This window comes from Kogia breviceps, chromosome X (genome assembly GCF_026419965.1).
Source record: "Kogia breviceps isolate mKogBre1 chromosome X, mKogBre1 haplotype 1, whole genome shotgun sequence".
Taxonomy (NCBI): Eukaryota; Metazoa; Chordata; class Mammalia; order Artiodactyla; family Physeteridae; genus Kogia; species Kogia breviceps.
The window spans coordinates 115,948,463-116,020,551 of NC_081330.1; positions in this window are offsets into that span (position 1 = coordinate 115,948,463).

The following is a 72,089-nucleotide window of genomic DNA, read 5'->3' on the forward strand; positions in this document are numbered from 1 at the left end:
GTTTTCAGTTCTTACGGTTTAGGGCTTTAGAATTTTTGGCGTGTCCTTTTTTTCTGTTTCCCTGACTTGAACTGCCTGCTTACAATTATCACAGAGAAGATACTACATTTCCTTATTGCTCCCAGTAGCTTTTGGAGCGCCTCCTTTGACTCCCATTTATTTTTCCTGCCCTGTGGCAAAACCATCAGGAAAAAAAAATTGCATTGTGGAACCATGACTTTGCGTAAAAATCCTATAACCCATCTTCCAACCGATGTTTTCCCTGGAACCTAACTTTATAACCTACCTGACTAGAGGCCCAGTGCCCTCACCACTCGAAACTCATTGTCACAGCAGGCCGATAGGAGTATAGAAATCCCAGGCAAGTTTGATCGTAGGTGCCTCTGTATATGATCTGTATTTAATTCATTGAATGGAGATCATGGAGGTGAACGGGTGGCAGTTTGGGGAAGAACGGGTGGCCAAAATGGTCTATCTACCCAAGAGTAGATATGATACCAGGGCAGCTCTGGGTGGAAAGGGCCTGAAAGGGTGGCCCCTCTCCCTGGTTTCCTGAGCAGACATAAAACACACGTAAATCTGGGCCTGTGAGCCATGGCCGCTGAGCCTGTGCATCCAGAGCCTGTGCTCCGCAACGGGAGGGGCCCCAACAGTGAGAGGCCCGCGTACCGCAAAAAAACAAAACAAAACAAAACAAAAAAACCAGGTAAATGCTTTCTAAGTCCTTCCTTCCAAAGGGCATGGATGTAAGAAAGAGCAAGACAGAGAGCAAGAGTGAGAGCGAGAGCAAGAGAGAGAGAGAGAGAAGGAGAGAGAACCAGCCAGTCCGCTCGCCAGCCATGGGACCTGACGGTCAGATGTAGAAAACTCAGATTAAGAATCAGAGCCCACTCCATTGTAAAGCAATATACTCCAATAAAGAGGTTTAAAAAAAAAAAAAAAGAATCAGAGCCCAGAAGAGCAACAGGCATCTCTGCAGATGAAGCAGAAATAAAGGGTGGTGCCCAGTCAGAGGAAATGAGTTATATACCAGCCAAAGATAACGACAGAAGATGGCTGCAGACAAAACGCCCACTTCTCTTAATGCCTGAAAGCCACATAAACATTCCCCCACTCTGTTTCCAGAACTTAGCTGCCACACGGAGAGAGGACAGAAGAGGAAAAATTCTAAATTGGTTTTAAAAGTATTGAAATGACTCAGTTACTCTGAATATCTAATATTAAGTTTTTGCCACTAGCTGTAATAGAGGTTCAAGATAAAAAATAACTTTAATTTTCCTAAATTATATGAGAATGTCACAATTTGCACACTTAATATCTGGAACTATAAAATTTGTTCCTGCTACCTATGCCTGAGGAGATTGCAAGGAGTAGAGTTGGAAGGGTCAGCATTCAAAATAAAGAAAATTGACTCATAGGTCTGGGTGATATGTGTATAGCCCAATATGGGCATCCTGGCCTGAACACAACCGTTCTCTACTTTTCAGCCTTCATCCTTTCCAGAAGGATTTCTTTTTTTTTTTTCTTTTTTTTTTTAACATCTTTATTTGGGTATAACTGTTTTACAATAATGTGTTAGTTTCTCCTTTACAACAAAGTGAATCAGTTATACATATACATATGTTCCCGTATCTCCTCCCTCTTGCGTCACCCTCCGTCCCACCCTCCCTATCCCACCCCTCTAGGTGGTCACAAAGCACAGAGGTGTCACAAAACACAGAGGTGTAGAAGGATTTCTTGATATATCTCATATAATAAAGAAGGCTTTGGTACAGTCCTCACCACCCAATAAATTTAGCAAGAGGTATAAAGACAGACAAAGGTGGGTGTGTACAGCTGAAAAGAAGTATCTTGGAAAGGAATGTGCTTAGGACAGTGATGAAGCCTGGTAAGGCTGCCTAGCCTGCTGACAGTGGCACAGGCCTGGCTTGTGCTAAAGGGACTCTTTTTTAAAAAATTTTTATTGACATATACTTGATTTACAATGTTGTGTTTCAGGTGTACAGCAAAGTGACGCAGTGATACATAGATATAGTTATAGATTCTTTTTTTATGTTCTCTTCCACTATAGGTTATAAGAAGATATTGAATATAGTTCCCTATGCTATACAGTAGGCCCTTGTTGGGTATCTATTTTATAGACAGTAGTGTGTATATGTTAATCCCAAACTCCTAATTTCTCCCTACCCCCCTTTCCCTCTAAAGGGACTCTTGATCACCCTAAAACTAAATCAGGAGCCACAAGTGTATAGCGAGACTATCTAGGGCACCACATTCCTAAATCAGTCCCACAGCAAAGACCACTCCTTGGAAAACCCATTAAAAACCAGCTCATCACTTACACATGGCCAAAGAGATTAGCCCAGATGATGCCAGCCAATCAGAGGACCTCAGAGACTACTTTGTTTCCTCAACAGAGGCCACAGAGACTTTTCAGTTTTCAGCTAAAAGAAAAAAAGTACCCCAAATTTCCTCCTGCAAGCCTCATTCCCCAGACCATAAGCCCTGTGCTGGATGAGGTTCCCTGCTAGGCAGGAAAATTTTCATGCAGGGCTCACTATTTGGGCCGAGAGTCTTGACTTTCTTTTGAAAAACAGTTGTTGGTTTTTGTTTTTTTTCTCCAGGTGTACAATGTAATGATTCAATATTTAGATAGATTGTAAAATGACCACCACAGTTAAGTCCAGTTAACATCTATCACCATGCATAGTTATATTTTTTTTCCTTGTGATGGGAACTTTCAAGATCCAATCTCCTAGCTACTTTCAAATATGAAATACAGTATTATTAACTGTAGTCACCAAGTTGTATATTATATCCCCATGGCTTATTCTTTTTATAACTGGAAATTTATACCTTTTGACTCCCTTCACCCATTTCCCATTTCGCTCTCCTCCCACCCCCACCTGTGGAAACCACCAAACTGTTCTCTGTGTCTCTGAGTTCAGTTTTGTTTTGTTTGTTTGTTAGATTCCATATGTGGAGTCTAAATCATATGGTATTTCTCTTTTTTCACCTGACTTATTTCACTTAGCAAGATTTCATCATTTTTTATGGCTGAATAATATTCCATCGTATATATAGACCACATTTGCTTTATCCATTCATCTGTTGATGGACACTTAGGTTGTTTTCATATCTTGGCTCTTGTAAATAATGCTTCAATGAACATGGGGGTGCATATACCTTTTCAAATTACTGTTTTCGTTTCTTCAAATAAATACCTAGAAGTAGATTTGCTGGATTGTATGGTGGTTCTATTTTTAATTTTTTGAGGAGCCTCCATACTGGTTTGCATAGTGGTTGTATCAATTTACATGTCCATCAGCAGTGCGTAAGGGTTCCCTTTTCTCCACACCCTCACCAGGACTTATTATTTTATTTATTTTATTTTTGGCTGCATTGGGTCTTCGTTGCTGCATGCGGGCTTTTCTCTGGTTGCGGTGAATGGGGGCTACTCTTCGTTGCGGTACGCAGGCTTCTCATCACGGTGGCTTCTCTTGTTGTGGATCACGGGCTATAGGTGCACGGGCTTCAATAGTTTTGGCACATGGGCTCAGTAGCTGTGGCTCATGGACTCTAGAGTGCAGGCTCAGTAGTTGTGGCACATGGGCTTCGTTGCTCCGCAGCATGTGAGATCTTCCTGGACCAGGGCTCAAACCCATGTCCCCTGCATCAGCAGGCAGATTCTTAACCACTGCGCCACCAGGGAAGCCCAGGACTTATTATTTCTTTTCTTTTTTATAAGAGCTATTTTAACAGGTGTGAGGTGCTATCTCAGCATGGTTTCGATTTGCATTTCCCTGATGACTAGTGATGTTGAGCATCTTTTCAGGTACCTGTTGGCATTATGTATGTCTTCTCTGGAAAAATATCTATTCAAATTCTCTACCTATTTTTAAATTAGAGGTTTTTTCCCTGAGTTGTATGAGTTCTTTACATATTTTGGATATTAACCCCTTATCCACATATAGGATTTGCAAATATTTTGTCTCATTCTGTAGGGTGCCTTTTCATTTTGTTGATGGTTTCCTTTGCCATGTAGAAGCTTTTCAGTTTTTTGTAGTCCCACCTGTTTATTTTTGCTTTTCCTGCCTTTGCTTTTGGTGTCAGATCCAAAAAAATCATCTCCAAGACCAATGAGAAGGAGCTTACTGCCTACATTCACTTCTGGTTTTATAGTTTTAGATATTGCATTCAAGTCTTTAACCCATTTTGAGTTGATTTTTGTGAATGGTGTAAGATAGTGATCATATTTCATTCTTTTGCATATGGCTGTCCAGTTTTCCCAGCACCATTTATTGAAGAGACTCTTCTTTGCCCATCATATATTCTTAGCTCCTTTGTCATAAAGTAATTGACCATATATATGTGGGTTTGTTTCTGGGCTCTATATTCTGTTCCACTGATCCATATGTCTATTTTTATGCCCATACCAAACCATTTTGATTATTATAGCTTTGTGATATAGTTTGAAATCAAGGAGCATGGTGCTTCCAGCTTTGTTCTTCTTTCTCAAGAGTTCTTAGGCTATTCAGGGTCTTTTGTGGTTCCATATGCATTTTAGGATTGTCTGTCCTATTTCTGTGAAAAGTGCCATTGGAATTTTGATAAGGATTGCATTGAACCTACAGATTGCTGTGAGTATTATGGACATTTTAACAATATTAATTCTTCCAATACATGAGCATGAGATATCTTTCCATTTATTTATGCCTTCTTCAATTTCTTTCATTAACGTCTTATAGTTTTCAGCGTACATATCTTTCACCTCCTTGGTTAAATTTATTCCTAAGTATTTTATTCTTTTTGATGCATTTGCAAATGGGATTGTTTTCTTAATTTCTCTTTCTGTTAGTTCATTATTAGTGTATAGAAACCAACAGATTTTTGCATATTGATTTTGTATTCTGCAACTTTACCGAATTTACTTATTAGTTCTAGCATTTTTTTGGTGGAGTCTTTAGGGTTCTCTATATATGGTATCATGTCATCTGCAAGTAGTGACAGTTTTACTTCTTCCTTTCCAATTTGGATGCATTTTATTACTTTTTCTTGCCTAATTGCTCTGGCTAAGACTTGCATTACTATATTAAATAAAAGTGGCAATTTGCTCTGGCTAGAACTTCCACTACTATGTTGAATAATAGTGGTAAGAGAAGAGTGGAATCCTTGTCTTGTTCCTGATCTTAGAGGAAATGCTTTCTGCTTTTCACTGTTTAGTATAATGTTAGCTGTTGGCTTGTCATATATGGCTTTTATTATGCTGAGATACATCCCTCTATACCTGCTTTGTCAGGAGTTTTTATCATAAATGGATGTTGAATTTCGTAAAATGCTTTTTTGGCATCTGTTGAGATAATCATATGATTTTTATCTTTTGTTAATGTGGTGTATCACATTAGTTGATTTGCAGATGTTGAACCATCCTTGCATCCCTGGAATAACTCCCACTTGGTCATGGTGTATGATCCTTTTGAGACAGTGTTGAATTTGATTCACAAATATTTTGTTGAGGATTTTTGCCCTTATGTTCATTAGGGATATTGGCCTGTAATTTTATTTTCCTGTGCTGTTTTGTCTGGTTCTGGTATAAGGGTAATTCTGGCCTCAGAAAAATGACGTCAGAAGTGTTCCCTCCTCATCTATTTTTTGGAGCAGCTTAAGAAGGATTGTTATTAATTCTTCCTTGAATGTTTGGTAGAATGATTGGGTGTTTTTGTCAGTCCTGTACTGTTATCTACATAAAATATTTTAATGGATACTTTTTTATATTTAGCCTCATCCTAAGAAATACCTATTGTGTCACGGTTTTGACCTGCTAGTTATGTTTTTCTACTGTCCCTTAAAATAAATACTCAGTAATTCAAATGTTTTTCTATGCACTACCTGGAATCATCACACATTGGGAAACATAAAATTATGGCACAAGTTGTAGTTTAGGGTGTTTTCAAACAGAAAACTGATGCCTACCTCTATTCCCTACCATATTTTTTTTTTTGGTGCCCTTCATCTTTCCCTATTTTCCAATTCACAATGATAGAAACCTAATAAGTGGAAACTGTGTGGAATATGTAGATATATGGAGCCATGCTAATCCCTGATTTATGATAAATTTCAAATTGTTGACTGTGATAGTTAATTTCATGTGTCAACTTGGCTGGACCACAGTGCCCAGATATGAGGTCAAACTTTCTGAATGTTTCTGTGAATGTAGTTGTGATGAGATTAATATTTAAAACATTGGACTTTGACTAGAGCAAATTGTTCTCCTTAGTGTCGGTGGGCCTCATCCAATCAGATGAAGGCATGAATAGAACAAAAGACTGAGCTCCCCCAAGCAACAGAACATTCTGCAGCAGACAGCCTTCAGACTTAAACTGAAACATTGGCTCCTCCTGTGTCTCCAGCCTGCTAGCCTCTGCCGTCAGATTTTGTACTTGCCAAACTTACACAACTACATGAGCCAGTTCCTTTTAAAAAAATTACACACACACACACACACACACACACACACACATACATACATACATACACACACATCCTATTCGTTCTGTTTCTCTGGAGAACCCTGATGAATGCAGTTGACTTGTGGGGAAAAGTTTAATAATTTTACATTATACCAATCAGTTAAAAAACAAGCATTACTTGAGGGCCTACTTGTGCTTTGGATGATATCAAAAAGTACGTAAGATATAATACAGCCCCTGTCCTCTTTCTCTCACAGTGACAGGCCTAATTATTGGGGTGAGGAGAAGAGGATAATTTGGGAAGCATAGGAAAATACTGCAACTTAAGGCATTTTCCTATAAGTTATATGAGTTTGATCTGGAAACGGATCCCTTTGAATCAGAAAAGTTCAGGATGAGGCAGGTTGCATGACATCAATAAAACTTGCTAGGATTCTGTGAACCATGCTTGTCTTTGAATATTCTGCATTACTTTAGGACTACAAAATGCATGGCTGCTGAAAAAGGAGCACTAGGTAAGGAAATAGTCAAAAGAAAACTCTGGAAGGAATAAAATTCTACAGTAAAAGCGCTGGTTTGTATTCTCTGATCAAGAGAAATGCAGATGGTTTAGAGTTGGAGTCTCTCTGTGTCTCTCTCGTTCATACCCTCACACATACAAAAGTGACAAAGAGAAGAAAAGCACACAATACCGGGGTTCAGCTCAGATCCACAGATGCTAAGACAGTGGCTACAATACCAGTGCTTTATACAACAGCCTCAGTTACCTCCTTCAACCCAGGCCACAGAGTAGATGGGGGTTGTGCAGTCTCCAATGGGATGAGCGGAAAAACCTCTTGAAAGGCACAGTGAGTCCCAGCTTTAAACACTGTGGCATAGCTGTGGACTCCCCAGGAGAAAAGGCAGCCAACAAATCTACCCAAAAAGAGTAATTAGGATTTTTGAGACAGAGCTCAGAGCTACGTCTGAGGCAGAGAGAGCTAAGTACAAACAGCACCAAATACCATAACCCCTTTGCACAAAAGTAAAGGCATTCTCTTCATGTGGCAGGGTGGGGCTTCCAAGCCCTCACTGGCCTTTCACCATCATGATAAGAAACACGAGTTGCTGATGTAAAGGTCAGCAGTGTGCAGAGCTTGTTTCTACCCTAGTGAGGAGAGTTTTCCCCCACTGAAGGCATCTAATTGGTTGCTGATGAGTCACAGATGCTGAAGTACACAGGCAGATGCATCTGATTGGCTGTCACCCTGTTTCAGCCTTGCCGGCCCCCAGGTCTGTGATGGATGATACAGAAGGAGCAAAAGCTATCATTTGGATCAATTAATATGATGAGATGGGGTGAGGGGAGCTACCTTCTCCCACATGGCTAACCTAATAGCTATTCCTGCTGCTTCATTTCCTCAGTGCTTGTTAGAAGATGCTTTTTAAAAAGTAGTTCAGTAGATGGGAAACTTTTGAATGCTGCGTAAGTGTCAACTGTCCTTATTGTTTTTTTCCTCCTGCTTACATCAATGAGATGACATGACGGTTACAAGCAGCAGAACAAATACAGAAACGGTGATGACGAAAAGCTCAAGGAGTACTCTGGCCAACAGAAAGGCTGGGGGAATAGGAGATAGAGCCTCGGGAACCAAATTCTAATCTTAGCCTGGTTTTGACGCTTGTCTCAGAAACCTCCAAGAGTCATCTACACGATAGATATCCTTTCTCTTTTTCTCTAATCTCAGTGCTATTTATTTCGACAGGTACTTGAAGCTTGGACTCTCAGACCACACAGTGGAGTCTCTCAGACATAGACAGCATCCCAAATATTTAACTGCTAGATCGTAAAAAAGATAATTACCATGTGCACGGGGCTTTACAGGCAATATTCATTTTGTATTCATGGCGACAGTGCAAGTACATGCTATCATCCCTATTTGTAAGATGAAGAGACTGAAAATAAGAATGTTAAGTAACATGTACAAAGGTTTTGAAAAAGTGAGGGAGCTAGAGGGGACCCCAGAACCTGCCTACTGATGGCAGCAACACAAGGAAGTGATAACCCCCGTGGTCAGAGTCCAGGACTTTTTTTTTTTTTTTTTTTTTTTGGTGGTACGCGGGCCTCTCACTGTTGTGGCCTCTCCCGTTGCAGAGCACAGGCTCCGGACGCGCAGGCTCAGCGGCCATGGCTCACGGGCCCAGCCGCTCCGCGGCATGTGGGATCTTCCCGGACCAGGGCATGAACCCGTGTCCCCTGCATCGGCAGGCGGATTCTCAACCACTGCGCCACCAGGGAAGCCCAGAGTCCAGGACTTTTGAGTCCTCACTTATGGATCATTGAATCTGGACTTACTTATCAAACTCTTATTGAGCTTCCTGTGTGCCAGGCCTTGCATGTGCTAGAGCTATAAAAATAACCGATATGTGGATTTTGGCCTCAAGATGGTTACAGTCCACTGAGGAAATGGGTCAGTATCGTATGGTAGGATAAAGACCAGGCTATGGCCATAGTACCATGGGAGTCCAGAGGGGGAGCATCTCACCACCTTGAACTGTGGAGTTCAAGGTTTTCAAACCATTTAACCTTTGCAGTTCCCTATCTTCATTTGACATGTTTTGCCCAGGCAGAGATCCTTAACATAGTGTCCGTGGACAGTGATCAGAGATACTGTGAAGCTTCTGTAAATGTCTGTAAATCTGGTATCCATATGTGCGTTTTTAGATAAGAATGGACCAGGTTCTGAAAGCGTTCCTTGACCCACAAAAAGCTAAAATCTCTGATGAAGCCTCTTGAATCTCTTCTACCTCTAACAATCTAACTATTTCACTGTGTCAAGCCAAGAGAGGTAGAAATGAAATAATGAAATATTAATAACACTTTCTAGAAAATATAACTTATACAGAAGTGGTGCATAGATGCAGTGACAATTGTTAATAACCTAGATGTCCTGTTAGAAGCTTTCAAATGAAAGATTTCATGGCTACTGAGAGATCATAAATCCACAGAATTTCTAATGATTTCTAATTTCTAATGGCTGTGCCATTGAGAAGTTTTGCTATAGAATTACCAAAAGAAAAGAGAAGAGAGAAGAGAAAAGAAAGGGAAGGAAGGAAGGAAGGAAGGAAGAAAAGGAGAGAGAAGAAAGAGAGACAAGAAAGAAAGGGAGGAAGAAAAAAAGCTGAAGGTCACACCTGGGATTTCAGAATCACTTTCTTTTCTGCAAAGGATATTAAAGGCTTTTTATTTACTTTGGAGAAGATAGTTAATCCTGTGAAACTATCAGGGGCCAATAAACCATTGAATCCAGATGAATTACCTCGTGAAAGTTAAAGAATGCATTGAGGGAGGTTAAAGAACGTCTGACTGAGAGTCCTTTTAAGTCTCTTCCTCCCAGCCAGCCCTTTTCTCTCTTAGGCAGTCATCCAGGTATCACAGCTGAAGCCTCCTAACTCTGACCAACAGGCTCAGCCAAGCCAGCCTGGGCACTTGGAGGTGGAAAGCGCAATGTTCTCAAGTCAGGGACAAATTAAATGTCCCAGATCATGAGTTTGGAAGCTCCACGTTTTTTGACTTTGTGTCCCACTCTGACCTTGGATCAAAGCTCGAGCATCTTGGCTTCAGACTGTTCTTTAATTAATAATTGCTGGTTTGTCATTTGATGTATAGGGCTCTGCTTTGTTTCCTGCCTGTTTTCCTAGCAGGGTTCTGGAATCCTTTGTTGATTCGCCCCTTTCCTCCTTGAGATTGCGGCCTGTAGGAGAGGTGCACGCTACCACTGTTGCATCTACAGTCACTGCCATAAGACCGCAGGCTGACAAGCATCCTTCTGAAACTAACCCCTACTCCTCCTTCCTCACTTTAACCCCAGGCTCCTCTACCCTCACAATCTGACTACTCTTAGCCATACCCGGACTGCTTTATTTACTACATGCTTTATTTAGTACATAGGTCTCAGCTATTTGCTGTGCAGCCCTTCCCTGTGCTGCCTGACTCTTCTTTCTGTCCAACAGGAGGTCACATATGATGTCTGGGCTGTAACACTGAGACCACAATACAACACCAAACAATGCAATGATAGAACAATACACTATGAGAAACGACTAGAATTTATCACATTAATGAAAGGTCAAAAGCAAATTCAGGAAGTTTAGAGATCAGATAATCCATCTTAAACCATAAAGAGATGTGGAACAGTGTTCAGGGAAAGGATTATACAGCATTAGAAATGCATAATGGTTAACAAATCATTACTGATTTATAAAAAGAAGTCCCAACTTAATAAGCATGTGTTACTACTTTAATAAGTACAATGCAAGAAGCAAGATAAAAGCAAATTAAGGGACCTCATTTATTTCCCCTAAAAGCTTAATGCCGTTCCACCCAAAAGATTAATATGTAATGACAATCATGTACACATTTACATGGCATTAAATAAATGGCTTGAGAGCAATCACAGGGTTGAAAACCAAGAACGATGGACAAAAATCACTGTCAGATGATGCAAGCTGAGGAACTAGATGCTGAATAGACCATTATCTGTTGGCCATTATTCATCTACTGACTGGATAATAACAGAATATGTAACTTTCCTAGTAGCTAACTATTTACGGTTGCTGGGGGTGGAGAGGAGGTGGGTTGTACCTAGAAGTTTGGTAAGAGCAACATTTGAAAGTTGACACCCACCCTCTATTTAATCTCTTTAGAATGAAAACTCGAAGGAAGCATGGGCCCTCGGCAAGGGTATGCTTCACTGGGATCCCCAAGGAGGGATGAGTTTGCCCGTGAAGAATTAATAGCATTCATTAAAGAAAGCGCACATGAGACAGCACTGAATATTCAGAAGCAGACTGGGAGAATGAAAAACCGGGTTCTGGAACCAAGTCTGCCATTTACCACCTATGTGGTGTTGGGCCACCTCAGGCCTCAGTTGAAATCGCTATTTTTCTTATCTTTCCTCTTCTCAATTCTGCACCCATTTCCTCCATGTTAGTAATGACACTCCCAGTCTGGCAGCGCTGCACTGTCTACTGGGAGAGTAAGTCACACTGAGGAGGAGCTCCTGGATACATGAGTCACCCTTCCCACTTTTCCAAAGAAGATCGGGAGAAAAGGTAATGCACAACACCAAGAAGTAAGTAGTCAATGCAAGGAATTCAAGCATCAAAGTCAGATGGTTGGGAGGTATTTTTGAGAGGGAAAGTTCCACAAGGCCAGTCCACTACCATAAAATCCCTTTGCGCCTTTTTCTTCTACCTTCAGTTTCAGAGCCTGAATCAAGATGTCTTCCACTGGTTCAGCGTTGACCGATATTTACATAGTCATAGTAAGGTAAACAGCACTCATACATATACATATATATGTGTATGTATAACAGTGAGAATTGGGGAAAGCAGAGAGCTGTAAGAGTTGAAGCTTCATTTACTCTGTAAAAGTCAGTAGATGAAGTTTAAATTTCATCTATTAATGATAAATTTCAGCATTCATGAATGAATTTCACAGACATTTATTAAGTACCTGTTACGTACCTGGCACCGTGGCTACCAGTGAATGACACAGACCAAAATTTCTGCCCTCGTGAAACTTACACTTGGGTATAGTAAGGAGGTTAACCAGGAGAAATAAATAAAATACAGCATGTATTAGGCAGGGATAAGTGCAGGAGATAAAGATATGAAGCATTGCTTCAGTAAGTTGCAATTTTAGCTAGCAAAGAAAGTCTTCATTGCGATAGTGAATTTTAAGTGAAGACCTCAAGGAAGTAAGGTAGTGAGTCTTGCATGTAGTAGTGGGAAGAACATTCTTTCTGGGCACAGGAACAGTTAGTGCAAAGGTTCTTAGGTGGGAGCATCGTGTGTATTCAGGAAAGCAGTTTGCCCGGTACATTTGATGAACACCATGCCTCGTGTGTTTGAGGAACAGCAAGGAAGCCACTACACTGGAAAAGAGTGACTCAAGGGAAGAGATAAGTATTGAGGTCAAAGAATTAAGGGCCCATGTGATGTAGAAATATTAAGGTAAATAACAAATGAAACCCCTAAGAGTTGAATATGGTTGCATCTACGGAACAAAATAGATGGGAAAGAGAGGGTTTTTTGTTATAAGCCTTTTAGCACTAGAATTACGTGCTTAAATGTGTTTGATTAAAAATAGAAATGATGGGCTTCCGTGGTGGCGCAGTGGTTGAGAGTCCGCCTGCCGATGCAGGGGACACAGGTTCGTGCCCCGGTCCGGGAAGATCCCACATGCCGCGGAGCGGCTGGGCCCGTGAGCCATGGCCCCTGAGCCTGCGCGTCCGGAGCCTGTGCTCCGCAACAGTGAGAGGCCCGCGTACCGAAAAAAAAAAAAAAAATAGAAATGATTTGTCCAGTGTACTAAATCATGTGCAGACCACAGTGTGGCAGCAAATGTGCTGTAGGAGTTTAAGCTACAAATGCTCCCCAAACCCGGGGCTTGTGGGAATTCTTCTCAGAGCAAATAGAACTTTCACTGGGCCTTGAAGGGTGGCTGTCATCTGGGTATCTGGAAAGGAAATGAAGAATGTCTCCATGGGACTCCAAAGGACCTAGGAGATCATGTAGCCCAGCTTAGCCATCTACCTGGCTATGAAGAGAGAGAAATTTAGAAGGGAGTAAAAGAATTTGCAAGGCCTCCCAGCTGGTTATTGGCAAGCTGGGACCGCAATCTCTGTCCTCTCTTCCTTCACGATAAATTCTCCATCGCATTCCCCACAAAGGCTGTCCTCAAACCTTCTCTACTCTCCTGGGATCTTTAACTCATCACCTGCTCCTCTCACCCTCTGCAGCTGAGCTAGTCCCTTACTTCACAGAAAACATAGACGTCAGATTGGAATTACCTTACCTTCTGGCCATCAGTCCTATATTCCCTCTGGTCCTTTCCTCCTCCTATCCTTTTGTAATGGAAGATGTGTCCGTCCTACGTGGTTAAGAGTTCTGATACCATCCTTCCCCGTGGGGCTTCTGGGAAATTACTTCCGTGGCTGCTCTTCCTCAGTTTCCTGTATGGACCGCTGTTCTTTAGTACATTTCTAATTGTTGATCTTCTCAGGGCTGTACCTGGGCCTCTTCTTTCGTCCTCTTCTTATCTCCCATGGGCAAGTTCTCCCCTAAACACAGCTTTATTGTTTTATGCTGATGACTCCTAAGCCCTTAGCTCCAATTCTTTTTATTACCTTCAGACTTGTGTGACCTACTGCATACCAGACATTGGCGCTTGGGTGATCCATAGGCACTTCACATGAGTCTAATGAGATTATCATCAACTCTCTTCCAAACCTGCTTCTCTTCCTTTGCCCCCTGTTGCATTGAATGGCACTACTGTCTATCTAATGGCTCAAGTCAGAAACCTAGAAATCGTCTGAGGTTTTGACCTCACCCTTCTGTCCAACCAGCAAGCTCAAACCATTCCACTTCCCAAACATCTCTCACTGCCACCACCACCCCCTTTGCCGTTAAACTAATTCAGACTTCCTTCTCGTCTCACCTGGATCACAACTGCAACCCGCTAACGGATCTCTCAGCCTCATTGTTTGACCTCCTCTTTATCAGTCAGGGGGAGGTTAGGGAAACAGAAGTTGCTCCATTTTTGCCAGGTATAAAGGGTTTAATGTAGGAAATGGTGCTCCATAAGTATTGGAAGAACTGGGAGAGCAAAGGATAAGGAAGCTGATATTAAAGATCAGGGAAGCTGACACCTGAAGACTCAGCCTGCAGCACATAGGCTCACCAGGAAGATGCTGTGAATGTCACATTTTCCCTTGGGTCTTATTGCAACTCCTTTAAGAAAATAATGGCTTTGCCTTCTTTTCTGCCTTCAAAATCTTGCATGACTGCCTCTCATTAATAACCTGTAATGTGAAATGATAAGTCGAAGGGTACTCTGGGAAATGTAGTAATGGAGAAGAGAATTTGAGAAGAGGTTGTAGTGATACTGAGTTGTCAACAGATTATCTTACCCTTCAATCCTATTCTCTAAAATGCAGTCAGATCTTTCTTTTTTTTTTTTTTTTTTTGTGGTACGCGGGCCTCTCACTGTTGTGGCCTCTCCCATTGCGGAGCACAGGCTCCGGACGCACAGGCTCAGCGGCCATGGCTCACGGGCCCAGCCGCTCCGCGGCACGTGGGATCCTCCCGGACTGGGGCACGAACCCGCGTCCCCTGCATCGGCAGGCGGATTCTCAACCACTGCGCCACCAGGGAAGCCCAGATCTTTCTATTAAAATATGTGATCCTATCACTCCTGCTTAAAACTCCTCAATAGTTTCTCATTCCTTTTAGGATTAAAAAAAAGAAAGAAATGCCTTAATATTGTTCACAAGACCTTTATATGATCTTGCCCCAGCCTACTTCTCTAATTCATTTCTATGTCTTAGCTACCTTTAAAACCTCACGATTTAGTTTTTTTTTAAAAAAATTAACATCTTTATTGGAGTATAATTGCTTTACAATGATGTGTTAGTTTCTGCTTTACAACAAAGTGAATCATTTATACATATACATACGTTCCCATATCTCTTCCCTCTTGCGTCTCCCTCCCTCCCACCCTCCCTATCCCACCCCTCTAGGTGGTCACAAAGCACGGAGCTGATCTCCCTGTGCTATGCGGCTGCTTCCCACTAGCTATCTGTTTTACATTTGGTAGTGTATATATGTCCATGCCACTCTCTCACTTTGTCCCAGCTTACCCTTTCCCCTCCCCGTGTCCTCAAGTCCATTCTCTAGTAGGTCTGCGTCTTTATTCCTGTCCTGCCCCTAGGTTCTTCATGACCTTTTTTTTTTTTTAGATTCCATGTATATGTGTTAGCATACGGTATTTGTTTTTCTCTTTCTGACTTACTTCACTCTGTATGACAGTCTCTAGGTCCATCCATCTCACTACAAATAACTCAATTTCGTTTCTTTTTATGACTGAGTAATATTCCATTGTATATATGTGCCACATCTGAATGAGCATTTGAATGGGAAACCCTAAGTGAAAAAAGATATTATGTTCTGTGTAGAGGAGGTCAAGTTTGGCCAGAGAGGGACAATGTTTTGAATAACATTTAAAAGTAAGAAATTTAGGGCTTCCCTGGTGGCGCAGTGGCTGAGAGTCCGCCTGCCGATGCAGGGGACGCGGGTTCGTGCCCCGGTCCGGGAGGATCCCACATGCCGCGGAGCGGCTGGGCCCGGGAGCCGTGGCCGCTGAGCCTGCGCGTCCGAACCCCGTGTTCCGCAACGGGAGAGGCCACAACAGTGAGAGGCCCGCGTACCACAAAAAAAAAAAAAAAAAAAAAAGTAAGAAATTTGGATTTGATGTGGTAGGAATAGGTTCCTGAATAAAGGGATGACTTTAGTGAAAAAGAAAATACCTTAAGAAATTTGGTCTTGGGATACTGCAAAGTAAGGGTAGGAGTCTAAAGAGACATGCACCTAGGACTTTAACACAATAATAATGATGCAAAGTAAGAGGAGGGACAGACAGTGGTGGTAACCAAGGGAATGGAAGGCAAATGAGAAACCTCCTCATAAGCCTTTTGATGGCAGAATTAATTGGCCTTGGTAGGAGCATATACGAAGAGGAGGGACTAGGTAGGGTGTTTTTTTAATGGGAAAGGATGCTAATATGACTGATTTTTATAAATCACTTGGGGAGGAAAAATGATAGATACATTAGATTTGAGGGGTTGCTGGAAACAGTTCCAATTAGTCAGCTAAATAATGCCCCAAAGTTAGCAGCTGATTATGCTAAAATTATCCAGTTTGTCTGAATTATCCATATAGTTGTACCACTTCACACCTTCATTTTGTCCCCTTTAAAACAGCCTTATTTTACTCATTGCCGATTCCAAAGCATCTTATTAAGCAGAAAACATTACCCAAGGGCAGCAGAGTTTAAGTTCAATGCTTTCTCTCTTCTTTTATGGAATGTGCACTCTTGACTACTGGTGCTGTCAAAAGCTAAAGAGAAAGTCACCTGGATTAGTGTCACAGGACTTCATTTTTTGAACTCTTTTTTCCATCCTTCAAAGAGATTCCACAATATCATTTTAAATAGAATCAACAGTTCAAGATAAAAGGTGCCAGCTTAGGAAAACAGTGTTCTTCATTGACAGAGGTGTTATCTATATTTTAAAAGTCAGTAAGTGCTAATTAAATTTACAGCAACATTAAGAAGGGATAAAAATAAATCTATATATAGAACAGAAACGGACTCAAGACATAGAAAAAAAACTTATGGCTATCAAAGGGGAGAGGGAGAGAAGGGGAAGGGAGTATGGGATTAACAGATACAAACTACTATACATAAAACAGATAAGCAACAAGGATTTGCTATATAGCACAGGGAATTACATTCAATATCTTATAATAACCTATTATATAATAGAATATAATCTGGAAAAAATAACAATCGGTATGTTGTACACACGAAACTAATGCAATATTATAAATCGACTATACTTCAATTTTAAAAATGTATGTTCTGAAGGGATAAAATTCTCAATATTTGTTTATGAGATGGGATTAGTTTTATATTTAAAAAAATAAAGGAATCATCCTTTGCACTACTTCACAATTTTGCATCATTATCATTCGGTGCTTCAAAGGGACACACATTATTTTCTTGGCCAGTGTCCTACACTCTATGAGTATTGATACCTCGGTCTCCTGAGAGAATAAGCATCTATCTGCCTGAACTTCTGGGAAAGTCAGAGAAGGGGAAGAGGAGAAAGGGTCAATTCTTTCTCACAAATTGTTTCTGTGTGGCTTCTTCCTCAAAAGGAGGTAAAGCCAGGATGTGCTTGGGCCTCCACTGACTCATGAACAGGGCTTCTTCAACCAATGGAACGGTCTTTACTCTCTCTGCGTGGCTTGGGGAGGAGCCAGAGGAGATGCCCTTTTACCTTGGTGGTTATATCTTAGTTTAAGTCGAATGTTTGTTCTAACTTAGAGAGTCACCTTATGGGGGGAGGGTGGAGTCATACCCATAGAGACACCTCCTTTCTTCCTGGGTAACAGTGAGGCCACTAGTTATTGAAAATACCAAAAAAAAAATCATTCACATTGTTCATCAGGGAGGGAATAATAATGTTAAATTATGATAGCTAAAAGCCTCTTGTTGTTATTCTTTCAGCCTCACTATTAAGTCGCTCTGTGACCCATATGCATGACTTTTTTTTTTTTTTTTTTGTGGTACGCGGGCCTCTCACTGCTGTGGCCCCTTCCGTTGCGGGGCACAGGCTCCGGACGCGCAGGCCCAGCGGCCACGGCCCACAGGCCCAGGCGCTCCGCGGCATGTGGGATCCTCCCGGACCGGGGCACGAACCCGTATCCCCTGCATCGGCAGGCGGACTCTCAACCACTGCGCCACCAGGGAAGCCCCCCATATGCATGACTTTTAACCATACTGAGCTTTGGGTTGCCATGTCATCTACACTCTCTGTAGAAAAGTGACTTGGGACTTAGAGCTATGTGATGAATTAAGTAGTATAAATCCACAGGTTTGTACTATTTCTTTGTGGAATATAGACGATAAATTCCCCTTATAGGCAGCAGTAGAGTGGGATTGTTGCTGCAACCTAGGGGCCTGCTAGTCCCAGCAGGAAGCACACTGACATTGGCAGAAATATATATATCTTAAAAAATGTGCATGTCCCTGAAATACAGTTGAAGCATTACCAGACTTCTCGAGCCTATTCTTGTAGAAGCACAACAGTCTTTTAAAGAAACAAAAATATACTCTCTTTCGTCAGTAGAGCAACCGTAGACTTGATAATTGCAATTCAGTTATAAATGCCCAAACAGTGTAACTGAACTAATGTCACTTTCGAAAAATAACTGCTTTAAAACATCACGCTAATACCGACGCATAACCATCCCTCCGTATTTTCACTCTTTTGTGAAATTGTTTATGTATTTCCTGCTTTCTTCCAAGAATTTAATACAGAACCCGACATGCTTGGTAGGCAAGTCAGATGAGGTGTATAGAAGGCAGCATGCTAGAGTGGCTTGTGTCTGGTCGAGGCATCTGAAAACCTGGATTCAAGTTCTGACTCCGCCAGTTCATAGCATGTAGCAGGTACTCTCAGGGCCCTGCCTGTGTCTCCTCACTCTGGTGCTTGGCTTTGCCCTCTCTACCTCACAGGCATGTTGCAAGGATGACAAGGATGAGAATATAAGGTACACATGTTGTCTGTATCTGAGTACCCACAGAAGGTATATATGTGGCTGAGCACGGACTTCCACCTGTCAGCACCCGCCCCTCTTTGTTTACGAGCATTCTCATCTGCTGGAGCTCACCTTGCTGCCAGTGAAGCAGGCTGGACGTGCTGAGTGAGGTATTATTGCGTCCCGGGAGCAACCCTCAAACAATGAGGATATAAAAACTCCATCCCCCTCAGCCTGAGTGGGATTGTGCTGAGACACCTGGTCTACGCTAGCTCCAGAGTTTCCCCAGCGGAATTAAGTTCCAATCTTCCACAGTGGTGGTTGCCGTGATAAAGCACCTTGTATTGGCTTCCCCCAACTTGCGTGTCTCATTTCCCTACTTTCTCCTTTCCTTCTGGGGGAACCCAAACTACACATCGTTGTTGGCCTTAGGAAGGGCAGCCGACTACTCAGTATCTCATGTCATAAATGACAGAATTTGACAAAGCTTCTTTCTAGTTATAAAATTCTATTATTTTAATGTTTCCCTCACTTCTCATTTGAGCTTGGAGAGAGGTATCTGAAATTTATAACTGGCACCGTGACCGATTTGTGGTTTCCTTAATGCCTTTGCAAACTGTAGAAACTTAGGCAATGAAAATGCTCGAAATCAATAGTAATGGGAAGTCACATATTACATTCCTTCCCAGCATAGAGTTCCAGTTTTGAGTTTCCACATTGTTTGATAGCGCAGTTAGACCTTAACAAACACAATGCATTATTCCCGATATACCTTGAAAAGCCCTTAAAAAACCTATTTTCAGAAAACAGGACAAATATATACCCTATATGGCTACTCATATATAGACAGTATGTATACCTTATATTTTCATCCTTTAATTAACGTCATCCTTGCAACATACCTGCGAGGTAGAGAAGGCAAAGCTGAGTGGCAAAAGTTGCCAAATGAGAAAACCGAAGCTTAAAAATGTTCAGTGACCATTCAAGAGCTCAGTACTTTCAAGTCTAGGATCTGTGCATTTTCTGCCACATTCATTTCTTCCCATTATCCACAGTTCTATTATGTACTGAAAGTGTCTGTATTCTCCTTGGTGGCGTTTCTTTTCAGGAGTCCTGTTTTCTGGACTGTGGTAATAAGAACACTGAAAATATGTTTTGTTGGAAAGGTCACTTCCCACTTGGGGGGTGTGCTGGCAATGGATGCCCCATTAGAGATTCCTTTTGCACTTCGTGGGTTATTATATTAAATGTCTTCTTATCTGCATTATCTCACAGCATTACTGTGTAAGCATAGTCTGCCTAATATTGGGCAACATACCCAGAGATTTCAACCACGCAAAGGAGAATCCTGTTTACGTCCCTTACGTCCTCTGCCCACTAGTGGATTTCTGAAATGTTCCATCCCTTCAGCTTACCGGTTTGATTCTTGCTAAAATAAAAATATCCTTGATATGTGTCACAGAGGAAGCTGTTTCCAGTCATTTTCACTATGAATTATTTTAGGCCCTTTTCTAAAAGCAGATCTGATAGAGGAAAGGGAAGCATTCACAGACTGATCATCTTAAATGGAAGAAAAAAAGGTAGAGGAACAATGGGGACAGTGTTAGAGACAGAAGAGGGTGTGGAACGTTGTTGCCGTGCCACATCTGACTTCACTGTCTGCCTGAGTCCTAGACAGATAGTCACAGAATAAATTCACTGGCCACATCGTCATAGGTAACTCACTGACACTTCTTAATCAAAGTTTTCCAAAACGAGAAAGTTTTCCAATTTATAAATGATGGATTCGGACCACATGATCTCCAAGTTCTTGGATCCTATTATTCGTTGATTCTCTTATTACATACTCCCATGGACATGATAACAAAGGTGCATGATAAAATACCAGGTGGGTTCTATTTCCCTAGATATTAGCTAGGAAACAAAAAAGTAGTAATGAGATTTTGTGTTTGAGCACATAATTCACCAAAAAAGTCTTCAAAATGAGAAATGAGGAAAGGCCTGCTCGAGAGATAGCAGTTTGCATTACTCACGGGCAGCCTTGTACACATGCATATAATGGACCCATAGCAACCTGACAAGGTTCAGACAACTGAAAGGGTGTATCTACTGGGCTGTGCCTGATTTCTTATCTGCTGTAACCTGGAGGCAACTGAAGGGCTTAGGAGCTACCTAATCAGAAGGAAACAAGGCGTGGCTCTTCTAGCACTCAGCACTCCCTCTCCACTTACTATTTTTCGCTGTGTCAGGTACTGTGATCACTGTTTGGGTTTTCACAGAGCCTGAAACAAGGATTTGAGTGCTAGTAATTTATTTGAAAGGTTCAGGGAATGTTGGTAGGCAAATAGAGACATGGAACCAGGAAGGGAAAGCAGCTGATAAAAGGTGTTTTTAAAAACCAGCCACCACTGTGGACAGCTGGGGCTTAATCCTGCAGAGATACTCTAAGCAACTGTATAAAATATATGCCTCAGATTTATCCCTCCTAGGAATCAAGGGAGCTGGGATATTTATGGCACAACTCTTATCAGTCACTGACTGTACGCACTCCCAGGAGGTGTTGATTCCCCAGTGCTTCTGGCCTAAACACTGATGTCCAGAGAAAGCAAAGCCCTCCAGTGAAAAATGCAGGTTAGAAGTTAGGCCACCCAACACTGAAGGGGTAAAGAAAGGTAAGAGGATCTGGATAGGGTAACAATGATATCACTACACAAAAATCATCTCAATAAATCCTGACAACAGCCCTTTGAGGTAGATGCTATTTCTATTTTTTTTAACATCCTTATTGGACTGTAACTGCTTTACAATGCTGTGTTAGTTTCTGATTTTTAACAAAGTGAATCAGGTGTACATAAACATATATCCCCGTATCTCCTCACCGTGTCCTCAAGTCCATTCTCTAGTAGGTCTGCATCTTTATTCCCATCTTGCCTCTAGGTTCTTCATGACCTTTTTTTTTTAAATTCCATATATATGTGTTAGCATACGGTATTTGTTTTTCTCTTTCTGACTTACTTCGCTTTGTATGACAGACTCTAGGTCCATCCACCTTACTACAAATAACTCAGTGTTGTTTCTTTTTATGGCTGAGTAATAGTCCATTGTATATATGTGCCACATCTTCTTTATCCATTCATCTGTCGATGGACACTTAGGTTGCTTCCAAGTCCAAGTCCTGGCTATTGTAAAGAGAGCTACAATGAACATTGTGGTACATGAATCTTTTTGAATTATGGTTTTCTCAGGGTATATGCCCAGTAGTGGGATTGCTGAGTCATATGATAGTTCTATTTTTAGTTTTTTAAGGAACCTTCATACTGTCCTCCATAGTGGCTGTATCCATTTACATTCCCACCAACAGTGCAAGAAGGTTCCCTTTTCTCCACGCAGCTCAGTATCAACAAACAAACTATCCCAGTCAAAAATGGGCAGGAGACCTAAATCGACATTTCTCCAAAGAAGATATACAGATTGCCAACAAACACATGAAAGGATGCTCAACATCATTAATCATTAGAGAAATGCAAATCAAAACTACAATGAGATATCATCTCACACCGGTTAGAATATTTCTAGGTATTTTTTTATTTCCTCTTTGATTTCTTCAGTGATCTCTTGCTTATTTAGTAGTGTATTGTTTAGCCTCCATGTTTGTATTTTTCACAGATTTTTTTTCCTGTAATTGATATCTAGTCTCATAGCATTGTGGTTGGAAAAGGTACTTCATACGATTTCAGTTTTCTTAAATGTACAAAGGCTTGATTTGTGACCCAAGATATGATGTATCCTGGAGAATGTTCCATGAGCACTTGAGAAGAAAGTTTATTCTGTTGATTTTGGATGGAACGTCCTATAAATATCAATTAAGTCCATCTTGATTAATGTGTCATTTAAAGCTAGTGTTTCCTTATTTATTTTCATTTTGGATGATCTGTCCTTCGGTGATAGTGGGGTGTTAAAATCCCCTACTATGACTGTGTTACTGTCGATTTCCCCTTTTGTGGCTGTTAGCACTTGCCTTACGTATTGAGTGCTCCTATGATGGCTGAATAAATATTTACAATTGTTATATCTTCTTGTTGGATTGATCCCTGATCATTATGTAGTATCCTTCTTTGTCGCTTGTAATAGTCTTTATTTTAAAGTCCATTTTGTCTGGTATGAGAATTGTTACTCCAGCTTTCTTTTCTTTTCCATTTGCATGGAATATCTTTTTTCCATCCCCTCACTTTCAGTCTCTGTGTCCCTAGGTCTGAAGCGGGTCTCTTGTAGACAGCATATATATGGGTCTTGTTTTTGTATCCATTTTTCAGCCAGTCTATGTCTTTGGGTTGGAGCACTTAATCCATTTACATTTAAGGTTGTTATCGTTATGTGTGTTCCATTTACCATTTTCTTAATTGTTTTGGGTTTGTTATTGTAGGTGTTTCCCTTCTTTTGTGTTTCCTGCCTAGGGATGTTCCTTTAGCATTTGTTGTAAAGCTGGTTGGGTGGCGCTGAATTCTCTTAGCTTTTGCTTGTCTGTAAAGGTTTTAATTTATCCATCTAATCTGAATGAGATCCTTGCTGGGTAGAGTAATCTTGGTTGTAAGTTTTTCTCTTTCATTACTTTAAATATGTCCTGCCACTCCCTTCTGGCTTGCAGAGTTTCTGCTGAAAGATCAGCTGTCAACCTTATGAGGATTCCCTTGTATGTTATTTGTTGCTTTTCCCTTGCTGCTTTTAATATTTTTTCTTTGTATTTAACTTTTAATATTTTGATTAATATGTGTCTTGGCCTGTTTCTCACTGGATTTATCCTGTATGGGACTCTCTGTGCTTCCTGGACTTGATTGACTATCTCCTTTCCCATATTAGGGAAGTTTTCAACTATAATCTCTTCAAATATTTTCTCAGTCCCTTTCTTTTTCTCTGCTTCTTCTGGGACCCCTATAATTCGATTGTTGGTATATTTAATGTTGTCCCAGAAGTCTCTGAGAGTGTCATCAATTCTTTTCATTCTTTTTTCTTTGTTCTGCTCTGTGGTAGTTATTTCCACTATTTTATCTTCCAGGTCACTTATCCGTTCTTCTTCCTCAGTTATTCTGCTATTGATTGCTTGTAGAGAATTTTTAATTTCATTTATTGTGTTGTTCATCATTGTTTGTTTTGTCTTTAGTTCTTCTAGGTCCTTGGAAATGTTTCTTGTATTTTCTCCATTCTGTTTCCAAGATTTTGAATCGTCTTTACTATCATCACTCTGAATTCTTTTCATGTAGACTGCCTATTTCCTCTTTATTTGTTTGATCTGATGGGTTGTTACCTTGCTCCTTCATCTGCTGTGTGTTTCTCTGTCTTCTCATTTTGCTTAACTTACTGTGTTTGGGGTCTCCTTTTCGCAGGCTGCAGGTTCGTAGTTCCCATTGTTTTTGGTGTCTGCCCCCAGTGGCTAAGGTTGGTTCAGTGGGTTGTGTAGGCTTCCTGGTGGAGGGGACTGGTGCCTGTGTTTTGGTGGATGAGGCTGGATCTTGTCTTTCTGGTGGGCAGGACCATGTCTTGTGGTGTGTTTTGGGGTGTCTGTGAACTTAGTATGATTTTAGGCAGCCTCTCTGCTAATGTGTGGGGTTGTGTTCCTATCTTGCTCATTGTTTGTCATGGGGTGTCCAGCACTATAGCTTGAGTGGAACTGGGTCTTAGCATTGAGATGGAGATCTCTGGGAGAGCTTTCACTGTTTGATATTACGTGGGGCCAGCAGGTCTCCAATGGACCAATGTCTTGAACTCAGCTTTCCCATCTCAGAGGCTCAGGCCTGATACCTGACCGGAGCACCAAGACGCTGTTGGCCACATGGCTCAGAAGAAAAGGGAGAAAAAGAAAGAGAGAGAGAGAGAGAGAGAGAGAGAGAGAGAGAGAGAGAGAGAGAGAGAGAGAGAGAGAGAGAGAAGGAGGGAGGGAGGGAGGGAGGAAGGAAGGGAGAAAGAAAGGAAGAAAGAAAAGAAAGAATAAATAAAATAAATATTATTAAAAATAAGAAAATAAAAAAGGAATTTAAAAAAAGAAAGAAAGAAGAGAGCAACCAAACCGAAGACCAAATCTACCAATGATAGCAAGTGCTAAAAAGTATACTAAAAAAAAATGGACAGACAGAACAGAACCCTAGGACAAATGGTAAAAGCAAAGCTATACAGACAAAATCACACAAAGCAGCATACACAGACACACTCACAAAAGGAGAAAAAGGAAATATATATATAAGGAAGAAAGCAACCAAATCAATAAACAAATCTACCAATGATAATAAGGTCTAAACACTAAACTAAGATAAACGTAAAACTAGGAACAAATTAGTTGCAGAAAGCAAACCCCAAGTCTACAGGTGCTCTCAAAGTCCACCGCCTCAATTTTGGGATGATGCGTTGTCTGTTCATGTGTTCCACAGATGCAGGGTACATCAAGTTGATTGTGGAGCTTTAATCTGCTGCTTTTGAGGCTGCTGGGAGAGATTTCCCTTTCTCTTCTTTGTTCCCACAGTTCCTGTGGTTCAGTTTAGGATTTAGCCCCGCCTGTAAGTGTAGGTCGTCTGAGGGCGTGTGTTCTCATTGGGACAGGATGGAGTTAAAGGAGCAGCTGATTCGGGGGCTCTGGCTCACTCAGGCCGGGGGGAGGGAGGGGCACGGAGTGCGGGGCGAGCCTGCGGCGGCAGCAGCTGGCATGATTTTGCACGAGACTGAGGCGCACCGTGCGTTCTCCTGAGGAAGTTGTCCCTCGATCACAGGACCCTGGCAGTGGCGGGCTGCACAGGCTCCCAGGAGGGGAGGTGTGGAGAGTGACCTGTGCTCGCACATAGGCTTCTTGGTGGCGGCGGCAGCAGCCTTAGCGTTTCATGCCTGTCTCTGGGGTCTGTGCTGATAGCCGCGGCTTGCGTCCGTCTCTGGAGCTCATTTAGGTGGTGTTCGGAATCCCCTCTCTTCACACACCCAGAAACAATGGTCTCTTGCCTCTTAGGCAGTTCCAGACTTTTCCCAGACTCCCTCCCGGTTAGCCGTGGCGCACTAGCCCCCTTCATGCTGTGTTCACGCCGCAAACCCCAGTCCTCTCCCTGGGGTCTGACCTCTGAAGCCCGAGCCTCAGCTCCCAGCCCCCGCCCGCCCCGGCAGGTGAGCAGACCAGCCTCTCGTGCTGCTGAGTGCTGGTCGTCACCGACCTCTGTGCAGGAATCTCTCCGCTTTGCCCTCCACACCCCTGTGGCTGCGCTCTCCTCCGCGGCTCCGAAGCTTCCCCCCTCCTCCACCCGCAGTCTCCACCCACGAAGGGGCTCCTACTGTGTGGAAACTCTTCCTCCTTCACAGCTCCCTCCCACTGGTGCAGGTCCCGTCCCTATTCTTTTGTCTCTGTTTATTCTTTTTTTCTCTTGCCCTGCCCAGGCACGTGGGGAGTTTCTTGCCTTTTGGGAGGTCTGAGGTCTTCTGCCAGCGTTTAGTGGCTGTTCTATAGGAGCAGTTCCACGTGTAGATGTATTTTTGATGTATTTGTGGGGAGGAAGGTGATCTTCACATCTTACTCCTCCACTATCTTGAAGCTATCTCTCTCTATTTCTGTTATACAGATGAGAAAACAGAACAACAGAGACAGTAAATGTCTTATAAGGGGCAGAGTTTAGACTGAAATCAAGTGACTGTGACAAAATAGACCATATTGTTAAATACTGTACTTCTACATGGTGCAACATAAAGGGAGATGCATCATCTATGGCAAGACTTGACCTAAATGCCCTTCCTTCTGTGAAGTACTCCCCGATGCTGTCATCATTTTTTCTGTATGTTGCCATAGACCTTTCTTTATGGCTCTACAGGAACAGTTACCACACCTTACCGTAATTGTTTTTATTTACCCTTCTTACTAAATGAGAGTTTCTTGGGTTGTAGAGAAATTGGTCTCTTCATTTTTGTATCCTCTCCCCCCAGCAAAGAGTTGACACATAGGAGACCCTCAGTTGATGTCAATAAAATGCTAATGCCTGGGTTTTTTGATAGAGGCTTAAAGTGACAGTTATTTACCCATTAAAGGCAGCCAATATTGAGTTCCTACTACATGCTAAGCAAGAAATAGAAACAGGAATGGAAGTAGGAAGATAAATGCCGCTGGAAGGCACAGTTATATTTGTAAGCTTGTTTATCTCTTTTCCAAATATTTCTACCCAGTCAACCCAGGTTTAATTAAATTTTTATAACTTATGGATGTTGAGAAAAAGCGGTCTGTCTTTTTAATCTCATTTTACTCATGTGTGATAAAGAGCAAGGAACACATAAATGATGAAGTCTGTTTAATTTGTTTTATACAGGCTAGGGCTGTGTATGAATACCTGGTTCTAAGATTCTACATTTTGTAACGCTATTTATTTCTCATGTCAAAATGAACCTATTTCAAAAATACACCCAAATCTTATTTACAGTTTGTTGCCAGTGCTTCCTTCAGCTGCTGATATACCTCATTGGGTACAGACCAGGTGGGCAGTAATTTTCTACATGTTTCCACTGCACAGCAAGAAGCAGTTAATTTCCAGGCACATATTGCTTTAATATCTGTTAGTCCAATCATTTTTTAGTACAGTACCAGGGTCCTCCTGCCAGGGGCTGTAACTTTATACGAGTAGAACTCTTGAAAATGTGTGGGAGAGATTAGTGGGCATGCCTGAAATGCTTTCTTTTTCACTTTGTACTGTGGAAGAAGCCTCAGGAGGAAGCTTTAAGAGGTAGTTTCATTTGGAGACAGTGGTCGATTTTGGATGAACTCTGGAGAAAAACTCAGATTTTCCTTGGGGTTTAGTCATTGGAATTGGGAAGGGGTACCATGTTCCTGAAATGATGTTGTGCCCCACCTGGAAGCAGTTCTCTCCTGTGCTTTGTTTTTTTTTTTTTTTTAAGGAATATTGATTCTCAAGGTGAGTTGGGATTAAAAATGAGAAGAGCAAGTTTATTCTGTGCCAGTCAGAACCTCTAATACAGATGAGAGGAGAAGCAGGGAGTCAGTAATGGTCCTCGGAAAAGAAAAAAGCCAAGTGCATGTACAGAGGACAGAGTTCCCAGTGCTGGTCCAGAACCCTAAGGGCTTTATGTAGTTGGCTGCACAGGCCCAGTATCATATGCCAGCAGAAGGCTGCTGTGTAATGACACCCGCTGAAATTGTAAGCGAGATGTCAGAGTCCATAGCATACTGCTGCAGTGTGGCATATAGGAAAGAACACATCCCAAATACAGAATGACCCAGAGTCTAAGTTACCAAGTGACAAACACATATCTCATTTGTCTCATCCTTTTGGGCAGGGAGATTGCCAGGGAGACTGGGAGAGGGGCTATGAAGAAAATTTCCGTGTCACAAGTACTCATTCGGTAATGTAATATGTAGTGCCTACTATGTGATATTCCAGTGTTTTTCATTGTCTAACACTCACAATCAAACTTATTAGTGGGTCATGGAATCAACTTTATGGGTAGCAACTGGATTTTTAATGACATAAAGTAAGAAAGGAATAGAGTGAAAGAAAATAAAATGCAGCAGATTGTAAGGATATGATTTCATGAAACTTGTTTCAGTTGTGTGCATGTGTGTCTGTCACACATGTGAATATATGTTTATATGTGCATAGCCATTTAGAAGTAGACGTATATGCAAATTTTTATATGTATGAGATGAATAATCTGACATGATATAAATGCATTGTTCTTATTATAGCTTATCAAAATAGTAATAGTTTGAAAGCCATTGGGCTAGATCCTAGGAAAGATACAAATAAATATGAACCACATATAACCCCTGCCTTTCAAAATCTTAAAATCTAGTTAGAAATAAGATACATGGAGGAAAAGGAAACAACTATTTGTTTTATTCACCACTCACCACAATCAAGGTGCAAAGGTGTCCCCGTCTAGTTCTCATGACAGTCTCAGACACAGAGTTGTTGCTGTCATCATCTTACAGGAGAAGAAATGAAATAAGTTGACCAAGGCAATGCAACCCAGCCCAAATAGGTAGGGTCTTTATTCATAGCCTGGTCTACCGGTTGACACTACAATTTCCTCTATATCCTCTTACCTTCCTGAAAAGGTAGCAAATATGGGTGATATGGGTAATGTAAACAGGGAGAAACAAGGAATTTTAGAGAAGGAGAAGTTACTGTTGGCTTTCAAGGGAGGAAGAGCAGAGTTTCATGGAGGAGATAGGAGATAGACTTTAACCTTAAGCTAGGAGGAGAAGAAAGGCAGTACGACTGAATTCCTAACAGTGGCTAGGGTCTGAGCAAAGTGTTAGAGTAGAGGGTGAGCATGGAGTGTTTAGGGCTCATGGAAGTAAACTGGTCTGCCTGGAGGAGAAGATATGTGTTTGGAAAATAAAGAGAGAAAAGGCTGGGTACAAATTGGCCCTGAGAGAGGTTGATCATGTACCATGTATCAGGCACTGTGCTGGGAGATTTTTATATGTTATTTTATACTATTATATTTAATACTCATGACAACTCTGGGTGGTGGATATTATGATGCCCATTCTAAAGAGGAGTAAAGGACACTAAAAAGGGGGTTCCATATGTTGTTCAAGCTGTTATTATGGTGCTAGATTCAAAGACATACATTTCTCAGTCTAAGGCCTATGTTATAGCCACTCTGCCATACATTGGAAATGATTCACAGATAAAGCAGTGAATTTGCTTTTGCTTGCACCCTATGACTGAACCATCAACACATCTCATCAAGTGTTCTTTGAAAACATATGCCGAATCTGACCACTTCTCACTACCTCCTGTCCAAGTGTCTCCCTTCAGTCTACTCTCAAACTAGAAGTGATCCTATTAAAACATAAGTAGGTGAAGTAATCCTTCTTCTCAAAGCCCTGCAGTGGTTTCCCATGTTAGAGCAAAGGCCAAAGCCTACAGCTCTACACAAGCTGCCCCCCCACCCCCGCCAACCATATGACCTCCTCTCCTACTTTTCTTATTCACCTCCAGTTACATGGGCTCCTCCCACTTCCTCAAATATTCCAGGTTTTATTCCTACCTTGAAGACTTAGCAGTTACTGTTCTTCTACCTGGGATGCCCTTCCCCAATATGTATGCAGGGCTCACTCTTTTTGGTTTTTATAAATTTATTTATTTTATTTACGTATTACTTTCGGCTGCGTTGGGTCTTTGTTGCTGTGTGCGGGCTTTCTCTAGTTGTGGCTAGCGGGAGCTACTCTTCGTTGTGGTGCGAGCGCTTCTCATTGTGGTGGCTTCTCTTGTCGCGGAGCATGGGCTCTAGGCACGCGAGCTTCAGTAGTTGTGGCACGCGGGCTCAGGAGTTGTGGCTCGTGGGCTCTAGAGCGCAGGCTCAATAGTTGTGGTGCACGGGCTTAGTTGCTCTGCGGCATGTGGGATCTTCCCAGAACAGGGCTCAAACACTTGTCCCCTGCATTGGCAGGTGGATTCTTAACCACTGCGCCACCAGGGAGGCCCAGGGCTCACTCTTTAATTACCTTCAGATCCTTACTAAAACATTCCTTTCTCAATGAGACCTTCCCAGACCACTTCTCTAAAACTATAATGACCGCCACCTAGTGACCTTTGCTATTTCTTGCTGCTTCTTTGTTTTTCTCCTTAGTTCACATCATTCGTCAACACATTATGTATTGTATTTGACTTTCTTATGTCTTAATTGTCTGTCTCCATCACTGGAATGTAAGCTCTGTGAAGGCTGGGATTTTCTGGCCTCTTTTGTTCACTACTACATCCACAGTACCTAGAACAGCACCTAATATATTTTAGGCCCACAACAAATATGCACTGAATGAATGAATAAAACCCAGGCAATCTGATTCCAGAGACAACACTCTTAACCCTTATGTTGAACGGCCTCTCGGAAGTTCAGTAATGTTTCAGGAACAGGTAAGTTTTGAATATATTTACCCAACATTAATTCTTTGTCAGGTCGAATCAGGATTCAACTATTTCTAGGTGTTAAACATTCAATGCAGAAAAGCCACGTCTTCTATGATATAGTGTACTTTTTGTTTGGTAGTAAAATTTCCTTTTGGAGTTATTAATAAATTCACCATTATCTGGTTTATCTTAGTATCACTGCAAATTTCTCAAGGCAATTTTATTTCTCTATATGCAGTAAATGCACTGCTATGGAATATATGCATAATAGGTGAAGTAAGCATATAGTATTTTAATTAGAACTTACAATTCACTTTTTTCATCATGTAGAACATACAAGGCAGTTTTCATTTATTTCATGTTGTATTGTCTTTGACACTGAGTATTCTATAGAGTTTCTTATTAATTCCTTGTTAACATCCTTTTGTATTTAAAGAAATAGACTGGTTGAAGTTGATTTGGACTTTCTATCATAATTTTGGCATGCGTGTACTTACAGATATATAAGAATAGTTTGCTCAGTTCCTATCTTTAAAAATATCTATTCTTTAGGTATCTAAAATTTTAAAACACCTTGTCTCATTAAATTTTCTAGAATTCTTCTCTCTGTGTTAAAAACTCTACTCCCTTAGTCCTCTTCCATATAGTGGGTTTTTCTTTAATCTTCCAGTACCCTGCTCAATTTAGACATCTTAAACTAACTTTGAAGGCTATCTGTATTTAGTAAATCTTAAAATGTGCAGAAAAATGCAGAGTCTACAGTCGGCCTTAAACCTGTGCTCCACTTTCCACATGCCAACATAGAATATGAATAACATTCATCTGTGTCCTCATCAGTACTTGGTGCTAATAAGCACCTTTATTTTTAGAACAATAAGTTTTATTTGATGGACGTGTTCATTAAAAATTAGCCCAGGGCAAATTTATTAATCTAAGCCCTTACACTTGGAAGCAACAAACTTTTTCAAACATTTAATCAGTCTGTTAGTAAAAGAGTTCAAATACCTCCTTCTCAGTTCTTCCATATTTATAATGGTTGATTTAATTGTATTAGATCATTCCAAGTTTCTTGATAAATGTTGAAAAGACTCATGTTCTGGCTTAGGTTAAAACAGTGTTCCCCAAAGGATTTCACAGAATACTAATTCTACAAGTGTTAATTGGTGGTGTTCAGGGGATGAAAAACTGTTTGCATGGTCAAATGAACTCTGGAAATGCTCGATTAGACAAGGAACAAAGTTTAACAAGTTTTTTATTGTGGGACTTCTTACAACCTTTAATACTATGAATTGGGGATCCCAAGAGGAGGGATATAATTTTCAGGGATTTCAAACTGCTTTCATCATGGAAAATATTTTTCAGTCAGCTACCTAGCTGTAGTCGTGTTCCATGGGACACAGTATGGGAAACACTGGGTTAAAACCCCAGCAGGAGTAGGATGATAATAAGATAATAAGAACATCTGCATAGAGCTTAAAGTGCCTGTTGTTCGGAGACATTGAAATTTCTGTTGTGTGTGTCACTGATAATATTCGCAACTTGCAATTTTAAATATTTGACTCTCTGTGGGAGGGAAGGGTGACCTAGCCATGATAAAATGAGAGAGAGAACGCAGAGAAATTACAAAGCATTTTTCCATTCTGATTACTCCTTTTAAAAAAAATCTTCTGATGCCTGTGCATTTTGTCTCTGTGAGGTAAGGGCTCTGAATTCTGATGAGGTAAATCCCTAAGGTGATATATTTTTAATCATATCTTCAGGTAAGAAATGCCCAATCCAGTTCTTCAACTTAGTTACCAGAATGATCATATGTCGTGGTATGCCCAGTACCATCTAGATTTGCACCTGTTATTTCTGTGTTATTATTAATAACACCTCCTTTTAGTCTTAAAATATAGTACCATTTTGAATGTTAAATTATACAGTGACCATCCCAATTACCCATTTGTGGCAGGTTATCTTTTTCCAAAGGGGTTGCAGCAGTATCTCCTAATCCACATACCACTCTCTCATGAAGAGGTGGAGTCTAATTTCTCTCCATTGGAATCTGGAAGGGCCTGTGATACATCTCTAACCAGTAGAATACAATAGAAGAGGCACTGCTTGACTTCCCAGCTGAAGACATAAGCAGTTCTGCTGCAACATCACTCAGTGGAAAATCCACACTGGAGGCTAGTTACCGTGTAAGCAGTTTGACTTTCTGCCATGCTGTGAGGAAGCCCGAACAAGCACATGTAGAGAGATCACATGGAGAAGCCCAGAGACTACATAGAAGGAGAGATAGCCAGCCAGCCCCCAGATGCTCCAGGTCTAGACATCATTGGACTGCAACTACATGAGAGATCCTGAGCCAGAAGTGCCCAGCCATGCACTTCCCGGAATCCTGATCCACAGAAACTATGAGAGATGACACAGTGTTGCTGTTTTAAGCCACTAAGTTTTGGGGTGATTTGTGACACAACAAAAGGTAAATGGAACACTGTGGAATTTAGATCAGACAAAATGAACTCGGAGTGCTAGGGGTCCGCTTACCTTGTCTTGAATTTGAAACTAGGCAGCAGATAATGAATTAGCTATCTAAAATTCAAGTATAATCTTGAGGTTTTATATAAATTGTACATCTAAGTACTTATACTTTCATCTGAATATAAATTTGCAAAGTAATGCAATTTGGTAAAAAAATGAAGTACCAAGGATACATTTTTTGCTTTTCTTTCAGATATAATTTTACCTCTTAATTGTTTTTGTTGAATAAGTGTAGAAAATAGTATATGAAAGATACCTGTTTAGTTTAAAGCCTAACAAAATGAATATTTGTGCACTTATTTGCCACCCAACTACAAAAACAACATAACTAGAACATTTGAAGTCTCCCCCCATCAATTTTCTCTTCCTGAATTGCCTCCTTTCCTCTTTCCCAAAGATAAACGCTGTGCCAAGATTTGAATTTTTCATTCGTTTACTTACCTGTGTAGTTTTTCAGCTCACATACATTTTCTGAAACAATATATTATTTATTTTCCCAGGTTGTGAACATGGAAGCATGTTCAGTATGGGGTTTTTTTGCCACCTAGTTCTTCTGCTCAAATGTACGTTTTTTGTTTTTTTTCAAATGTATGTTTTTGAGATGTATCCATGAGACTGTGTGTAGCTATATTTCTCTCCTTCCCCTGCCCTTTTATGATTACATGCAAATTTTATTTTATTTTTAATTAACTTTTATTGGATTATAGTTGATTTACAATGTTGTGTTAGTTTCAGGTGTACAGCAAAGTGAATCAGTAATACATATACATATTTCCACTCTTTTTAAGATTTTTTTCCCTTATAGGCCATTACAGAGTATTGAGTAGAGTTTCCTGGGCTATACAGACAGTCCATATTAGTTATCTATTTTATATATAGTAGAGTGTATATGTCAATCCCAATCTCCCAATTTAGCCATCCCCCCTTTCCCTTCCTGGTAACCATAAGTTTGTTTTCTACATCTGTGACTCTATTTCTGTTTTGTAGATAAGTTCATTTGTACCCACTTTTTACATTGCACATATAAATGATGTCATATGATATTTGTCTTTCTCTGTCTTACCTCACTCAGTATGACAATCTCTAGGTCCATCCATGTTGCTGCAAATGGCATTCTTTCATTCTTTTTATGGCTGAGTAATATTCCATCGTATATATGTCCCACATCTTCTTTATCCATTCCTCTGTTGATGGACATTTAGATTGCTTCCATGTCCTGGCTGTTGTAAATAGTGCTGCAATGAACATTGGGGTGCATGTATCTTTTCGAGTTAGTTTTCTCTGGATTTATGCCTAAGAGCAGGATTGCTGGATCATATGGTAGCTCTATTTTTAGTTTTTTAAGGAACCTCCATACTGTTCTCTATAGTGGCTGTACCAGTTTACATTCCCACCAACAGGGCAGAAGGGTTCCCTTTTCTCCACACCCTCTTCAGCATTTATTATTTGTAGATTTTGTGATGATGGGCATTCTGACCGGTGTAAGGTGATACCTCATTGTAGTTTTAATTTGCATTTCTCTAATGATTAGTGATGTTGACTATCTTTTCATGTGCTTTTTAACCATCTGTATGTCGTCTTTGGAGAAATGTCTATTTAGATCTTCTGTCCATTTTTTGATTGGGTTGTTTGTTTTTTTGATTTTGAGCTGTGTGTGCTGTTTGTATATTTTGGAGATTAATCCCCTATCAGTTGCTTCATTTGCAAATATTTTCTCCCATTCTGAGGGTTGACTTTTCCTTTTCTTTATGGTTTCCTTTGCTGTGCAAAAGCTTTGAAGTTTCATTAGGTCCCATTTGTTTATTTTTTGTTTTTATTTTCATTACCCTAGGAGGTAGATCAAAAAAGATCTTGCTGCGATTTATGTCAGAGGGTGTTCTGTCCATGTTTTCCTCTAAGAGTTTTATAGTATCTGGCCTTACATTTAGGTCTTTAATCCATTTTGAGTTTATTTTTGTGTGTGGTGTTAGCGAGTGTTCTAATTTCATTCTTTTGCATGTAGCTGTCCAGTTTTCCCAGCACCACTTATTGAAGAGGCTGTCTTTTCTCCATTATATATTCTTGCCTCCTTTGTCATAGATTAGATTACCATAGATGTGTAGGTTTATGTCTGGGCTTTCTGTCCTGTTCCACTGATCTATAGTTCTGTTTTTGTGCCAGTACTGTACTGTTTTGATGACTGTAGCTTTGTAGTATAGTCTGAAGTCAGGGAGCCTGATTCCTCCAGCTTCGTTTTTCTTTCATAAGATTGCTTTGACTATTCATGGTCTTTTGTGTTTCCATACAAATTGTAAAATTTTTTGTTCTAATTCTGTGAAAAATGGGGACCAGAAGTTTTTGTGAGGTTGGAAGAGAGTATGGGATAAAATTCTATAGAAAGAATAGCAACTACCATTAATTAAGCCTTTACTACTTACCTGGCAATGTGCCAAATAATTTGTAAGGTTTATTGACTGGGTTGCTCATAGCAGCCCTATAAAAGACTATTTAGTCATTATCATCTATCTATGAGGAACTCGAGGTCTATCTATGACAGGAAACTTTTTTTAATATTGGGAAATATATTTGTAATTATCATTTATTGGATATTTAATTATAGAATAAACCAGATATTTACATTATATATATATTTTTAATTAAAAACATAAATCTCTCTTTTGTTAATTATAAGAGTGATAAACATTCATTTTGGAAAAATCCTTGCAAATAGAGGACTAGAGTTACAGTGGCACCACCCTGAAGAGTGATAAACATTCATTTTGGGAAAGTCCTTGAAAATAGAGGACTATAATAAAGAAAAGAATTATGAGGTACAGTGGCACCACCCTGAGATAACTACATAAGATTTGGTGCATTTTTCCATAGTATGACAGGAAACTTAATTAAAATTCTAGAGCAAGTGGCATGACTTGAACTCAGGCCTTTCTTTCTCCAAATTTCATGCTTTGAACAATGGTGCTTGACACAACTTTAAAACTTCCAGGAACAAGTCAGTTTAGTACAAATTAATTCTAACTGGAGCCAGTGGTTGGAAAGATTCCAGTGCTGCCCTGCCGTATTCTCCACATTTTTATAAATCTTACTCTGCCACAGGGAGTGGGCTTACTGGGGCAGTGTGAGGTGGGAAATACCCTCACTATGGCTATTTGCCTGTGGATGCCTCATTATTGTCACTGCCAGGAAAGCAAACTCTAAATTGAAAAGAGGGAGAAAAGTCTGAGAACAGGCTCTGTGACGTACGTTAAATAGCTCTTGGAATCAGTCAGTGTTACCAGCAACCCAAAGATACGTTGAGTTGCTCGGGTCTGTGTGAATTTAAAAGCCCACCACCATTTTACAAGTGAGGATTTGAAATGCCTGAAAATAAGTGCCAAGGCATCATGGCTATTTAGGTATTCCAAATTGCATGTAGGGCTTGATGTGTGATTGTCACTTAATAGAAGTTGCAAATGACACATTTATTAGACATTGATGAACCTCAAAATATGGAGAGGTTCAGATATGCATCCTGAGATTCTGAAGCTCATCATTTGCACTTCTAAACAAGTTAAGGGTTTCCCTTTTTAGTTTAAAAGCCAATCTACTTTCATGATTCCATCTGAGTGTAGAAATTTTTGTTTACAAAAACTTCTTTTCATGAATCAAAGGAAGAGAAGGCTATATAGTCTGTATGGAAAACAAGGAGTCTTTAAGGACAAAACAATACAGTGAAAAGAAGCATCATAAAGGAGAGAGGTGAAATGGAATAGGAAAGAGACCAGAAAAATCGGAAATAGAGGCAGAGGGAAAAAGTACATCTAGAATGGGAGGAAGACGTAAAGAAAGAATAGTTTTTAAAAAGCATGCTCAACTATTTACAGTTTCCATGCAGAAATACCATTAGGCTTAAGAACATTCTGCATTACAGAGGGCTTAAGGACAGACCTCTGTAAATGTTTTTTCTTACTAGAGGGAAAGATAATGATTAATAATTCAAAACAACACAACATTGTAAATCAACTATACTTCAATTAAAAATTAAAAAAAATAATTCGAGGGGCTTCCCTGGTGGCGCAGTGGTTGAGAGTCCGCCTACCGATGCAGGGGACACGGGTTCGTGCCCCTGCCCGGGAGGATCCCACGTGCCGCGGAGCGGCTGGGCCCGTGAGCCATGGCCGCTGAGCCTGCGCGTCCGGAGCCTGTGCTCCGCAGCGGGAGAGGCCACAACAGTGAGAGGCCCGTGTACCATAAAAAAGAATAATAATAATAATCCCAAACAAAACGTTCATTTTATACTTATTTAGGGGATGCATTTTGAGATACTGCCTCTTATACATACGCACAGGGATACATCTATTTTGTGCTCCCTCTCAGTTCTTGGCCACTGTAAGGGAATGGGTGTGTGTGTGGAGGAATCCACCTCCACTCACATTCCATAACAATACAGATAAACCACTTAAGAAGGATGGAATTAATATGGTTGCCTCATAATCCTCAGTAAGCTAGAAAGGCTTTCTTTTTGAAAAGAAGATGAGATAATATTCCTATGGTATCAGGATGATGGTCCCAGTCAGCGGAGGGAGGAGAGATTTTTAAAAAAGGAAGTCCCTTTAATCTGAATTACTTTGTGACTGTATACTCACAAGTACAGCCTGGAAAGTCTGGACAGCTACTGCACTGCTGCTCACAATGCAGTTTATTTCCATCATCTCAGGGTAACTGTTGCAGGGCCACCTGCAGGCCTGGGTGAATGAAGAAGGAAGGAGAGACAGGAAGCCTCTGAGAATACCTCCGCTGATAGTCTGCCTTTACCACCATTTATTACCTCTGTCCTTATTCCCCACACAGTTCCCGCATCCTCCTTGCCCGCCTTAGTGCACAAGTGCAAGAGTTAATAGTATAGCTGACTAAGAATAAGGGATGATGTACTTAAAAGCAGTTGAGATGAATTCTAAAATCTGCCCATGGAGTTATGTCAAGTGTCTGGCTCAGCTCCAAGTACATCCTTGGTACACAAGATATTGGTTTTCTTCCTTTCTTATTACCCCTTTCTAATCTCCAGTTCTCTAGGTTGGTTTATTTGGGGTTGGCATCTGGGAGTAGGTTGACTAGGTGTCTGTATGGTCTTTTGTCTCAACAAAGCAGGCTACAGACACCAGAAGTTTGAGAACCATGATTCCATGAAATGTGCAATAACTTGTCAAAACCATTAGTCATCTGAGCCTCTGTTCTTCCTCTTCCTCTTAGAAAGAATGAGAGGGAATAACTCTTCTCTTTTCTAACTCATTTCTAGTAAAAGGATTTTGTTACTGAGATATTTTATCTCATAAAGTCGTTGCCTTATATTTTCTCGAAATAAATTGACATTAATAGTAGCAAAAACAGTGACTTTCATGCATTAAGAAATTACAGCCATTGGCCAGTAGGTGAAGTAATTTTTCAAATATAATCTTATTTTAGACTTAGAATGCCTTTCAAAGGGATTATTATTATCTTTAACTCATGACTTTCAGATTATAATTAGATAAACTGAATAAGAGCATTGGTAAATTATCAGGAAAATGTTTAATACATTCCCAAACCCTACTAGAACTTCCTTTAATCTTTACTGAAAAGCGACTTCAAGATTGCAGCGTTGCTTTAATAAGCATGAGCTAACCATAACACAGCTGAGCTGGAGAATGTAGATGACTCATTTTACCATCACCACCCCTCTTGCCTGCCTGTAGCTAACACTGTCAAGCACTTCCTTATGTTACCATTTAAACTCATCCAAATAAATTAATTGATGGAAAGATATTGGAGATTATGTAATTACTTCCTCTGGCTCTGGTGGTGTTGCCATCTGACTTCCAGGCAGTAGGACGAGATCTAAATCAAATGCAAATAGTTGTTCACAATTAGGAAATGAAACGCCTGGAGAATTCCATGGTATTTTAAACAAGCTGATGTACTTGCCATCGATCAACAGTTGAGGCTTTCTAGCATGTACTTGGCTTGAGTCCCAATGATGACAGTGCATATAGCAACAAGTTCCCCTTCTATATCAGAGACAGTAATTCCCAAGGATGCACCCTTCAGTAAGATGTGAACTTTTGCAGGAGTGTGTACATAAAAAGTATTATTGGTTCAAATTTGTGAGGAGTACCGGGTGGTTGATTTCAGGTCATGCACTGACTTGTAATATTCATATAAAAGTTTACGTAGATAATCTTTTAAGTTAATCGCCTTGGACATCTTAGGGACTGATCAAATGTTTTCTCCAGGGAAAACATGTCTAGCCTTCTCGCAGGGCATTTAAGCTGGTGGGTTTTGTGTTGCTTTGTTTTTGTTCCAACGCAAAGAAGCTATTCTTTTTTAAGATGTTTCTCAGGATCCTTGGTGATGACCTTAATGCCAGTGGATCCATTCATACCTATAATGACCATACCTAACCAATAAAAAGCCTTCAGTGCCTTTGAACATACTGAAAAAGATGCTACATTTTGAAAAGAAACAAGGGCAGAATAAAGAGGGCAAAACATAAGCCTGAAAGAAGAAAATGTTTCTAAAGAAAATGACCTTAATAGGCTAACAGCTTAGATGGGTACAAAGGTTTTTATAAACACTATTAGTATTCATTTAGTATAGGTAGCAGACAGCAACAAGAATTGGAAAATAACTTGGAGGTGATCACGGAATGGACAGAGTGAGGCAAAAAAATATTCTTGCTGAGCACAAATCTCAGTGTCACCAGAGAGCACAATTGGAATGTCCTCCTTTCCTGATTAGCAACCACCTAATCAAGGACACAGAGTGCCTGCCAGGACTATATACGTCATGCCGGAAAACAGAAGGGTTCAGGCCATAGTGTTTTCAATCTATTGTGTATACCTGATTAAGAAAAATTTTTAAACTAATTATTGGGGATAAATTTAGGGGGATGAGGAGGGGATAGTTCTTTTTTTTTTTTTTTTTTTTTTTTTTTTGCGGTATGCGGGCCTCTCACTGTTGTGGCCTCTCCCATTGCGGAGCACAGGCTCCGGACGCACAGGCCTAGCGGCCATGGCTGACGGGCTTAGTTGCTCCGCGGCATGTGGGATCTTCCCGGACCAGGGCACGAACCCATGTCTCCTGCATCGGCAGGCGGATTCTCAACCACTGCGCCACCAGGAAAGCCCGGATAGTTCTTTTTAAATAAGGAGAAAGTCTTTTCAGAAGTTATTGCTAAAGAAATCCAAAGTCTCAACATTTATCTACAGGTAGCTCAGGTAGGAGGGGGGCATAAGAATAAAGGAGGGAAAATCCCAAATACATATATGTAGGTACAGTTACAGATATAAATGGAGTGTTCAAAGAAACACTCCTGTTGTTTGAATGTTAGAGACATGTTATTCTTTCTTTCCCAATGAATGATCATCTGTTTATAAGGGGGTTCCACAGGGAGAAAAAGAGGAAAATGGGTTGGTTTGGGTCAGTAGGGTCTGAAAACAGTGATGAAACATGCTTTTGGAAAGGGGCTGGATTTGCATTTTGAGTAGTGATGACATTACAAATAAAACTTTGCTCTTATCACTCAAATGAGTATGAGAGAGGTCAAAATTAGAATGATCTTTCTGAAATGCAGATCTGATGATGTTCATCTCTGAAATAAAATGGGCTAATGTCCAAACTCCTTGAAAATCAACCTCAAAACTTGATTCTCAGGTCCCTCTCTCTTTTCCTGCATTTTGCCACATTCCCCTCCCCAAACCCTGCAAATTCACTCTAGGTTTCAACTTCATAGAAGTTCAGTCTTTTCTCAGCACAGTGTGCTCTCCCATGCCTCTAAGCTTTGCACACAATGTTCCAGTGATTTTGAAACCCCCCCTCCCCTCATCCATTTTCTATATGAAAGCTTCTACTACCCTTTAAAGCTTTGCCAAAACTTCCATATAAAAAGTCATTCACTCCCTGGAGGAATCAGGCTCCCTGACTTCAGACTATACTACAGAGCTACAGTAATCAAGACAGTATGGTGCTGGCACAAAAACAGAAATATAGGTCAATGGAACAGGATAGAAAGCCCATAGATAAACCCATACACATATGGCCACCTTATTTTTGATAAAGGAGGCAAGAATATACAATGGAGAGAAGACAGCCTCTTCAATAAGTGGTGCTGGGAAAACTGGACAGCTGCATGTAAAAGAATGAAATTCGAACACTCGCTAACACGATACACAAAAATAAACTCAAAACAGATTAAAGACCTAAATGTAAGGCCAGACACTATAAAACGCTTAGAGGAAAACATAGGCAGAATACTCTATGACATACATCACAGCAAAATCCTTTTTGACCCACCTCCTAGAGAAATGGAAATAAAAACAAAAATAAACAAATCGGACCTAATGATGAGTATTATGTTCATTGCTGCCTCCAACAGTGGACTTCTTGCTCCTCGAGGACAAGGATTTTGTCTTATTGATCTTTGGATCTCAAAGGCCCAGTAGGTGCCAGAGAAGGTAATATAGTACAGTAGCTAAGAGCAAAGATTCTGGAGTCAGGGGGTTGACTTCAAATCCTTTCCCTTCGACTCATTAATTGTGTGACTATCGGCAGGTTCCTTTAAATTTCAATTTTATCATCTACAATGATTGTTATAATACTCATGTAAATATTATGAATGTCATAAATTTACCAGATAGAATTAGATAAAATCATGTATGTAAAATGCTTAGCACATTGCCAAGCACATTTTAGTACTTAGTAAATTGTAGCTATTTTTATTACTATAGTAAATATTTGAGGAAAGAAAGTTGTGCTATTGTATCTTCCTCAGGATGAAGAGGTAAAAAATATGAACCAGTGATAAAAAGAAAGCCACTGTTCTAGGCTCACTTCAATTCAAGTGAGAATATTGAATTTGAACAAAAAAAGGAATTATAAATCAAGACGTGTGAGACTAGAACCCAGACATTTAAAGCGTGCAGGAGAAAAGCACAAAATAATGTTGTTAGATACTAATTAGATGAATTTAAAACAACTTTCTTTGCATTACAAAGGAACAGGAAGGAAAACAAAAATAAGTATTGACAAGTATCTTATTGCAAACACACATCATCTCAGTTAATCCTCTCTGAAAGGAGATATTATCCCCATTTTACAGATGGGGAAGCAAGTTCAGAAAAGTTAAGTTACCCTCAAGTAACTTGCTTCAGGATGTGAGATAGAATTCCAACCCAAATCTATGAGCTACATTTATTCACTCACTCACTCATTCATTCATAGAAACAAACGTTTACTAAGTTCCTGTGTTATTCTAAGTCTTGAGTGAATGGTGGTGAAAACAAACAAGGCCCCTGCCCCCAGGGAGCTTACATTTTAGTGGCAGGAGACATAAAATAAGCTCATAAAAAATAAATTATATTAATACAATAAACAGTGATGACAGAGGTGCAACTACCTTAGATTGGATGGTCTTGAAAGGCCTTTCTAAGAAGTAGCACTTGGGCTGAAACCTGAATGAGGAGAAGGCACCAAGAACAGTCCAGCAAAAGTAATAAATTCTACAACTCCAAGGCAGAAATAAGATTGTTTAGTTACAATATCAGACAGAAAAAACAAGATGGCAGAAAACCCATGGTCTTCCATTATGTTTCACCAAGAAGAAACAAGGATAAAGATGGTCAAGAAACCTAGAAAAGAGCTAGTGTTGTGCACAGAAGAATGCATGAAGCAAGATATCAATGAAACAAGGCCACCTTTAGTTGTGGTCCTCAGCCTTAAAGATGCAGAAACTACGTTACGTAAAGGCCTTCAAGTAGAACGTTTGGTGAGACTTACTCACAGTGATAATATAATAAGGCTAGGGTCTAGAAACTGAAATTGCACTCTATTAGATTGCAGTGTGAACTATCACTTCCCAGTCCTTCCTCAGTAGATACTTGGCTGAGATCATAGAGCAAATGCATTTTCTCCTTATGGCCATATTACATAGGAAAGCAAATTACTATTATCAGGCTTCTTTGTAAGGAATCAGAGCAAGGAGATAAGTGATTCAAAAATTTCCTACATCAGTCTCAGATGGCCCATAAAAGGGATATACCTGCCAGTTGGGCAAGACTGTAGCATTTGCTTGCCTAGGCACTCTCTGTTGTTCAGCGTTTGGAAAAGGTTGAATAGCGCTAGCTTCTCATGCACTTGGAAGAGGTTGAATAGCGCTAGCTTCTCATGCACTTGGAAGAGGTTGAATAGCGCTAGCTCCTCACGCACTCCTGTTTCTCCTTGCGTTCCCAGTGCCTGCCTAGCATACCCTGAGGCTCAGAGACAATCTCAATAATGCTTAAAATGAATTCATGAATGACCTCTTCAACTGATACCCTCTTTTCAAATGTATTTCTGCTTTCCTTTGAAACAATCTTTTTCTGATCAAGAAACTATACTCTGTGCCTTAAAGTAACTTTGCATTTTTCTGTCCTAATCCTGTGTTTGTTTGTATATATGATGTTCAGGCTGAATTCTGAGCTAAGAAATTCACTTGTGGGGAGAAAACATAATAGAGAGTCTGGTAAGCGTATGGCCCAGGAAAATAATCTACTATGCAAAATGAAGGAGAGACCACTCAGGGAGGATGTGTTGATTCTCAGAAGCTCTTTGGGTTTATTTATATATTCTTTAATCTTAACAAGCTGACCCTTTACATAGCACCTGCTTCAGTTCCCATAAATTTCTCAAAATAACAGTGGTTTGGGGATGATTTGGGGCTTCAAAGGATTACAGAATGATCTTTGTGTAGAGTTACTCATTACTTCCTCAGTTCACTTTTCAACTTTCAAATATACTAAGGTCTGCATTCAACTAGCAAGACATTTAGACTTTTGTCCAACCTGAAAAGATCATATAGTGTAAGTAGTAATTACTTTGCAGAAGAATGTTGTTTTCATTCCCCTATCAGATCTTAACCAACTACACGATGATAAAATACTCCAGGGGTAGAGAGCCAGCTGGAGCTCCCCCCACCCCAAAACCCTTAAGTCCGCTCTCTGATGGAGAATCTGCGCTTTCATCTTACATCTAGATGTAAGACATTTCAGGGAGTGTGATGCCTTTTGAGGTCATACTATGGTCTTGGAAACACAACTGAATTGTGAATAGAGCCATGTTGTTCAGACACTTTAACTCCTGAACTCTCTGTTTCTTAATGGTCACTCCATTTACTGATTTTTCTTAGAAGGCATATGGGTAGTTACTCATACCCAACAGGGAAATTATTTAGGGCTTTTGTATTTTCTCCTTTTATTCAAAGTATTCATTTAAAAGATAGCAGACACGTGATAGCGAAAAATGCCCTGAGACAAACTTGTGTTTAATGTTATTTACTTATCTTTGGTAAGATTCCTCAGATTACATTTCAGACTCCCTACAAGGATACAGCCAAAGTATCGATTATTTTAATCCCTGGAGATGAAATGCTGATTCGTCTAGTGAGTTAAAGATTCTGAATTAGTGATGGGCTATTTGCATGTCTCTCTAATATCCAGCCAAACAAATACTACAAGATTTCTTGTGTCTTAAAGATGTATGCATTATTTATTTCTATCATTCTTTTTGCCAGTTTCTGTTCACTTTAAAGAATTTTAGTTTCCTCTTTAATATTCTTCAGTCATATTTTCATCTTCTGACTTTTACTCTTTATTAAAATAAAATGTAACCATACCTTCTTTTCTAGCTAGATTCTTATACCTTTGTGTACAGTGTGTTTTGCACCTATAAGGAGCAACACACAACAAACACAAACACACTCAAAGATCTTTGGTGTCTGGCATTAAATGTTATCCTTACAAATATCTCCCTTGAAGGCCCTTTGTATGTTTTGAAAAGAAACGCAAAACAGTTTTGAGCAGCTTTGCAAATATGTCTGGTAAAAATGAAGCTAATATTTATTTGTAGGGGCATTTACCATATTTAGATGCACAGATATTTGACTGTTTTTAGTCTGCCTTCAAATTGAATGACAAATTTCTTCCAAAGACCATAGAATAATTGTTATGGGACATGTTTTCAGTGGATATGTCTCAAAATGAAAAAGGGTACTTGAAGGGCAGTTTAACTCTTGAGCAAATATTGAGCATCTTTCAAGTAATCTAAGGAAGAAGAAAAATCATCCCTGAACATAAATCTGTTAGGGAAAAAAAATCCTTTTCAATTCCATCACCATGTGATACTTTAACGGATCTGAGAGAAAAGCAAAACACAATAATAATTAAAGAAAAAAAGAAAGACAAATTAAAGAATTGCAGTAATATTAGTGTGGAAATGGGTACCTTGGTTGAAGCAAGGCAGAATTCTGAATAAATGATTTTGTAGTGGACCCTTCTGTCTGCTTTGCAAAACCAGCCTATAACCTGGCACAAAGTTTTGTCGTTGGGCTTAAAAGAACCTAAACAATTGGAATTTCTCATGGACAGTAGGTAAACAGTCTCTGTTCTCATTTGTCTTGAATTATTACTTATCATGATGGCTTGGACAGTCTTGGTGAATAATTTTCCAAGTCCAGGCTGCCAAATTTCAAAGGACAATACTTGCAGTGCATCCATTCATTTGCTTCCTTTCTTTCCTCTTTTGCGAACCACAGTTAATCGCCTGTGGTTGGTGATCCTAATGAACTGAGCGTCTCAAATTCGCTCACAGTTACAGGTGATGTAGGTAGTCTTATAGCGTATAAGAAACATTTGCTTGGTGCAAATAAATCAACATCTTATATGTTTTGGTTATATGTTTAGGACTTCCTTCTGTGCTCTGCCGTCGCAACCCCCCTTACCGTCATTCAGTCAAACATAGTCATAAAGCACCTATGTGCTAGTGTGTTGTCTTTTGTAACATTCCTCAGAGTAAATGCACCGTGTTGTATGCTAGGCACCAGAGCCAGAAAGGTGAAAAAACAGGTTTGCCATCCTCAAGGAGCTACCTGTACAGTGAGAAAGACAGACATGCAAACAAACAATTGTAACAAAGTATTAACTGGTAGTAAAATGAAGTTAGATATAAGGTCCTATGAGCACATGGAAGAGTACTGCAGAAAGGTCTAAAAGAGAAATGATGTGCTATGTTTGTTTCATGCCTGTAATATAACAATAACAACAATAGCCGCAATTCATCGAGTACCTAATATATTTCAGACACAGTGCTAAGCACCTAGTATGATTCATTTTAATTATTTTAATGACCCAAGAGACAGATATTATCATTTCCTCCATTTACATATGCGAAAACTTGAGCGTGGAGAATGTAGGTAAGGTCCTCACTGTCACACAGCTAATCATTGAAGCCAAGGCTTGGGTCAAAATATCTGTCCATTGTCGAGGTGGTTTTCTTTCTTAATTTTTTTAACTTTTAAAATTTTGTTTTGAAATCATTTCACTCTTAAAGAAACATCGGGGGCTTCCCTGGTGGCGCAGTGGTTGGGAGTCAGCCTGCCGATGCAGGCGACACGGGTTCGCGCCCCGGTCCGGGAAGATCCCACGTGCCGCGGAGCGGCTGGGCCCGTGAGCCGTGGCCGCTGAGCCTGCGCGTCCGGAGCCTGTGCTCCGCAACGGGAGAGGCCACAGCAGGGAGAGGCCCGCGTACCGCAAAAAAAAAAAAAAAAAAAAAAGAAACATCGGAAGGGTAGTACAAAGAATTCCCATACATATTTATCTAGGTTCCCCATTTGGTAATATTTTATCATATTTTCTTTATCATTCTCTTCCCCGTCTCAACAGATAAATTGATGGATTGATGGATAATTTTTCCTCTGCATCAATTGATAGTAAGTTTCAGGCATGATGCCCCATTATCTCTGCTATAGACTGAATGTTGGTGTCCCCCCAAAATTCATATGTTAAATGTTAAGCCCCAGTGTGATGGTATTAGGAGGTGGGGCTTTGGGAGGTGATTAGGTCATGAGGATGAGGTCCTCATTAATGAGATTAGTGCTTTTATGGAAAAGATCCCAAAGAGCTCTGTGCCCCCTTCTTCCAGATGACGATACAGCAAGAAGATAACTGTCTGTAAACCAGAAAGCCGGCTCTCACCAGACACCAAATTGGTTGATCCCTTGATCTTGGACTTCCCAGCCTCCAGAACTGTGAGAAATAAATCTCTTTAGTTATAATATTTTTATTATAGTATCCTGAACTTACTAAGATAATTTCTAAATACTTTAGGGTTTATTTCCAAAATGACAAAGACACTCTCCTATATAATCACATTATGACCACCAAAATCAGGAAACTAACATTGATACAATACTACCATCTAATCACTAGACCTTATTAAAATTATGCTAATTGTCCCAATAATGTGCTTCACACTAAAAATATATATATTTTTTCTTCTGTTCTAAGGGCCAATCCAGAATCATGTGTTTCATTTAGTTGTTATGTCTCTGGTCTCCTTGAATCTGGAATAGTTCCTCTCAGCCTTTCTTTGTCTTTCATGACTGACATTTTTGAAGAACACAGGCCAGTTGTTTTGAGGACTGTCTTTCAGTTTGACTTTTTCTGCTATTTCCTTGTGATTAGATTCAGGTTGTGCATTTGGGGCTGCAATACCACAGAAGGGATGTTGGTTCCTTCTCAGTGCATTGTATCAGGGGGCTAATGATGTCAGATTGTTTTATTACTAGTGATGTTAACTTTGATTACTTGGTGAAGGTGGTATCCACCAGGTTTCTCCACTATAAAGTTACTATTTCTCCTTTTATAATTAATACGTATTTTATGGGAATATATAAATATTTTGTTCCTCAACAAATATTCACCCACTAGTTTTAGCATGATGATTCTTGCCTGAGGTAATTATTAATATTAGGGTTACCAAATGGTAATTTTCTAATCCCATCATTTTGTCTGTGTTCATTAGTTGGCATTCTACTGTAATGAAGAGCTTTCCCTTCTCCCATATTCATTTTTATATTTAATTTATTATTTACATTTGCATGGAATCATACAATTATCAGAGAGTTATTTGTTACTATCATAATTTACTTTGCCACCCCAGTTTTCCCAGATTTAGTCCCAGGTATCCCCTTCATGCTTGTTCCTGTGTTCTATGAATAGATCTTGATCACTCTTTGAGCATTTACTTTCTGGCACCACAAAATATTCCAGGTCCACCTTTATACTTTCCCTGCCCCAGCCATGGAATCATCCATTTTTCTGAGGTAGCCTCTTGTTCTTAACTCCTCTTTCTGGCCATTCACCAGGTCTTATTTTTATGCATATATGCAGATGAATAATACGGGTAGTTTAATATCTAGAAATCTCTATTAAGCAGTCATCTTCACAACTACTACACTGAAAATTAAAACTGGCTAACCTAGCTTGAAGTCACTATATAAGTTCCTAAAATGCCTTCTAAATCCCACCAAAAGGATGACTTGGGCCCTAGGAAGATAAAAGAAAAAATGATTAAAAGGAGAGCAAGAAAAGGAAAAGAAAGAAAAACAAACAAACAAGAAAAATCATAGAAACAGATTTTTTTTTTTAGTACCTTTTCTGTGTCAGGCACCAGGATAGTTTCACATGTAACTTCTCATTACATATCTGCAACCATTTCTCAGGGGAGAGTTGATGCTCTTCACTTAATAGATAAGAAAGTAGAGGTTCAGGATTTCATTGACTTGCTCCACCCTCCACAGGAAGGCAGAGAACTAGGAATTGAACCTTTCTAGATCACATTTTAAACCCATCTTCCTCTGTACAGTTTTAAAGCTGCCTCTCTACAGTTTTAATGCTAATTCACATCCTATATCCTATTTTTGTAATTGGCCATCCCTCTACACCTTACATAATAACGCTTTATTTACCCGTTTCCCAAACACCAGAGCACCTTATGCTCAGACAGATGATAAAGACTTTCCTTAGCTCTAAGAACAACCTGTTACGACAAATATCTTTCCTTGAATTAGGATTCACCACCTGCTTTTGAGGTTAGCTTTATTTTCTGAACTGTGAGGCACAGTACTCTAGAACCACTTGACATCTAACAGGCAGCCTTTATTCAGCAGGCTGTTATTAATGCCTCTTGTAATAAACACTATATTCGGTGTCTTCATTTTTTAAAGACCATAAAATTTGGGGGTAAAATGCAGCTCACTCATCAGTAGACAATTTGAGAGAATAGGGAGTTTTTATTTCTCTAAAAGAGCAGAACTAAAATGTCTGATTGTAGAGCAAAGCAAGGTTATGGTTATGGTGTTTATTCTGTGCATGAATTGATTACAGATCAAAACCAGGATACATCTACATCTATGTCCTAGCAAGTTAAAACAGTCAGGATCCAGGCAGAGTTATATGAAACCTTTGGTGAAGTATGAAGAAACACGTCCTAACAGAGCAACCAAGAATAGGGAACAGCTAATTTGTGCACATTTTAGACAGTGTATTCGCATGCAGTTGCATCTCAAAAGAACCCTGTGAAGGAGGGTGGGTGTATCACCTCATCCTCATCTTACAGGTGAGGAATATTGAGGTTCAAAGAGGTGAAGTGACTTGCCGAAGATCTCACAGCTAATAAACTAGCAGTTGATCCTCAAATCCTGCTTAGTACTCTTTACACCACACCATGATTAAAGTCCTACAAATTAGATTTTGCTAGAATCTCTCTGGGCCTAATCAAATCAATATGAGCAGATGGCAAAAGAAAGGAAATCCATTCCCACTTTATTCCTTGAAGGCTCTTGATAAAAGATGGAAGATGCAATGTGGGGCCCTTTATTCTGTTGCTCTAGTAAAAAAATGTTTTCTGTTTCTGAGTAGACAACAATATGATGTGGGAAATGTATTTTAGCCAAATTAATAGCATCATACCACAGAATTATTTTGCCTCCAATGTTATGTAATCAACTGTGGCCATCAAGTAACCTCATCTATCATGTGAATAGGGATAAATATAAACCCAGCAGTACGTAGGAAAGAACTAATGGGGCGTCAGGAGTTGGGGAGTTTGCCTGCACACCCACCACTACCACCCTACACAAAGGTTACTAACTGGCACTTATGACACAAGGAGGTCTAAGTGAGAATCACTTTATCATATTATGCAAAATGCTATGCAGATAGTATGGCTATTGCATGCAGGACTTAGGACCACTTTCTTAAAGTAAACATAATAATCACTATCATGGGGCTTCCCTGGTGGCGCAGTGGTTGAGAATCCGCCTGCGGATGCGGGAGGCACGGGTTCGTGCCCTGGTCCGGGAGGATCCCACGTGCCGCGGAGCAACTAAGCCCGTGAGCCATGGCCGCGGAGCGTGTGCGTCCGGAGCCTGTGCTCCGCAACGGGAGAGGCCACAACAGTGAGAGGCCCGCATACCGCAAAAAAAAAAAAAAAAAAAAAAAAAAAAATAATCACTATCATGTATTGAGTATCTTATATGTATCAACTAGAACACACAATACTTTATTGCCATTTTATCATTAATTATTAAAACTAATCTATTGTGATGTTCATATTTATTCCTATTTTTTAATTTTTAAACTTTTTTGGGAGTATAGTTGATTTCCAATGTTGTGTTAGTTTCAGGTGTACAGCAAAGTGAATCAGTTTGACATACACATATATCCACCCTATTTTTAGATGCTTTTCCCATACAGGCCATTACAGAGTATTGAGTAGAGTTCGCTGTGCTATACAGTAGGTTCTTATTAGTTATCTATTTTATATATAGTCGTGTGTATGTGTCAATCCCCATCCCCCAATTTATCCCTCCCCTCCCCCTATCCCCGGGTAACCATACATTTGTTTTCCACATCTGCGACTCTACTTCTGTTCCTTTGTTTTGTTTTGGTTTTTGTTTTGAGCATTCTTTTCCCATATAGGCCAGGGGTCCTCAACCCCCAGGCCATGGACTGATACTGGTCTGTGGCCTGTTAGGAACCGGGCTGCACAGCAGGAGGTGAGCAGCGGGCAAGCAAGCGAAGCTTCATCCGTATTTACAGCCACTCCCCATCGCTCGCATTACCGCCTGAGCTGTGCCTCCTGTCTCATCAGTGGCGGCATTAGATGCTCCTAAGAGTGTGAACCCTACTGTGAACTGCACATGCGAGGGATCTAGGTGGCACACCTCTTATGAGAATCTAATGCCTGATGATCTGAGGTGGAGTTGAGGCGGTGATGCTAGCGCTGGCCAGCGGCTGCAAATACGATTCTCATCAGCAGAGAGGTTTGACTGCACAGAGACCATAATAAATCAACTGCTTGCAGACTCACATCAAAACCCTATCAGTAAGTGGCAAGTGAAAACAAGCTCAGGGCTGCCACTCATTCTGCATTATGGTGAGTCGTATAATTATTGCATTATATATTACAATGTAATAATAGAAATAAAGTGCACAGTAAATGTAACGTGCTTGAATCATCCTGAAACCATCCCCTGCCCCAGTCCGTGGAAAAATTGTCTTCCACAAAACCGGTGCCTTGTGCCAGAAGGGTTGGGGACTGCTGATATAGGCCATTACAGGGTATTAAGTAGAGTTCCCTGTGCTATACAGCAGGTTATTGTTAGTTACCTATTTTATGTATAGTAGTGTGTATATTGTCAGTCCCAATCTCACAATTTATCTGTCCCCCCCGCCCCTTATCCCCTGGTAACGATAAGTTTATTTTCTACATCCATGACTCTACTTCAGTTTTGTAAATAAGTTCATTTGTACCCCCCCCCTTTTTGAGATTCCACCTAAAAGCAATATCATATGATATTTGTCTTTCTGTGTCTGACTGACTTCACTCAGTATGACAATCTGTAGGTCTATCCATGTTGCTGCAAATGGCATTATTTTGTTCTTTTTAATGGCTGAGTAATATTCCATTGTGTATATATGTACCACATCTTCTTTATTCATTCCTCTGTTGATGGACATTTAGGTTGCTTCCACGTCTTGGCTATTGTAAATAGCATTGCAATGAACATTGGGGTGCATGTATCTTTTTGAATTATGATTTTCTCCGGATATATGCCCAGGAGTGGGTCATATGATAGTTCTACTTTTAGTTTTTTAAGGAACCTCCAAACTGGTCTCCATAGTGGCTGTATCAATTTACATTCCCACCAACAGGGTAGGAGGGTTCCCTTTTCTCCACACCCTGTCCAGAATTTATTGTTTGTAGACTTTTTGATGATGGCCATTCTGATCAATGTGAGATGATATCTCATAGTAGTTTTGATTTGCATTCCTCTAATGATTAGCGATGTTGAGCATCCTTTCACGTGTTTGTTGGCAATCTGTGTATCTTCTTTTTTTTTAACATCTTTATTGGAGTATAACTGTTTTACAATAGTGTGTTAGTTTCTCCTTTACAACAAAGTGAATCAGTTATACATATACATATGTTCCCATATCTCTTCCCTCTTGCATCACCCTCCCTCCCACCCTCCTGTATATCTTCTTTGGAGAAATGTCTCTTTAGATCTTCTGCCCATTTTTGGATTGGGTTGTTTGTTTTTTTGATACTGAGCTGCATGAGCTGTTTGTATATTTTGGAGATTAATCCCTTGTTGGTGGTTGCTTCATTTGCAAGTATTTTCTCCCATTCTGAGGGTTGTTTTCCCATATTTTAAATAAAAACACTCAGACCACACAGCTGATAATCAGGGAAGCTAGGATTAGAATGTCATTGTGTAGAGTGCTAAAACCCATTCATTCCCTGACACCTTGGCTATATTACACAATTAGAATGTATAAATATTATGGTAGATATGAGTCTACCATTGAGTCCCAATCCTCCTTCACATAGGAAGTTAGTAAATTACCTCTAACCAGAAATTCTTAGGTCTCTCTTTCAGTTATCTTTTATCTTTATGTGTTGCCATTTTCCCTCTTTTATGTTCTGCAGTCTTCTTCTGGGTGTGGTGAAGACTTAAACATTCCTTCTGCAGTAACCTAACCTCTAGTTGTTCTGTTTCCAGTTATTTGGACTTGGCTGCCAACTCCCTTTGCTCCCAGCTCCTGCTCACATGCTCTTCTATTCTGGAGTTTCTGTCTCCTGATGACTTATCTTCATCTTCCAGTCATTACTGTTGTAGCTCTCTGATGCACCATGCTCCATTTCTGTCACTTGATGCTTGGCACAGTCTCTGTTTTTTGACATTATGTTTCATGCAATTGTCCTGTGACATTCATGCCCATGAAAATTTGCCTTCTCTTCTATGGGCCAATTCTTAGAACCTATCCATAATTAACCTTCTAAAAAGTTAAGGATTTATGTATTTTCATCTACAGTAGCCACCAGGCACAGTGCCCACAGGAGGACTATTTCCTTAGGACAGTTCTCAAACTTTCGCCTGCATAAAAATCACCTGAAGGACTGGTAAAAACACAGAATGTTGAGCCCCACCCTCAGAGTTTCTCATTTCACTGGTCTTGGGACAGGGATAGATCAAGTTCTGAGACTTTGCTCTTCTAATACATTCCCAGATGATGTTTATATTAGAGGTCCAGAGACCACACTTTGAAAACCACTGCCTTAGACTGAGTAGAAAAGAAGACCCATCGACCATATTCACATCTCATAGTACTCTTGTTGAGAACTCAGTTTGACAATTTATTAAAACTATCTACCATATCTCACCACATTTATAGGTAGTGTGTGTAAAAAGATAAAGAAGGCTTTACCCATGATTTCAAGGAATTCACGGCTTGATAGGAGACACATATGTAAATGAATAAACACATTACAGTATAATAAGGCCTATGACAGTGGTAAAACAAGATGCAGCCCGAAGACAAAGATGTGGTGGTTACTTCTTTCCCTTAGAGATTACATCAGGCTTTATTAAGTGGAGGTAACAGTTAAAAGGAGCCTTTGGAGGAAGTACAGGTGGCCAATTCTAGGCAATTAGAAGTGTGTTAAAACCACAGAAATCAAATGTTTGGGGAGTTGTAGGGGATTGGTAGGCTTTTGGTATGGCTTAAGTGTTGAACGAAGTGGGGATATTAAAAGCATATGATTGAACAAATAGTGAGATTGGGCCTTATGTGTGATCTAACATGCCTTTTTCCTGGGCTTGAGAGGGTAATTTGAGTGTTTCTATCAGTCAAGAGCATTACTAGACTTGAGCTTTAGAAGTATCACTGTGGAAGATGGTTGGAAGGAAGGAAGAATGTGGTGACAAATAGAAAGGGTGGATACCCTAGAAGAAAAAGAGAGAGACTAAAAGAGTGGGATACCACAGATTTTGTTACAAGGGAAAATTCTGTTTAATTTGGAAATACTCTGTAGACATTGTATTGTGATACTTTCCTTATATGCCTGTCTTACACAGTACACTAAAAACTCCTTTGGTCATCTTTGTATCATCAGTATCTATGGTAGTGCCTGGATTTAGTATGAGCTCAAGAAATGTCTGAATGAATAGAAAATTAATGAAAACCAGATTATCATTTACTTCCTTTGGATTTCAATCCCATTTTCTAAAAAAATGGGGAGGAAAAGATCTGTTTCATTCTCCCCAGAATATGACAAGTGGATGGATGAATATTAATAAGGTGATATATACTTATTAGGAAGCAAGTAGAAATGGGTGGCATCCTGGTGATGGGATTTATCACACAAATGATAACCAGTTGAACCTTCATTTATTTGAATAAAATATCTGAAATTATCTCCAAATTGCTTTGGTAAAGATAGCTGGACTGAATTAAAAGTGTTATTACAGAAGTCTTCAAATGTCCGTTAATTCTTTTGTTCAGGGAGATTAATTTGCAGATTTGCCCATTCCTATGCGCAACCAAGGCATTGCTGGTTCTGTCAGATAATTTTCTCAATTACATCTCTAGGCAATTAAATAAATTGCAAGGAAATAGTCCATTGCTTTTGGAAACTCCCGTTCTGAGAGGAGTGAAATTCTTACCCTTAAGAGACTAGATATCACTGGTTTAAAAGAAATTTTTAAAATAACTGCGTTTTAATCTTATCTGTCTACTTTCCTGATTGCTCCTTTCCCTAACATTCTAGCATTGGCAAGATCAAGACATCTTCCTGTTTCTGTGATGTTACTTGTTCTAATAGCAACATAAAAGTTCAGGGATACAGATTCTAAATACAGAAGAAATAACAAAATAAGAACTACATTAAGACACATGCTAGAGATGTTTCTGAACCTAAAAGATAACTTCCTAGAAAAAGAGGGGAAGGTGGTTATAAAGTAAAGAAGGAGAATTTTACTTTTTTTTTTCAACAGGGGATGCTAGTTGGTAATGATGAAAAGTCTTCAAAAGTATGAAGGCAAAATATTCTGAACCTTGAATTCTAGACCCATTTAATCATGGGGAAAATAGAGGTTCTTAAACATGAAAAGGATTTGGAAAATACACTAGATACATGTTGTTTTTTCCTGAAAAATAATACGACTGAAAAATATGGTCCAGCAAAACTAAAACATAATTCAAAAAAAGTAAGACATCAGATACAAGAAATAGTATGAGCAAAGAAACCAACAAAATCCATCCTTAAGCTGAAACCAGTTTTCCTCAGTGGAGATGCTGTGGGCATTTTGGGTAACAACTGCTTGTTTTGTAGACTGTCCTGCCTGTTGCAAAATGCCTACCATCTATGATCCCCAATTTTAAAGAAAGAGTTCTGAGAACAATAGGGACATAACATTTTTTTAAGTGAATAGAAAACTAGAACAATAATTCTGGGGGTTGGTCACTGATAATGTTTATTGTGGTACTTTGTATTACGAAATTAATATCTCAATGAAAACAATATGAACATGACAAAAGGCAACAAAGTGTGAAGTATATGTCACTCTAACCCTCATTCTTGCTTCCCAGACTGTTTTCAACTTCTTGTAATGCTGCCGTAACATATTTATTAATGTGAGCATATTATATACACATATACATCAATAGCTTCCTCATCTACTCCCATCTATATATCTGATGGACCTTTCTATTCATACCAACTTATCTTTGCATAGTATATTCAGATTATATAAATTTATTTATTTATTTTCTTCAGTGTAGCAGGTCTTGTTGAAGTAAAAATGAATATAGGACAAAACCACTATTGCTGACTCTGAGGGAAAATATTAAAATGTAATTTCCTTGATGATGTAAGGAGCACTGTTCCACAAAATAACAAACTTGGGAAAGAAAGTTATCAGAAAAAACGTAATTCATGCTCTTTTTAAATCTGCCACATCAGTGAAATGTTGTGAACACACATGTATCGTTCTTTTCCACATTTACAAAATGGAGCTGTAGGTAGATAGTTGTCTTGGGAACTCTAAGTCCACTATTCCAACAGTTGTCTCCTTATCCCCAACCCAAGTAACTCTCTTCAATATAGTCTCACATTTCATTATCAGATTGCCCTATTGATTCTGAGGGGAAAAAATTATAGAAGATCCTAGGGGAAGTTAAATCAGAATTATGTAAGGTTCTCCTATAGGTTTTCTCATTCGTATATTTGAAACCAGAAGATTCTGCTTTTCCATACAATTGATCATATCAGATATATGCGTGCCTGACTAGACGATCTGTGAAGTTGAACGTTAAATATGGCTGATGGGACATTGAGCGTTGCCCATTTCCTTTCTTCTTACTTTTATTCACTGTGATTTTTTTCATATCTCACCCATCGAATTCTATTGATTTAATAACCCAATATAGAATATGTCTCATAAAGGGTGAGAGAAACAACTTTAGAGACAAAAATAAAGGGAATGTCCAGAGTTAAAATAAGTGGAAGCATGAAGGACACTAGCAACAAATAACTGCTTGCCATATTGAGGCACTATGGGAGATTCCCAGGATGCCCAGAGGTGCTACTACATTCACGCTGCCTGACTTTATAACACTCTCTTAGGATTTACAGCAACTGCTAGAGCCAACTGAGGTTTTTCCAGGGTATTCTCCACATCCTCTTCCATATCCTTAATGTTCCCAAAAGTCATTGGAAGGGATTAGTGATAAAGGATGTAGAATATTTTTCCTTTTAAGCCTTGAGGGAGTTAATCATGTCTGAGGGACTTTTTAGCTTTTATGTGAGGGTACAAAGATCGAAGTAATCTCTAAGGACCTTTTGTTCCAATGATTATACAAAATTTTAATTAAAATGTTGGAATAGAAAGGATGATAAATTTAGTGAGTGGAAGGTCATAAATTTTTTTAAGCATGGACATCAAAACAAACTAACATGCCAACTCTATCGCTAAGAGATACTTCTGGCTGAAGGAAACAAAAATTTCACCCAAGAAGATGTTACAGAGTTGATAATGGTAGGTATTGTTGGTGCAGCTGCCCCTCAGTGTCATTAAGGACCCAGATTGTTTCTCTTTTTGTGTTCCACGATCTTGGGTGTGTTAGCCCTTCATTCTTTGACATCATGATGGCAATGGAGTTTCCACAGCTCCATAGTGAAGTCTGTGATCAATACAGGAAGAAGGGAAGTAGCTCATGTGGCCACACATATCCCTTTTATCAGAAAAGCAAAATATTCTTAGAAGGACACTGGCATACAGCCCCTTACAACTCACTGCTTGAATGCGGGTCATACGGTCACTTCTAGCTTCATGAAGGTTGGTAAACCGATTCGCTGGTATTTTTATCCTTTATAGTGAGAAAAAAGAAAGATGTGGAGGGTTTGGAGAGATACAAAGAGTATCTGCTACACAAACTAAATTAATTGGGTTTTATGAATCCTTGCCTCATGTACCATCTTGTGACTCTAGAAGATAAATTCATGAAAATTGGCATTGTGGGAGAAAACTTCCTGCAGTGCTTCATTGTGATAAACTGTTCTTTCTGTATATAAGTCCTTGGGTTGGTTAATAGGGAAAAAATTACCATGAATTAAAAGTGACTTATTAAAAATGTCATTCTATTAAAAATAAAAAATAATTTAAATCCTAAAAAGAGATTTTGAGAAAATTATTGGAATTGGTTCTTTTTTTAACTTAAAAATCAGCTGCATAAGCTCTTGACCAAAATTTTCAACTTAAAAAAAGACTAATGTCATTGTTTGAAAAATAATATGGTAAATAGAGATTTGAGCAATTAAATGGATGTCATTGGAATCTATAATCATTAGATTTCTAATGAAGATGCTTCAAACAAACAATTAATCAAGCTTCGATGGTTTGGATGAATCATTCTCATTCTCTGACTTTGTTACTTACAGAACATTTTCTTTTTTAATTGCAGACTGAATATATTTCAAATTATGCTGCTAATAATTATTGATGAGTGAATTGCACAGGATTGTGAAATTTGGTTTCACTTGAATAAGAAACGTCAAACAATTGAGCAATTAAATTCATTCCAATCAACTGAGCTTCTAGAAAATTGGCTTGAAATGGCATTGAGGAATCTAATTGAATTTCTACATATAGTATGCTAATATAACTACGGGACAAGGATTTAGCATCATTAACTAATATTTGAAATTAAAGAAGAGTTTAAAGATTATCTCCAGTCATCCCAGATGGTAAGGTGGAAGTAAGTGAAGTTTAAATTAACTCCCTTAATTCTGCAGATAAAGAGTCTTAGTTTAGAAGAGATTAAGTTACTTGATCAAAATAGTTTAAGTGGATAGTTAAATCAAGAACTGGAACCAAATTGGCTTAACTCTTGTGTCAGTATGCAATCCACTAGTTTTATATTTTTCTTTAAAAATATTGGTCACATAACTATTTTTCTTGCTACTTTACTTGCTTCTTCAGAAAACTGATAGGAATAAAATTTATGGGCAAGCCAAGATTTGTAAATAATGTTAATGTGTGAGAGATATGGGATTAAGGGGTTTTCATATACATATTAATGTAGCCCATCAAAGAAGCAGTAATCCATGTAGCTAGAAACAGACAAAATCTTGGACTTAGAAAAAAAGTAAGGCATCTTATCAAAATCAGATAACAGAAAAATGCCTCTCCATTGTATTCCTTTTATATTATGTTCTCCAAGAAATCAATTTGAGGGGAGGACAATGAAAATATTTGTTGCAGCCAGGGGATTGAGTTCTCTTCTGGGGAATTGTAAAGGTAGTTAGAGAAAGAAGGGAGGTTTTCTGTTAACCCCATCTGTAATCTCTTATATTTGCTGGGGTCAGAGTTTCCTTGCAAGGCTAAAAATAGTTTGTCATTTTTCCCAGTAAGAGTGTTTTCTGTGTAATTCAACATTGGATAATAACAACTGCTAGCGTTTAGTGTGCTCTTTTTTTTTTTTTTTTGTATCAGGAGCTGCACCTGTTTTGAATGCTTTTTCTTAATTGACATTCACAAAAACCCTATGAGATAATGTGATGTTCATTAGAACTAATCACAAATATTTCTTGTTCTTCTAGGCAGTGATAGGATTGCTCTTCTCTCCCCTCTTGGAGTTAGGGATGATCATATGTCTTGCTTTTAGCCAATGAAATGTAAGGAGAAGTGATGAGTGCCATGTCTATGGAAGCTTTAAGAGCCAATGTGCAATTCATCAAGTTCTCTCCTCTGCCATTACAATTAGCAATGTTTCAAAGAGTGGTACTCTCTCTTAGCCTGCATGTTAGAGTGAGAACCACTGGGGCACAGTTCCTAGCTGCCTTGCAGTGTATAAATGTACAGGAAGTGAGAGAGAAACTTTGTATTAAACCATTGAGATTTTGCAGGTTGTTACTGCAACATAGCTTGGTCCATTCTGAGTGACATAGGTAATTATTTTTCCTATCTTCTTCAATTTACAAAGAAGGGAAATAAGGATAAGTTATTTGTCCATAATGACACCACAAGTTAACTAGAACTTAACTCGAATCAAACCAAGCAATCTGACTCCATTGCTCACATGCTTAGCCACCATTTTATATATAACTGTGAGTAATTCACTTATTGTGAAGAGGAATGTCCACTAACATGATGCAGAGCCCTGTACTTAATTTCTAAGCATAGAGATGTGATTATCACTTTTAATTTGTTCAACCTTGACATATTTTTCATATTTACAAATCATTTTCATGTGCAAAAAGCCCACTGCTTATTAATCCAATAGGATATGCCTGAATGGTGGTGTCCTCAGAGAAGAAAAGAGTATTGTCATCAAAGCATATCTCCAGAAATCATTTGCAAACATTCCTCTGTTAGTCATGTCGAGCTGCCATAACAAAATACCACAGACTGAGGTTTTTGGGGTTTTTTTTCTCAAAGTTCTGGAGGCTGGGAAGTCCAAGGTCAAGGTGCCAGCCCATTTAGTTCCTGGTGAGAACTCTCTTGCTGGCTTGTAGACAGCTACCTTCTCGTTGTGTCCTCACATAGCAGAGAAGGAGAGTGCATGTCTCTTTCTCTTCTTATAATAGCATTTGCCCTATCAGCTTAGGGCCCCACCATTTTGCCCTCATTTAGCCTTTATCACCTCCTCAAAAGCCCTGTCTCCAAATACAGACACATTGGGGGTTAGGGCTTCGGCATATGAATTTTGGAGAGACACAAACATTTGACCCATAGCAATCTCCTAGGAGCCCTGAAAAATTTAAGAAAGCTTTAATAATAAGTACTCACTTCCATTTATTTCCAAGTGTTTCCTGTCTCTATCTATGAGACTGGAAAGAAATTCCAATGAGAAGTATTTCATTCATTCATTTCTTCACTTATTTAACACATATTTATTAAGCATCTATTTATGTGCCATATTATTCTAGGCACTGAGGAGCAGCAATGAACAAAAATTTCTTTCACAAAATTTATGTTTTAATAGGTATATATCATATATTATGCCAGAGTAATATATTAATAAAAATAAAGCAGATTAAAAGTATAGAGAATTGGGGCTTCCCTGGTGGCGCAGTGGTTGAGAATCCGCCTGCGGATGCAGGAGACACGGGTTCGTGCCCCGGTCCGGGAAGATCCCACATGCCGCGGAGCAACTAAGCCCGTGAGCCATGGCCGCGGAGCCTGTGCGTCCGGAGCCTGTGCTCCGCAACGGGAGAGGCCCGCATACCGCAAAAAAAAAAAAAAAAAAAAAAAAAAAAAAAAAAAAAAAAGTATAGAGAATCATGAGGGCCAGAATTTCTACTTTTCAATAGTAGTTAAATAAATCCTCTCAGGTGAGCTGACTTTTATGGAAAGACCTAATAGTTATAGCTGTAACATCTTCAAATATTAAAACTGAAAAGATAATGAGAGAGCATATTCTCAGATTCCTTCATTTTACAGAAGGATAAACTGGGATCTAATATAGGCATTGGCAAACACTTTTCTTTAAAGAGCCCAATAATAAGTATTGTTTATTTTGTACACTAGACAATCTGTGTCATAACTACTCAACTATAGTGTTGTAGCACAAAAACAGCCATAAATAGTAAGTAAACAAAGAGCATTATCTAATAAAACTTTATTTACAAAAACAGGCAATGAGTAAGATTTGTCTTTCCGTCTGCAGTTTGCCCATCCCTAATCTAGAACAATAAAATTACTTTCCCAGGGTCACACATTTGCTGGTTGATGACAGCAGAGAGGATGAACATGTTTCTGCTGTCTTTAAAAACAACAAAGACACCTTTAGAGCAGATTGTCACAGATAGGAGACAGAGTTAAATCAACAATAATATGTCATGGGTGAAAAAAAACTATCCACTTAACTGCTGGCGCCTGAATTTCTTTTAGGGAAGGAACTGTCTTTGTTTAGGAAAACATTGGTAAGCTACTTCTGGCAGAAGGTGACAGGCTGAGGGCTGAAATTAGCAGGAAGCAATGAAATCAAATGGATGGCTCAGTGGCTCTGTGGAAAAGCGGAGGTAGACAAAGGGAAAGAGGGAAGAGCCAGTCTACAGAACACCGTGGTAGAAGAAGGCATTTGAAGAAAAATACGTCCAATCAATTTTTAATCGGCTATGTCGTTGTAACACAAACCCTCTATTGTCCTCAAAAATTAAGAAAACACTGATGCACAATTCAAAGGCCTTTTATGAATGGGCTTTTGAAGATGTGTGCGTGGGAATAGGAGGAATTAAGTCAGGAAGCTGAGTTTTGTCTGAGCTACTTCTTTGTGTGTGTGTGTGGCATTTACTCAAAGCCCAACCTTTGATAGCTCAACCATCTTTTTTCTCTATTCGTATAGTTAAACACTACCAGGGAAGTCCCTGTTAACAGGGCGTACTGGTCCAGATATAAAATTTTTTAAACTCTATCCTCAAAGGGGCCCTCAACAGTGCCCACAGTCTCTTTGCAACATTTATTTCAAACTTTACCCACTCTGCTCAAAACATCAAGTCTCCCCCTGCTCCTCTCCACTTATCATATAACCATTTTCTATGAAAAGAGAAAGCATCAGATGGTAACTCCCTTATCTTTCTCCCACCTAACATACTAATCAAGGAACCTCAAACTTTGGAGTATCCTCCTTCCCTTCTGTGAAAAGAGAGGAAGGGCTGCCCCTCCTCCTATATAAGGTAGAAATTTCTGCCTTATTAACTGTACACTCTTTGTTATTCCTTATCACTCTCATACTCCAAACTCTCTGTGGAACTAAAGCCTTCACATCAGTGCTTAAGTCGTTATCATTTTTATAAAAAGGGGCTTCCCTGGTGGCACAGTGTTTGAGAATCTGCCTGCTAATGCAGGGGACACGGGTTCGAGCCCTGGTCTGGGAGGATCCCACATGCCCCGGAGCAACTAGGCCCGTGAGCCACAACTACTGAGCCTGCGCGTCTGGAGCCTGTGCTCCGCAGCGAGAGAGGCTGCGAGAGTGAGAGGCTTGTGCACCACGATGAAGAATGGCCCCCGCTTGCCGCAACTAGAGAAAGCCCCCGCACAGAAACGAAGACCCAACACAGCAAAAATAAATTATTTAATTAATAAACTCCTACCCCCAACATCTTCTTTAAAAAAAAAAAAAAAAAAAGGAAAAAAAAAATCTTCCTCTGCCACTACCATCTACTGCCCTTTCTTTCTTCTCTCCTTAACCACTTAGCTTCTTGAAAGAGTCATTGGCAAAATTGTCCTCATTTCCTTATTCCCCCCCTCACCTCTCAAACCCCTCTAATCTGGACTTTTCGCAGCCTTGTCACCTCACTACATCCAATGGAAATTTTAAATTCTTACCTTATTCAAGATTCCACAGCTCTTGACATTGTTGACCACTCCTTTCTTGATAAACTTTAATCCTTTGGCTTGGAAGTCATTACCCCCCCTTATTTTTTTCCCTCTGCTCTAACTTCTCACTGCCCACCTTATTTGCAGTTTCATACTGTTCTGCTCCCAGGACACCCATTGTTGAAGTTTCTCAAAACTGAAACTTAAGTTCTTTTCGTCTTACTCTATGTTCTCTTATTGGTGATCTTATTGTCATTCAGGGTTTCAATTAGCACCCATAAGCTGGTGATTCAAATTTTTATTTCTACAAACAAAACTCTCCTTGGAACTCTAGACCATAATTTCAGCTGCCTATTTGACACTTCTTTTTAGATGTCTTCAAATCCACGTCAGAAATGAAATTTATGGTCTCCTTACTTGGTCCTCTTATCGAAGAGTGAATGGCCTCACCATCCAACTACTTATATAAGGAAGAAACTTAGGAATAATCCATGACTCTTCCTTAAACTTCAATCCTCATATCCAATTAATCACAAAGCTGTCAATTTTACCTCCTAAATGTATGTCAAATTGCCCATGTCTTTCCATATCTACTGCCACCAGCCTAGCCTAAGTAAGCTACGTCCAGTCGTCAAGTGGACTACTGCAATAGCCTACTTTAATTCTTGGCCTCTCCACTGGCTCCTACTCCAAATTGGGATAACAGAGATGCTAATTTGAAATGCAAACCTGATTAGACCATATCTCCATTACATCAGTGGCTTTTCATTATTGTTTGGACAGTGACCACAATCCATTACATGGCCTACAATTTCTTACATGACATTGCTATTTTTCCAATGTCATTCTGCACCACAATTCCTCCTGGTTTTTGTACTTCGGCCCCAGTGACCTTCCCTTATGTCTTCCTTCCCACCATGGGGCCTTTCCATATGGAACTCTCCATCTGCATCTGATGGTAACTCCCTTATCTCCCTGCCCCCCAACATACCAATCAAGGAACGTCTAACTATGGGGCATCCTCTTTTCCTCCTGTGAAAAGAGAGGGCTGCCTCTCCTCCTATATAAGGTAAATCCGTACACCTCATGAACCGTACATTTTCTGTTACCCTTTAGCACTCTCATATTCCAAACTCTCTCATGGAACTGAATCCTTTGCATTAGGGTTCAAGTCATTAAGTCATTAAATGAAACGTGGAGTTTTCTTACCCTCTCCTTTAGTTTAGTTAACTCTTGCAGTTCTTTTGGGTCACATATTAATGGCATTTTTTTTTAAGGAAAGCTGTCTCTAACATCCTAGGCTAGACAAAGTAAGTGTTTTTGAAAACATTCTCTTCTCCATCTTTGCACTTATCATTCATAATCTTCGAGTGATTTGTATCGTTATTTAACAAATGTCTGCACCCCACACTAGCCTATTGTTTCCCCTAAAACCAGCCGAGCGTCTCACGTGTAACGTGGCCTAACAAATAATAGGCCCTCAATAAATATTTGGCAAGTGAATAATTGATGCTGTGCAGAATACACTGGATAGTAAAACACTTTATACAATGACTATTGCAAAATAAACAGGAGAGTAAAGCCAGAGGTGATCATGAGCATGACCTCTCTGAAAATATGCAGAAGTTCAGAAAATGACATTAAACTTTCTACAAGACATGAAATTGGGAGGTAAACGAACTTCTCTAGGCTATGGCTGACATCTGGATTGCAGTTAATGTATCCAGCACGTGAAGAGTGTAATTCAAATGGGGAATCGAGAAGTGCTGACACCATTTTTAACTTGGTGATGTTACGTGGGAGCACTGTTGGGGAACAAAATGAGATTTGGCCTAGTCTCCGCAGTTGTAAAACAAGGGCTTCACCTGCCAAGTGACTCAACAATTCTGTGAATTTTTAATAGTGTTCACCCTGTTCTGATACTGGATAAGGGTAGCTTCCGTAAGATTTTTAAAGTTTATCTCATTAAAAAAATAAAGAGTTAATTACTACGTATCATCAAGTAAGGTCCGAATCCAGTTTTCACTGGAGTTAACTCACAGAGGGGCATCACACCTGCTACATTAAGAGCCAGCCACGCTGAGTGTAGCCTACTTAAAGAGGTCTTAATACCCTTTTTTTTGGCTGGGAGGGATCACTGCAATCATGGAACATGTCATATTTTGCATATTTTATGCCTTGGGTTTTATAAGCGTTAGAATAAGCTGTGATTCACAGGTATTAATCTGAGTCCTTCATCAATTCTCTGGCAGGCACCCAATGCCCCATGACTTGGTTCCCCCAATTAATCATCTTTTTACCCTCAAATTGCTCACAGCTGTGATCAAACATTGGCATGGCTCCTAAGAAGGAGGGGGACACAAGAGCTGTTATTGGGCAAATAATAGAAGCTGTCACACAACCTGTGTTTAGTTACAAAAAGTTTGCAAACTTAGAAAATGCTGGCTGCTGGGCTAGTGAAAGAGTCTCATTGGGAAAGGAACCTCATTATTTAGATTTGTATAGCATTCTTGCCGAAGCATATGGTGTTGGAAATCACACCACTTGGGCTGTGAATCATTTTTAGAAGTGATACAAATACCTCATGAATGACTCTTTGAGGGAAAAATCTAAGTAGAAAATATTATTTGACAAACAAAAAATTTCTTATTCTTATAATTAATGTACAAAGGGCCTTTGAAACAATACAGATATACTTGTCTATCTTGTGTTTTGATAATTAAAGTTTAGAAACAGAGGTAAAAATTGTTCTCTCTCTTTCTGCCTTTATTTTCTCTGTATGAAGAAAAATACCAAGGTAGAATAATCTGCCAATATACTAGATGCAAGAAAACTTAGGACTTATTCCTACCTAAATTACATTTTATTTTAAAGTTGATGGTATAAGAAATTTGTAAACATTTTAGATCTCTGAGGCTCAAAGAGATTTTCCCTTGTTTATATAGCTAGTAGTGGCAAATCTGGAGTTCATACTCAAGTCAATGTAGTGTGGAACTCAAGCTTTTAAACTGCCTCTCAGGTACCCTCTTATTTTGTTTCACATATTGACAGGACTTAAATATTATTTCAATAAAAAGGAAACAGAAGTTATCAGGAAAGGTACAAATACTGATGATAATAAGATGTCTCCTCACTCTACATAAGGCCAGATATTTATGAAATTATTCACTTTCTAAAGGAAAACTTTATATAACCCCAGAGTGATTTTTTCAGAGCTTTAAATTTCATAGATTGTCATTTTACATAAAAGGCCCATTAGTTTTATCCGGTAGAGGGTACAAGTTTGCAAGGGTATGGAGAAGCAGCCATTCTCACTCAGATCTGGAGAGTGTTTTAATATCCTTTTTTTTTCTTTTTTAATAATTTTTTTATACGGCAGGTTCTTATTAGTCATCAATTTTATACACATCAGTGTATACATGTCAATCCTAATCGCCCAGTTCATCCCACCACCATCCCCACCCCCCCGCCGCTTTCCCCGCTTGGTGTCCATACCTTTGTTCTCTACATCTGTGTCTCAATTTCTGCCCTGCAAACCAATTCATCTGTACCATTTTTCTAGGTTCCACATACATGCGTTAATATACAATATTTGTTTTCTCTTTCTGACTTACTTCAGTCTCTGTGACAGTCTCTAGATCCATCCACGTCTCCACAAATGACCCAATTTCATTCCTTTTTATGGCTGAGTAATATTCCATTGTATGTATGTACCATACCTTCTTTATCCATTCGTCTGTCGATGGGCATTTAGGTTGCTTCCATGACCTGGCTATTGTAAATAGTGCTGCAGTGAACATTGGGGTGCATGTGTCTTTTTGAATTATGGTTTTCTCTTGGTGTACACCCAGTAGTGGGATTGCTGGATCATATGGTAATTCTATTTTTAGTTTTTTAGGCAACCTCCATACTGTTCTCCATAGTGGCTGTATCCATTTACATTCCCACCAACAGTGCAAGAGAGTTCCCTTTTCTCCACACCCTCTCCAGCATTTGTTGTTTGTAGATTTTCTGATGATGCCCATTCTAACTGGTGTGAGGTGATAGCTCATTGTAGTTTTGGTTTGCATTTCTCTAATAATTAGTGATGTTGAGCAGCTTTTCATGTGCTTCTTGGCCATCTGTATGTCTTCTTTGGAGAAATGTCTATTTAGGTCTTCTGCCCATTTTTGGATTCGGTTGTTTGTTTTTTTTAATATTGACCTGCATGAGCTGTGTATATATTTTGAAGGTTAATCCTTTGTCCGTTGATTCATTTGCAAATATTTTCTCTCATTCTGAGGGTTGTCTTTTCGTCTTGTTTATGGTTTCCTTTGCTGTGCAAAAGCTTTCGAGTTTCCTTAGGTCCCATTTGTTTATTTTTGTTTTTATTTCCATTACTCTAGGAGGTGGATCAAAAAGGATCTTGCTGTGATTTATGTCAAAGAGTGTTCTTCCTATGTTTTCCTCTAAGAGTTTTATAGTGTCCCGTCTTACATTTAGGTCTCTAATCCATTTTGAGTTTATTTTTGTGTATGGTGTTGGGGAATGTTCTAATTTCATTCTTTTACCTGTAGCTGTCCAGTTTTCCCAGTGCTGCTTATTGAAGAGACTGTCTTTTCTCCATTGTATATCCTTGCCTCCTTTGTCATAGATAAGTTGACCATAGGTGCATGGGTTTATCTCTGGGCTTTTTATCTTGTTCCATTGATCTATGTTTCTCTTTTTGTGCCAGTACCATACTGTCTTGATTATTGTAGGTTTGTAGTATAGTCTGAAGTCAGGGAGTCTGATTCCTCCAGCTCCATTTCTTTCCCTCAAGACTGCTTTGGCTATTCGGGGTCTTTTGTGTCTCCCTACAAATTTTAAGATTTTTTGTTTTAGTTCTGTAAAAAATGCCATTGGTAGTTTGATAGGGATTACATTGAATCTGTAGACTGCTTTAGGTACTATAGTCATTTTCACAATATTGATTCTTCTAATCCAAGAACATGGTCTATCTCTCCATCTGTTGGTATCATCTTTAATTTCTTTCACCAGTGTCTTATAGTTTTCTGCATACAGGTCTTCTGTCTCCCGAGGTAGGATTATTCCTAGGTATTTTCTTCTTTTTGTTGCAGTGGTAAATGGGAGTGTTTCCTTAAATTCTCTTTCAGATTTTTCATCATTAGTGTATAGGAATGCAGGAGACTTCTGTGCATTAATTTTGTATCCTGCAACTTTACCAAATTCATTGATTAGCTCTAGTAGTTTTCTGGTGGCATCTTTAGGATTCTCTATGTATCGTATCATGTCATCCGCAAACAGTGACAGTTTTACTTCTTCTTTTCCAATTTGTATTCCTTTTATTTCTTTTTCTTCTCTGATTGCCATGGCTAGGACTTCCAAAACTATGTTGAATAATACTGGTGAGAGTGGACATCCTTCTCTTGTTCCTGATCTTAGAGGAAATGCTTTCAGCTTTTCACCACTGAGAATTATATTTGCTGTGGGTTTGGCATATATGGCCTGTATTATGTTGAGGTAGGTTCCCTCTATGCCCACTTTCTGGAGGGTTTTTATCATAAATGGGTGTTGAATTTTGTCAAAAGCTTTTTCTGCATCTATTGAGATGATCATGTGGTTTTTATTCTTCAGTTTGTTAATATGGTGTATCACAATGACTGATTTGCATATATTGAAGAATCCTTGCATCCCTGGGATAAATCCCACTTGATCATGGTGTATGATCCTTTTAATGTGTTGTTGGATTCTGTTTGCTAGTATTTTGTTGAGGAGTTTTGCATCTATATTCATCAGTGATATTGGTCTGTAATTTTCTTTTTTTGTAGTATCTTTGTCTGGTTTTGGTATCAGGGTGATGGTGGCCTCATCGAATGAGTTTGGGAGTGTTCCTTCCTCTGCAATTTTTTGGAAGAGTTTGAGAAGGATGGGTGTTAGCTCCCCCTCTAAATGTTTGATAGAATTCACCTGTGAAGCCATCTTGTCCTGGACTTTTGTGTGTTGGAAGATTTTTAATCACAGTTTCAATTTCTTTACTTGTGATTGGTCTGTTCATATTTTCTAGTTCTTCCTGGTTCAGTCTTGGAAGGTTATACCTTTCTAAGAATTTGTCCATTTCTTCCAGGCTGTCCATTTTATTGGCATAGAGTTGCTTGTAGTAGTCTCTTGGGATGCTTTGTATTTCTGTGGTGTCTGTTGTAACTTCTCCTTTTTCATTTCTAATTTTATTCATTTGAGTCCTCTCCCTCTTTTTCTTCATGAGTCTGGCTAATGGTTTATCAATTTTGTTTATCTTCTCAAAGAACCAGCTTTTAGTTTTATTGATCTTTCCTATGGTTTTCTTTGTTTCTATTTCATTTAATTCTGCTCTGATCTTTATGATTTCTTTCCTTCTGCTAACTTTCGGTTTTGTTTGTTCTCTTTCTCTAGTTCCATTAGGTGTAAGGTTCGATTTTTTATTTGAGATTTTTCTTGTTTCTTGAGATAGACTTGTATAGCTATAAACTTCCCTCTTAGAACTGCTTTTGCTGCATCCCATAGGTTTTGGATCATTGTGTTTTCATTGTCATTTGTCTCTAGGTATTTTTTGATTTCCTCTTGGATTTCTTCAGTGATCTCTTGGTTATTTAGTAACGTATTGTTTAGCCTCCTCCATGTTTTTTGTTTTTATGTTTTTTTTTCCCTGTAATTCATTTGTAATCTCATAGTGTTGTGTTCAGAAAAGATGCTTGATATGACTTCAATTTTCTTAAATTGACTGAGGCTTGATTTGTGACCCAAGATGTGATCTATCCTAGAGAATGTTCTGTGCACACTGGAGAAGAAAGTGTAATCTGCTGTTTTGGGATGGAATGTCTTATAAATATCAATTAAATCTATCTGGTCTATTGTGTCATTTAAAGCTTCTCTTTTCTTATTTATTTTCATTTTGGATGATCTGTCCATTGGTGTAAGTGAGGTGTTAAAGTCCCCCACTATTATTGTGTTACTGTCGATTTCCTCTTTTAGAACTGTTAGCAGTTGCCTTATGTATTGAGGTGCTCCTATGTTGGGTGCATATATATTTATAATTGTTATATCTTCTTCTTGGATTGATTCCTTGATCATTATGTAGTGTCCTTCCTTGTCTCTTGTAATATTCTTTATTTTAAAGTCTATTTTATGTGATATGAGTATTGCTACTCCAGCTTTCGTTTCCATTTGCATGGAATATCTTTTTCCATCCCATCACTTTGAGTCTGTATGTGTCCCTAGGTCTGAAGTGGGTCTCTTGTAGACAGTATATATATGGGTCTTGTTTTGTATCCATTCAGCAAGCCTGTGTCTTTCGGTTGGACTATTTAATCCATTCACGTTTAAGGTAATTATCGATATGTATGTTCCTTTGACCCTTTTCTTAATTGTTTTGGGTTTGTTTTTGTAGGTCCTTTTCTTCTCTTGTGTTTCCCAGTTAGAGAAGTTCCTTTAGCATTTGTTGTAGAGCTGGTTTGGTGGTGCTGATTTCTCTTAGCTTTTGCATGTCTTTAAAGCTTTTGATTTCTCCATCGAATCTGAATGAGTTCCTTGCTGGGTAGAGTAGTCTTGGTTCAGTCTCCCCTCAGGTCACTGCTCCTTCCCCTGGATCCCCATGTGCACACTACTTTGTGTGTGCCCTCCAAGGGTGGAGTCTCAGTTTCCCCCAGTCCTGTCAAAGTTCTGCAATCAAATCTCACTAGGCTTCAAAGTCTGATTCTCTAGGAATTCCTCCTCCCATTGCCGGACCCGCAGGTTGGGAAGCCTGACGTGGGGCTCAGAACCTTCATTCCAGTGGGTGTACTTCTGTGGTTTAAGTGTTCTCTGGTCTGTGAATCACCCACCCAGCAGTTATGGGATTTGATTTTACTGTGATCATGCCCCTCCTATCATCTCATTGTGGCTTCTCCTTTGTCTTTGGATGTGGGGTATCTTTCTTGGTGAGTTCCAGTGTCTTCCTGTTGATGATTGTCCAGCATCTAGTTGTGATTCTGGTGTTCTCACAAGAGGGAGTGAGAGCATGTCCTTCTACTCTGCCATCTTGGTTCAGGGCCCTATTCCAATATTATTGATAGGCATTTGAGAATTAAGCTAATTCTGTCTTACTATGTACACAATCGGCATTTTTTATTCAGCAATATTTTGTAGAATTCATTGTACAAGTTCTTGATTCCAACATAATCCCCCAGATTACATCAGTTTTATAATTGTTATTGTTCAAAGCTGGATAGTTAATATGCACCAACATATTTTTTTTCACTCAAAAAAGCTTCCACCCTCATTAAGGCAAGGTGCTTGTGCAGCAGTCTAGTGAGAGCAGAGTGGTTTTATTTGTGTCACTGGAAAAAATGGACTTTGGAAATTTTCAATGGATTTCTGAAATTATTACCCCAGGAGCTAGAAGTTTACTGGGAGGGGGCCAATGTTATTCAGTCTGTCTTAAGGTACTAATCTAGATCACATGCTGTCTTTGGAATTATTTTTCTGAAATATAAGGCAGGGGGCCACTAAATACCCAGAAAAAAATCTGTAGCAATAAAATAGCACCAAAGATGGATATAATATAATATTTTTTAATATTTGTAAACATGTGAAGGAGTCAGCAAGGAAGTAAGGGAGATCATCAGAGGTCAAAAATAAAATAAAATAATGACACTAGAGATGTAAGCAAGCTCACAAACCAGTGCTTGCTTTAGAACTTCAGGCTTATATGGAGCAGGAGGTAAAGCTGAGGGTCATGAAATGTGTGGAATCAGATTGGATGTTGTTGAATATATCTAGGGCCCCAAGGGTTATAACCTTGGCAAAAAGATATTTAAATTATATCTCACAAAAGGAGACAGCAGGGAAAGTTTCCTGTCTCTAAACCTTGGATATGGATAGAGGGAGAAGAAAAGACTATCCTGTGAGATTTGGGGGCCTAGTTTATATTTTCTTTGTTGTTCAAAAGTTCTTAAGCCAAAGAATTTATTAGTGTTGTCTTGGATGACAATGCTTACAGGTGTCTGGCAGAAAAAATAAGGAAGAATCCTCCTCAGAAGGACACAATTTCTATTCAATTCTCAAAGTATT